The 60,948-nt window shown below is 40.0% G+C and overlaps 5 protein-coding genes, 2 long non-coding RNA genes and 1 pseudogene across 7 annotated transcripts; 5 read left to right on the plus strand and 3 right to left on the minus strand.

Moving 5' to 3' along the window:
- Positions 1-884: 884 nt before the first annotated feature.
- On the minus strand, positions 885-6,731 carry LOC106912364 (uncharacterized). Its single transcript, XM_088003837.1, has 4 exons — positions 6,214-6,731; positions 4,957-4,991; positions 4,187-4,498; positions 885-1,127 (listed from the first exon to the last, which is right to left on the minus strand). The coding sequence occupies exons 1-4, from the start codon at positions 6,231-6,233 to the stop codon at positions 1,039-1,041; spliced, it is 456 nt and encodes a 151-aa protein (XP_087859963.1). The 5' UTR covers positions 6,234-6,731; the 3' UTR covers positions 885-1,038.
- Positions 6,732-19,534: 12,803 nt separating this feature from the next.
- LOC106915697 (uncharacterized) lies at positions 19,535-26,033 on the minus strand. The gene is made up of 5 exons (XR_001417832.2): positions 25,904-26,033; positions 22,588-22,744; positions 20,347-20,375; positions 19,922-20,233; positions 19,535-19,833 (listed from the first exon to the last, which is right to left on the minus strand). It is a non-coding gene; the product is annotated as an uncharacterized LOC106915697 (long non-coding RNA).
- Positions 26,034-27,622: 1,589 nt separating this feature from the next.
- LOC148160568 (uncharacterized) lies at positions 27,623-29,582 on the minus strand (annotated as a pseudogene).
- Positions 29,583-32,608: 3,026 nt separating this feature from the next.
- LOC148160569 (uncharacterized) lies at positions 32,609-35,723 on the plus strand. The gene is made up of 3 exons (XM_088003830.1): positions 32,609-33,011; positions 34,414-34,554; positions 35,400-35,723. Exons 1-3 carry the CDS (start codon positions 32,666-32,668, stop codon positions 35,468-35,470), a joined length of 558 nt encoding a protein of 185 aa, XP_087859956.1. The 5' UTR covers positions 32,609-32,665; the 3' UTR covers positions 35,471-35,723.
- Positions 35,724-36,703: 980 nt separating this feature from the next.
- Positions 36,704-39,495, plus strand: LOC148160570 (uncharacterized). Its single transcript, XM_088003829.1, has 3 exons — positions 36,704-37,237; positions 38,607-38,747; positions 39,172-39,495. The coding sequence occupies exons 1-3, from the start codon at positions 36,886-36,888 to the stop codon at positions 39,240-39,242; spliced, it is 564 nt and encodes a 187-aa protein (XP_087859955.1). The 5' UTR covers positions 36,704-36,885; the 3' UTR covers positions 39,243-39,495.
- A 4,521-nt stretch (positions 39,496-44,016) lies between these two features.
- LOC148160571 (uncharacterized) lies at positions 44,017-45,636 on the plus strand. Its single transcript, XM_088003833.1, has 3 exons — positions 44,017-44,485; positions 44,670-44,795; positions 44,869-45,636. Exons 1-2 carry the CDS (start codon positions 44,044-44,046, stop codon positions 44,741-44,743), a joined length of 516 nt encoding a protein of 171 aa, XP_087859959.1. The 5' UTR covers positions 44,017-44,043; the 3' UTR covers positions 44,744-44,795; positions 44,869-45,636.
- A 4,477-nt stretch (positions 45,637-50,113) lies between these two features.
- Positions 50,114-50,785, plus strand: LOC148160572 (uncharacterized). The gene is made up of 2 exons (XR_015762346.1): positions 50,114-50,237; positions 50,310-50,785. It is a non-coding gene; the product is annotated as an uncharacterized LOC148160572 (long non-coding RNA).
- Positions 50,786-51,332: 547 nt separating this feature from the next.
- On the plus strand, positions 51,333-59,557 carry LOC106915693 (NLR family CARD domain-containing protein 3-like). The gene is made up of 11 exons (XM_088003746.1): positions 51,333-51,585; positions 51,960-52,055; positions 52,559-52,648; positions 53,140-53,271; positions 53,340-53,403; positions 53,509-53,737; positions 54,405-56,196; positions 56,369-56,542; positions 56,828-57,001; positions 57,669-57,715; positions 57,820-59,557. The coding sequence occupies exons 2-11, from the start codon at positions 51,991-51,993 to the stop codon at positions 58,383-58,385; spliced, it is 3,333 nt and encodes a 1,110-aa protein (XP_087859872.1). The 5' UTR covers positions 51,333-51,585; positions 51,960-51,990; the 3' UTR covers positions 58,386-59,557.
- Positions 59,558-60,948: the final 1,391 nt, after the last annotated feature.

Genomic DNA, 60,948 nt, shown 5'->3' on the forward strand with positions numbered 1-60,948 from the left:
TATCATGTTTGTTTTTAATTTCTTCAAGTTACATAAATACCTTCCCTGGAAAAAGATCAGACACTTTAGCTATATCCTTAGGAGTTTAAATCCTGCTCTACATGGATGAACATTACATCGGATAGTTGTTGCATTTCTCCCAAATAATCAAGTGTTTTTTTTTGCCAGATCATCATTGTATTTTTCAGAAATGTTTTTTTTGTTTGCTTAATTAACTTATTCCTGCCTGATGAGTACATGTACAAGTTTATAGCAATAGAGATCCAGTGGGACACAATAGTAACCCATGCTGGGGGCTGTCTGGCAGTAAAGTAAAACATTGCTGCCCTGATCTGGGTTGAAATAACATAATAGGTTTGGTAATTGTAAACACCCTCTGTCATATGGCAGATATAAGAGAGAGTTTCATTCTAGGGTGTTTAAAGCTAACATACTTAGACACTTCCGACCTAGAGTAGATTATTAATCTCTGATGCTATGTTGCATCACTATAAATCGGAATCTGAAAAGTTGCTGGCATTATTATCCCAGCTGATGGATCCCTGTAAGCCACAACAGCCAAACAAAAAGGCAGGTGCTCTAGGACAAAAAAATGAAAGAAAACAGAAGGTTAAAATAATAACAAAAATTGTAAATGTGATAGGAGTTCATTTCTAATGCATTCCAGATGCAAAAAGGTTTTTAAATCTCTCATTACTGAAGTTTCACAATTCAGATAAAGGTTTCACAAATCACAAACTAGGTTTGAAATATTCTGCCATTGGCGTAGATTAGAGTAATCTACTCCAGATCAAACATGAAGGGAAACCTGACCAATTCATGCTAGCCACTGTACTAGCCTAGCATAACACCGCCACTTCCTGGACAAGAAATTATCACGTTTTAACAAGATAATTATCACGTTATAACGTGACAGCGCTCAAATTTTTTTTTCCTGCGTGATAGCAATGCGGTTCCGTATGAAGCTGCATAAAGCTGAAGATAATCTGTAAATAAATATGATGGAAAGTAGTAGAACAGAGACGTTTAAACTTCCTCTTAGAAGTAGATGATCAGACTGAGAGCAGAGAGGACCAACGTCTGCAGGACGATCCGACTGCTGGAGACACAACTTGCTGAGTTCACCACTGGGAAAGAAACAGCAGATTAGCCTTTTGACCACAGAAACATTCAGAAATGATCAGTAAACAGATTCTGTGGGATCAGTTTCCAGGTAAATATGACCAGCTAGTCGTATGAATCACAGCAAACCTTTCAGACTGATTTCTGCTCTACTGCTTCACAGAAAAATAAAATCAGGGTTCCCCAGTGTATTACAAGCCTGGCGGGCCACCAGGATTTATGTGGCCCCCTGTCAGACTAAACGTTGTTTGTTTTTGCTTTTATAAAAAATAATAATATAATTTTTAATTATTATTATTTAAATAAGCTGGACTGCAAGCGTCTCTTCTGCGGTGAGCATTTCACTGGCAAAGCAGATTTATTAATGAAAGAAAGATGAGCTAATAGGTTTATTAAAAGTTTTAATAGTTAAGTCATTGAACTTGGAGCGCGCAAAAATCAGACTTCTGGCGTCTGTGCGCGTTGGCCGCTTCGTACGTGCTGTCGTGGCTTGTTCTCTGAAGTTTCCCTCGACGCAGACTGCTCATATAAGCTCACCTATATGGACATTTATATAAACCCCTGTGAGGATGAGGATCCATGTTTTCTTGTAGAACTCATTAAGGTAAGACGCATCTTTAAATCCACCGCGCTTGCGCTGCTTGTGCAACTCAATGTGAGCCACAAATGTTCACACTCAGCTGCGCTCAGTTTTCATAGGAGCACATTTAGAGGTACGCGTTTAGTGTGCAGTGAGAATGATACTTCTTTTTGAACAAAGCATTATGTGCTTTGTGTGTGTGTTTACGTCTCAACATGCTAACTCTGTTTGCGCTTTATAAAGTTTGTGTTCCCGGTTAGCTAGTGCATTATGGACAGGTGGTTCAGGCCGTGGAGGCAAGGGCATAAATCCAATCTCATTACTTGGGGGGGGGGACAATAATCAGGAAAATTTCTTAAGAACAATTTTTTGGAGGGGGTTGACAAAGTTGCATGGAAATGTAATGCAACATGTGGTTTAAAGTTTTTAAATCACATTCAAGTTGTAGGAACAAAAATGACTAGTAATGCACATCAAACGTGTTTTTCTCAGCAAGTAAAACTAAGTTTCAAATGTTGTTTAGATACGAGTTTTGTTCAGTCTCACTGATCTAATCTCTGCTACACCTTTACAAAAATGTAAGGCTCTGTATAAAAACAAGTTTTAATAAGTAACTGCTCTTAATAAAATTCCTCATAACCATTGATTTATTGAAATGGCTCCCAATACAAGTTATGGTCTATTTAAATTATGATTTAAGTTGCTTTATTTCTAAACCTTTTTTAGTTTTGTCATATCCTGGGTGACTGAGAATAAATAAGTAGATATTAATGAGTATCTGGGAAGCATCATAATTTAAACGTAACACTTAAACCACCAGGGTTTATATAGAAAAATATTCAATTTTTATTTTGTGGTTTTAAACGCTGTATATTAAAGACAATGAGAAATAAAGGCATAGCTTTCTTTTTTTCCTATCTGTTCTTCTGTTCTAGGCTTACACACACTGAGCTGGTTCACTTGCTCAGCCCCTCCCTCCTGTTTCAAACTCTTGTAATTAAAGTAAGAGTTAGAGAGCTAAATATGACTAATATTTTCTACATTCAACAGAAAAGCTTAAGTCTATGAAAGCAGTGTAGCAGTTTAGCTAGCTTTGATTTCCAAGGCATATAAGGTGGCAGTTTATCATGATTCAGCCAAAGTAATTAAATAAACTGTTTATTGTCAATGTGTTTCTTTCTATTGAGCAGTGAAAGTAAATAAAAGGTGTTACATGTCATTTGCTTTAAGTATTTATTTACTGGAGGGTTTTTTGTTAGTGCTGCAGAGCCACAGCTAGATCCTCACTTCAGCAGCTCTAATGGAGCCTGTGTCATTCAGCAGCGCAGCTGTTGCTCCTCCTTTGCTTTGGACTGAACCATTGGTGTAACAATAGTGGGGGTGGGAGGAGTCCTAAAAATTAATTCTTTTTTTTTATAAGATAAATGTCAAATTTACTTCGCTCTTTGTTTCTTTTGCCTTTTCATATTGATATTATTTAAATGCAAATGTTTCTTCAATTATTTTATTGGGGGGACAATTCTAGACTTTTCCAAGATTGGGGGGGGTCCGGATCCACTCACCCTACAGGGATTTACACCATGCGTGGAGGAGCTTTCACACTCGCCTGGTGACTGGCAAGCTGGTTTATTTTTTTGCAGCGACACAATGCATATCAAATGCTTTGTCTACTTAAAGTCAGGTAGAGTTACTGCGTGGAGATCAGAACAACTCGTCACATGAAACTCAGGCAACCAAAACAGTTTCTGTGGAGCTTGTTAAAAACTCAATAGATACAAAATGAAAGAGCTACTACAGCCATTTAAATTAAATCTCACGTTTGTCCCTCTACATCAAGCAGCAGAGATGGGCAGTGCAGAGGATTTTACTCATCATGCAGGGCCGGTCCAATATTAAATGAGGCCTTGAGCAGAATTTGATTCAGAGGCCCCATCAGCCCCACTAAGATGTAATAATGAACAGCTAAAACTCAAAGATTAAACTGAGATCATCAGATCGTTGCTATGGTAACAAAACAATCTAACTATGAAGAACTTTTACAAAGTAAACTTGCCAGCTTCTTAAAATCTTAAATTTAAATGTTACACAATTTATACTTTAATGTATTTATGCTGAAACAATTAAATACAATTTAGCAGCATTGATAGTATTGATCTTGGTTCATTTATGCCTTGGGCCAGTTCTAAATGTGACCAGCATCACATCGTGTTTTCAGATCCTCTAACTGACAACTTAATTTGGATTTAACAGAAACACAAATAATTGATATTTATTTTAAGTGTATTTATTTTTTGTTGTTGCTTTTAAGATTCTATAGTTTTGGGTGTAAGAACTGTCGCCAATGTATTCCACTAACATAATTACCCAGTAATATCTTATATTTCCTGTCAACTTAACATCTTTTAATACAAAACCCCAGTGGACCGCCTCAGTGCCCCGACCACCGGGCTTATCAAGTTTTCTGGGGGTAGCTCTGTAACTCACCCTCCAACTTTATCTTGGTGTGTGTTCCAACATTACCAAACACAACAGTGCACTCATAGCTTCCAGCATCTTCTGGCTTCAGCTTCCCTAAGGTGATGGAGTAGTTCTTATTCTGGTATTCTTTTGGGAAGCTGAACACTCGACCTTTATACATCTGGTCCTGGACATTCAGATCTTCAGAGTCGTTATTGATGTTGAGCAGAACCTTGTTGTTTTTGTCCCTCCAGTACACGTTTTGTGGTGAAGGCTTACTGGAAGAGCAGGGTAGCACGACACTTTTTCCAACAATGCCTTCAAGACCCTGGCAGATCCCTGAGGGAGAGCAGAGGATGAGATTAAGACTAGAGCCTGCTGATTGGTTGAACCAGAGCCTAAAGTCTCAATCCTTTCATATCAGCCTTTTCTGAAAACAGCATGTTTCTCTACATTAAATGACAAGAAGAGAAACAGACACACTCTGGTTTAGGGTCTGGGTATAAAATGGAGGATAGAGGAGGTTAGTTGGTAACAAGGAAACAGATTTGAATCCTACCTTTAAATAGATTTGACTACACCAGGTAGTAGTCTGATCCCACAGATTGAAAAGGCTTTATTCAAAGAATCCACAGTCCTGCCCTCTATTGTCATTGTACTTTAGACTTTGTGTTGACATAAGGCGTTGAGAATGAATACATAACATAACTTCTCCATAACCCTGAGCTGTCTGATCATTTTAAACATGGCTGCTGCTACCAAATCCAACTGGAAACAGGAAATTAGTTCTTACTTACCAGAGTGTAGAAGGATGATGACACAAATCTGGATCCTGGAGAGAAACAAAGTTCAGTTATCCATCTAAATCTTCATCAGGATTTTACATTTGAGTCTTTATTGATGAGACAAAACAACCAGCAGGATTTTCCTCTTCTACCAGAAAACCAAGAGAGTTCTAACTGTGTAAACCAGAAAGAGCCAGAACACAATGTGATCAACAATCTGAATCTGATCTGAGGTTCTGGATGCTCTGACAGTGATACGACATAATGGAGGAATTGATGAGTTTTGGTTGACCCTCTTCCACAGTGATGGGTGCTTCAGACAGAGATTAACTCCCATCATGCCTAGAGTCTATTGTAGCAGCCTGTAAAGGCAGCACTGTGATCTGAGGTTACTGCAGCTGGTGGGGGTCAAAGTTCAGCCACATTATGAGGTAACCAGATTATTCCATCCATAGATTGTTTCTTCCATGATGACACTGAATGCAGCTTGCATGTTCTCCCTGTGGATGCCTGGGTTCTCTCTGGGTACTCCAGCTTCCTCCCACAGTCCAGAAACATGAGTCAGGTTAAGTGGTCTCTCTAAATGTCCTGAGATGGACTTCAGGATGAACCCACCTCTCGCCCAATGACTGCTGCAGATCAGCACCAGCCCCCTCCAGACCCACATGGATAAGAGTGTTAGATACTAAATGGATGGAAACAATTTCCAAAATAATTAACAACTTGTTAGTGGCTTTATTTAACTGGGATAAAATAAATGCATCTGGTTTAGTCTAAAAGAATGAAAAAAAGTGTATTTTTTTTCTAGTGACCTCTGTGTTGGTCAGAGAGACTCAAAACCTGGATTACATGAAAGCCAAGAGTGTCCCCTTTAATGTGATACCAAACATCAGATTATAGGCCTTTGACAAATGCCCATAACGTGAGCCTAAACCAGATATACACCAGGCTCATAAACAGAATTTGTCCCAAGGCGTTGTTGACTTCACGAGCTGATAACGATGACCTACTCAGCTACCATTATGGAAGGGTTATCAGACCAAAATATTAACTAGAGACATGGATCTTTACCAAAAATATGGATAGACTCCGCCACCCTAAGATGGACCAAAGATATTGTCCGACCCATAGACTAACAGCAATAACTGGAACAATAATGATGGCAATAGCAGCATGCTAGTTAGTTAGCTAACCTGCTATTTCCGCTATTGTTCTTTGTTCGACATTCGAGACATTTTTCTCTTTCTTTAAGCAACCGGAACAACAAACCTTCTGATAAGTGACTTCATGGCTCTTTGGAGTCTGTAGAAACCGAATAAACTGTTAACGGCGAATATTTGCCAACAATCCTTTTTTCTTTCTTTTTTTTATCAAACTTTATTTAAACAAGGTAAATACAAACAAGAAAGACAAATACATGAAAATAATGAAAAAATAACTGAAATAGCAACAATTTATAAACAATTAACAATTAAACAATTAAAGAATTAATTAAACAATTGTTTAAATTAAACAATTTATTTTTAAGACTTCCGGGTGGGATGAATTATAATATGTCGCATCATTGTGACGTATGGAACCAAATTGATTGAAGGAGCTGGGGAAAAAAAGATTAGAGGAGCTGGCCTCTGGTCAATGAGCAGAAGCGTTTCAGACGGGTTAGACTTTAGGTTTATTCCCATCCTGACACATTAGAAACCGAATGCTAATGATTAGCTATTGTTAATAATCGCTAAAACAACAGGAGTTCCCGGAAATGGATGAGTCATTAGAATAGTATGTCGCATCACTGTGACGTATATTCTAAGAGAAATTGGGAGGCAGCATCCTTTGAAGGAGCTAGTAGCCTCTCCGAGTGAAGCTTTAGGGTGGAGTTCCCTCCTGCTCTTTCTTGATGAACAGCTTCAGCTGCTCAGCAATCCAGGGTCTCTGTTGTCGTGTCTTAGCTTCATAATGCGCGACATTCTCAATGGGAGACAGGACCGGACCGCAGTGAATTTGGACGGGTTAGGACTTTATTCCCATCCTGCCAGAATTTAACACTGCCGACCCGCAATGCGTTCTGGGATACGATGGGGAGCGAAGTACACACCAGACTCAACCTCCGAACACGAGGAGGAGAAGGACCAATAGGGGCATCGCTGTGGCGTATTTCCCCTTCAGATGAGAAGGTCCTCGCTGCAGCAAACAGAAAGGGGCGGGGACGGACCACTGTCAGTCCCATACCTTATTTGAAAATGGGACTATTGCACTCCGGAAGTGAAGGGGGCGCTATTTTCCTAATTGCTAGTATAAACACCAAATAGACTGGTGACACCTACTGGTGGAAAGGGAGAACTCCATCTGCCCACACCTGGAGATTTAAGGCTCACATAATGTCAATTTAAAGATCTTCAGTCCAGCTAAAGGACAAAAGATGAATATTTATTACTTTTTGATTTACTTTAACACAAATTGAATAAATGACATGTTTAATTTGTTCAAAATGAAGTAATTTTAACACTTCTAAACAATGATGGGAATCTAAAATAATGGAAATCATTTTTTTGTCAGTTTTTTTTATGTAAATCGCTAAAATAGATTGGTCTTTTTTAGCGACCAATCGCTAAAATTGGTCGCTGAATTTTAGCGACCAAGAAGTGTCAAGTGGGGTTGACACTTCTTTAAGTCTCAACCCCACTTAAATAAGTGGGGTTGAGATGTCTATTGAAAGAAGTTTGAGAGGTTATTCCATTGTCCCATGTGTTCGGCACACGATCCAAAATGGAAAAGGCACAAAGTCAACAAAAGGTATTTTTACCTTTGTAACGGGTGGAACCACCAGGGGTCGCTTCCTCCACATTTTGAGCTCCCATAAAAGGGAAGCTGTCAGGCTGGTGGGCAATTGTCAATCTCCTCTGTGTTTGACCAGGTGTGTTGGCCCACAAGTCCCACTGTTGCGATCAGGTTTGTGTCAGTTTTTTTGTTAAGAAAAACTCTTAATCTGATTATATTCAGTCAGTGTTTGTGTGATGTTTTTATATAGGGCCACACTTCATGTTTTGAGCTGACGATTCCTACCTGGGCGTGTGGTTGGTCGACGCTGCAGGTAGGCTTTGTATATTTTTTTTAACTGGATTGAATTGAATGGTTTTATTGTAAAGATTTAATAGGCGTTTGGTAACTTGTGTTTTTTGTTTTTTGCAGTTGTCGCTGCACCCTGCTGTTCTTTTAGTTTGATTTTCTTTTTCCATTGTTTTCATTTATTTTAGTTTACCTATTGTTTTTTGCAAATACACATCCTCTTATTTTGTAATAATAAATATTGTCTCTTTTATATTGGTTGTTTTTATTGCACTATAAGTGGTCGTAACACCTTCTTAAAACTTTTTTCACATATTAAATAAATACGCTTTTCTAGATGAGGTTGAACATATAATAAACAGCCGTAAACTATTGAAATTGGTAATTCATAGAAGGTAAGGTTAAATTTAGCATGTAGCATAGCTAATTATTTCCCTGCAGGGCACCATTACATAAAAATAGAAAAGTAGATAAAATGTATAATTGAGAAGTGTATTTTATGCTCAAACTTTGTTTTTTATTTTCTTTAACAGATCCACTATTCTATTTGCAACCTTTGGAACGGAGAGAAGATTCTTCCGTATTGCATGAATGATAGATATTGTTGTCCCCTTTGCTCATACAGTGCCGATGAGTCGTTCAAGGTAGTGAACCATATAACAAGAACTGCTACGGTTCAACATAACGGTATGTAAAACTACACTTACACTATAATTTATTCATTTATGTATTTATGTATTTACATTCTTAACAGTTTTCTACTGGGTTTTTTATCATTAAAAAAACCACTAGAAAAAGGTTAATCCTTTTTGAAATATGTTTTTGTACACCAACATTTCTGGACAGTCTTAATACTTTTTATAAACTAAAAGCTACCATCATAGGTGGGTGTAGTACCCTCTACTTCAATATATTTTTAGTAGTAAATAACTGCAAAAAACACTAGTAAGAGTATTTGGTGAAATGTCTACTATTAAGTACGGTTTTACTGATCATAATGTGCAATGTAATATTACTCATTTATTTCTGCAGACATGAATAAAAATGAAGTTATGTGCACTGTTAGGTATTTTAAAAATGAAAATTAAAAATCTTAATATAAGTCAACAAATTAAGGTTAGAAGAAACCTTACAAACAACATGTATCTGTGTGTCGTATTTCTTTACGGGTTAAAATATGTTCTTCATTCTGTGAAGTTACTCGTATTAGGTTGCATATCAACAAAATCTACTCAAATAAGAGTATAACATATGACAAAATAGTCCATATATTTATTAAAACATATGTACATGTTTATCAAAAGTTACAGAGTAAATGAGTAAATCTAATTAGTTAATATGCTATGCTAATTTTTAAAATCTGAAACAAAATGAGGAAAGGACAGTTAAAAAGGTTGAAGCAGTTTTGATGTTATTTGGACTTGGGCTCATATTTCACTTTGAAAATATCTATATTTTTACAGACTCTGTGTGCTGAAGACCACACCTATGCAAAAGCAACCAAGGCACAAATTGAGATTAATTTTTAAAATGTGAACATAACTATTAATTTTGATTTGTATTTATTTATGTTCAATTGACACTGAAACCATAAATTATTTTTTAACAAGAAAGTATTTTTTTGCACAGCATTTTTTTATGACAGTAGAGATGGAAAGGGTAAGACACTGAGAAATATAAAGTGTTAATTATTGTTTTATGCTTTTCACCATGCAGGTACAAAAGATATCGCCAATTTTGCAGGTAAGATTCATTCATAATCATATGCTTCATAGCCATTCTTCTGGTGACAGTCTTGCAATGCACCTGTTTTTCTTTAATTTTCAGATGCCTTTAAATGTACTTGAAGCTGTTCTCCAAGAGGTGATACTAGCACAGGGAGTTGCAGCTTACCTCACCTTGGCATTGACCTGCAAGTGCTTTAAAGCCATTGTGTCTGACCCATTGTTCAGGAAGAGGACTCACTTTTCTTGGCTGGATGGTAAGGACCTTTGACTTTTTTTCACATAAAACATGTAAAATTAGATTTCAACTACATGAAATCGATCATTCATTTACAGGTGAGATCAATTGGGGTAAATTTTCAAAGTCATTCAAGGCAGAAAACCGAATTCCTTTTGCTGTTGTTAGGTGTTCTTCCTGCAACCAGCAATATAAAGACTGTGTGGGCTTCACTGGAAATGGAAGACGAGGAGAGTACCCTCGTTACTACTCTGATGGCATACCTGGACACTGCCCTGGATGTCAGTACTGAATGCAAGGAGAATATTTGTTGTTTTCCAGTCTTTCACACATTTCAGTTGTCACACATTGTTCTTTTTTGGTGACATGTCTTTTTAAATCTGTTCTGCTGACATTTGGACTTGTTCAGTCATCCTTTTGTTTTTCACAATGTGTTCTTTAAACATTATGTACATTTTTGAGTGTTCCTTTTGTTGTAGTTCAGTTGATTTATATTATTTAGTTTTTTTTGTAGAACTGTTGTTTCCAGGAAAAGTTACATTGGGCTATAATATATTAAAAAGAAAGTAGAACCAATAAAGTAGTTGTAAATATATTGTAACAGCATTGTTTAACAATTGGAAAACCTTGTTTGAAAAATTTGAAATGCAAGCAAAGTTAATAACTAAGTATTTTATGTGTACATAAAATGTTTCATATACTTTTTGAACAATGACTGGAATAAATACAAATTTTCTTTACAAACCTTATATACGGCTAAGTTGTTCATGTTTTAGCAATCAGAATCAATAGTTTTTTTATAAACATGTTCAGTTACAAATATGCCATAATACAAAGATTAAAGGTATGCTGAGCGATGGTGGAGACTAGGTGGAGGTGATGGAAACTCAGGTGAGGAGCAGTTGTATACATCAAGCTGGACTTTATGAAGGGTAATTTAAGGAGATGAGACCGGCGCCTATAGGCTGGGACGGAGGCGCATGATGAGCTGATTTGCTGAATTGAAGAGCATTAGAATTTACACATAGGCATAATTTATGTATCCAGTGACTATTCAAAAAGGCTTTCATATAGAAACAAAATAATTCATCCACAGTGGATCATTCTCTTGTCAAATAAACTTTCTAAAACCTACTATCTCTCTGTGTGAGTGTTTCCAGGTTGAAGCTACATTTAAAGTTTTACATGAATCCCTTTGGGTTTTGCAATAATTGGATATTTGAGCGCAGTTTATGAATCAAATGCATCATGGTAAACAATGATAATAGTTGAGGTCACCTGCAACCAAGCATATTATAGTTTTTGGAATGGCACTAGTTATATTTTAGATTTAAACTTATTTATTTTAAGAGTACTTTTCACTACATCACAATCTATTAATTGAACTCCAGCGTTCTTAAAGTATTTGGTATCTGTTTTCTATAGGATGGACTGGTGATCTGCCCAGGGTCCACCACAGCAGCATTCACGAACCCACTATAGGGATAAGCGTGCCTGTATGATAATTAATGGATGGATAAATGTGTTCCTAATGTAATGTACATTTGTCTTTAAAATATTAATTAATTTCATTTATTTTTTAAGCCTTTTGTTTCAGATAGATCGGGTGAGAATAGATAAATACATATACATAATTCTTTATTGTTGCTTGTTTTAAGTTATTACTATAATTTTAACATTCAAGAATAATAGTTTTAATTAATAATTTTTTTTAAAAGGAACATACCACGTGACATACATATCACGTGAAATAACACGTCTTGTAGTAATTTCTTTACTGTTTCATTCGTGTTTATGATGTTGCAAAGTGTCCTTGGGTGTTTTGAAAGGCGCTGTCAAATACAATGCATTATTATTATTATTATTATTATTATTACAATAACGTGGCTGGTACAGGAAATAGCGCCACTAGCGCCCCCTTCAGTTCCGGATTGCAATGGTCCCATTTCCAAATAAGGTATGAGGCTGACAGTGGTCCGTCCCCGCCCCTTTCTGTTTGCTGCAGCGAGGTGGACTTGCTTCAGATGCAGCCTTTGGAGGACACAGCAGTTCTGTCACAGACCCTATTTCTTCTTCTTCTCGTTTTGTGGTGGTTAGAAAACAACAATACACCATCTGCCACCATCTGGCTGGGAGATCTTTCATATTATCCAGGTTAACTTTCCCAGGTTGTGAATCAGTTTTTCTGTCTTCCACATCACATCAGAACATTTTCTATGGTTTCATTTGTTCCACATCGATCACGTTTCCCTGTAACAAATGATGTTCTGTTTGACCCAGTGGGTAAGAATCTGAGACCAGATCCTCTCCTCTCTCCTGGTCCAGATAACTTTTTCATGTGGGTCAGATGGATCTCATGGGAGATGAACTCCCAGAACAGACATGTTGACCTCTGCGTGACCCCAGCAGGGTGTTTTTAAACCAAACACAACCAACCACTGGTTCAGTGTGTCTTCAGAAAAATAAGTAGAAACTGTTATTGTTGTGACCTTTGACCTGGTGTCCAACAGGAACTGGAAGACAAGTAAAACTAAATCCTGTTAATCAGTCATTGCTCAGATCAGGTTTGCTGAATCAGGGAAACTTTGAGGTCAAAGGTTGAATCTCTGTGTCTCTGTTCTGATCCATCAGATCCTCAGAGCTCATGAATAATTCATGAAGATTCATCCAGTTCATGTTTACGATGGAAAATGAAGGAATGTTTCCACTGATTACTGTTTCTGTTGATCTCAATGTTTCCTCAGACTCAGAAGATAACGTCAGAACAACAAAGCTGGTGTAGAGACAGGAGGTCTCACTTCATCAGAAACTGAACATCTGGAGCATTTCTGGTTAAAATGTTTGATTTTCATTTAAAAAATTTATTCAGTGATCAGGGATTTTACTGAAGTAAAACTAATGATACTTTATAAAGATGTTACTGAGGTAAAAAGACAAGAATGTAGGAAAATTACTTCTAAAAAGATGTTTTTCTAAAACGTTATGAGAGTAATGGTGAGTTCACATCAGATGTGTTTGGTATGAACTCTTCATCCACCGTCTCCTGCAAATTTCATCTAAATAAATACAAAGTTTTTTCATGTTTACTTAATGTAACTCAATGTTTTGGCAGAACAGATCTGAAAAAGTCTAACAGATTCATATGAGAGGCCCCATAGGCCAAAACCTACAAACTCTCTTACACGTACTATCAAACCCTCTCACATTCACAGTCAAACCCTCTTGCACGTACTATCAAACTCCCTGACAGAGTTTGATTGCAACGGAAGTTATCTTAAAATTTCAGTTTCTGATTGGACCCCTGGCAAGCTTTTCAAAATAAAAGCGGACTTCCGGTTTATGTTTGATTCATGTTTCTCTCCTGCGGCTTTAAAAATGTAAAACTTTGTGTTAATTGATTTGCTAAATGTTAGAGCCATAAATAGGAAATATTTAAGTTATTTGTAAGATGGTTTATTTGTATTTTATAAAATTTAGTTAGGACGATTGATATTTGTTTAGGCATTTTTATTGTGCAATTTAGTTTTATTTTGAAAGGTCTAGGGAATGAAACAGATATTGGATCTATTGCCATAACACTAAAGGAAATCATGTATCTGAAAATAAATTAAAATATATTATGTTGGCAAAAAATTCTGTAAACCACATATGTGCTACCTCAATCAAAATTGCTGACATTTGACATTTAACAAATCTTTCAGATTACATAAACAATACCTTACCAGGTACTTTTCTGACTTCAGGATGACACAGGGACACCTATAAGACCAATTTTAACTGAGGTTGCACATATGTGCTTTACAGGATTTTTTGCCCACACAATATTTTTTTGTTTCAGATACATAATATTTTTTCCTGCATTCTTTTGGGAGCTTGTTGGTTCCTAATTACATATCAATCATAAAATCGGACCCTGACATCTCCCGGAACCGGATTTGGGTTTGTTGCCTCAGGGCAACATTGCTCTACCAATGGGTCTAAAACGGCAAGTTTTCTACAGTGATTATGAGAAATTAAATACAAATCAAACTAAAACTATATTCATAAAAAAACCTTTGTTGACAAAAATAAATCAGACATGGTTCCAACTCACCAAATATAAAACAAACAACTAACTTTCATTAATGAATGGTACATTTGCGCAAATTACTAAAACGAGCATTTGTGTGTTTGTACATGGGTATGTTTGGCAGAGTTAGAATCACTAAGGATGTTGAAATTAGTCTTTTTCCCCATTATATGTTAAACATCAGGAAGGAATTGCTTGCTGATGTGAAAAAAAGTGTGTATCACATTTTTGGCACTTGATTATTGGCGTACCAGGGAATCACCATCTGTTTATCTGATTATCTATGGGTTGTAGTGACCAGATTCATATCAGTGACAGGAGTTAGGGGTGCAGGTTATAAGAGTTTGTAGTTCTGATTTTTTTGGTAGAATTTGAGCCAAGCAAAGGACAACATTTCCACCAGCTCCCATATCTGGTAGATTTGACCCTGTGTAGATTTTCAAGTTGTAAGGAACACCATCTGCACCAGCCACATGAAGTACTCTGCAGACCCGTATATTTGGGTTTAGCAGGTATTGCTTCAGTCTTTGCCTGCCTTGGAATGGGGCCATTTGTTCAATGATGACCAGCTCTTCACCCTTTGGGACTGAACTTAGTTTTGAGGATAAACAAACAATGAAATAAAGGTTGTACAGTGGATCCTCATGTTTTCATTGGGAATGACCCCAGCTTATGAACCATGCACATTTTGTCCATGAAATGATCTTGCATCCATCTCCTGTTGCTGTTAGTCAATAATAAAGTTAAAAAAAAATTGGCTTTGATAATTATTTTGTAATCAATTGCATATCATTGCATTAGAATAATATTGTCTGGGCAAAAGGGCCCTAACTGCGCAATGTTGCCGTGAGGCAACAAACAAAAAAAAACACAGTTTTAGCATATAAATTATTTTAAAAAAATGTCTTGAAATGATCTATAATGCTTCTTTACATACTTACAGATATTAAAATATTTTTAGTTAGAGTGACCCAAATTTAAACATGAAGAAAAGTGATGTATAACTTACAAGTAGGAGGCAAGGTGCAGCATACACATCTGCTTCATAAAAAGGACTGCTGCTCTTCTAAGTAAAAGGTCACATGAACCTCAATACCTCTTTTATTTGGACAAAAATATGTCTGGAGGTATTTTAAATCATTCCCCCCAAAATAAAATTACAGAGCAATGTGAGGTACAGAAATGTGGTTTGTTGCCCGAGGGCAACGCCATGCCATAGAGGGTTTTAATTAGCAAAACATTATGTATCTGAAAAAAAAATATTGTGTGGGCAAAAAATCCTGTAAAGCACATATGTGCAACCTCAGTTAAAATTGGTCTTATAGGTGTCCCTGTGTCATCCTGAAGTCAGAAAAGTACCTGGTAAGGTATTGTTTATGTAATCTGAAAGATTTGTTAAATGTCAAATGTCAGCAATTTTGATTGAGGTAGCACATATGTGGTTTACAGAATTTTTTGCCAACATAATATATTTTAATTTATTTTCAGATACATGATTTCCTTTAGTGTTATGGCAATAGATCCAATATCTGTTTCATTCCCTAGACCTTTCAAAATAAAACTAAATTGCACAATAAAAATGCCTAAACAAATATCAATCGTCCTAACTAAATTTTATAAAATACAAATAAACCATCTTACAAATAACTTAAATATTTCCTATTTATGGCTCTAACATTTAGCAAATCAATTAACACAAAGTTTTATATTTTTAAAGCCGCAGAAGAGAAACATGAATCAAACATAAACCGGAAGTCCGCTTTTATTTTGAAAAGCTTGCCAGGGGTCCAATCAGAAACTGAAATTTTAAGATAACTTCCGTTGCAATCAAACTCTGTCAGAGAGTTTGATAGTACGTGCAAGAGGGTTTGATAGCGAATGTGAGAGAGTTTGACTGTGAATGTGAGAGGGTTTGATAGTACGTGTAAGAGAGTTTGTAGGTTTTGGCCTATGGGGCCTCTCATAGATTCATCCCTGATGCGATCAGGAAACTAAACTGCCATTAGTTTCATCTTTTGTTATATATACGTTTATATGATACATTATATAATACATTGATACATTGATATTTACATTGATACTTTCATTATTACTTATTATTATTATTGGCTCGTTGCAACAACATTTCTTTTAATTGAAACAATTGAATGACAATAAACTCTGTCTGTTGATTTCTAAATAGGAAAAGTTAGAACTTACCCAACATTCCTACTTCCTCGTTGATCCTCTTCCAAGCGACGTCCTCTCTTTTCCTGTCTTTGTAGTCATGACTTGATTGGTTGTAGACTATAGGACGAGAGCAAACAGCGGAAATTAGTTTATTCTGAATAGTTTTATTTTGTTTGAAGGCACGTCACTACGTCACATAGCGGAGTCTCTCTGATTGGTTGACGCGCCATGTTGAGCTGCGAATGTTCAGCGTCAAACTTTTTCAAATTGTGCAGCGCGCCGCGCCTCCACGTAGACTTTAAATGTAAACCAGACGCGCGAAACGCGTTTCCTGTGAACGCATCATAACTAACCTACATCTGTCTGCTGCCTCTTTTATGACTGGGCAGAAAGTCAAAATATCCAAATATTAAATATCCGTATTAATTTATTAATAAATTAATACGTTTAAATATGAAATGATAAATGAATGCTATGTTGATCAACATAATCCAATGTTTTAATAAAACACATAGAAAGTTCTGGATTAAATCTAGGAAACTGGTGTGTGTTAAGTTTGAGCTGATGATGTCAGACCAGTTAAACCAGTGGTAACACATAAACTATGGTTTGTTTATTATATGGGTAGATCTAAACTTTTTTTTTTACATCTGTTTATTCTGTAATTTTTGTGTTTTATCATGTAAATATTCTTTACTAATAAACCTGACTGATGTGAAATACATATTCCTGTTTGATCCATAAAGTTATTATAATTAAAAGTTATAACTTACCTGACATTCCAACTCCCTCACTGAATATTCCTGTTTGATCCATAAAGTTATGATAATTTAGAAACAATAACATTATTCTGATGGTTTCTAAATGAACTTGAAGCTCCAGTACCTGTTTCCAGTCTGAGGTGAAAGAAGGTTGTCATGGTTACCACAGTAGAAAGTGAACCTGGTCACACCCAGCCTGCTGTACTGTTGACTCTCTGTCAGCTGACTGAACCGCAGCTCACCGTCTGGATCAGCTGGTAGGACGGGTTCAAGCAGCAAACTGTTTGCATGAACCGCTGAACTTCCTCATCCAGACAGAAACAATGAAACTCTGACTGGTGGAGCTTCAGTCTGAACTGGTTTATACTGGGAACCATTATATGATCCCCTGACCAGTTCATCTCTCAGTCCATGGACTTTAATCTGACTTTACAAACTGGCCTCATCCTGCTACTTCAGATCAGCTGTTCTCTGAGGAGAGTGTTGCTAACTGTTATGTTAAAGTTGCTAACTGCTCTGTTATTCTCTGGGGTTCTGGTTCCAGGTAATCGGGCCTGCAGGCTGGAGTTGGCCACATGTTATTGTTGCTTCTCGTCTCCCTGCTGGTTTTACTCCAGAGATCCCAGTTTGTTGGAACATGTTTGTGACTCACCTACCTGAGATTCTGCTGCAGTGACAGATTTATTCCAGCAGGTCGGTCCAGAAGGGGCGGATCAGAATCAGAAACCGATCCTGGTGACCTACCTGCTATACCCACCAGAGTTCTGATGGTCCAAACATCCAAACCTAGAAAACATCAATTTGTTCTTCTCCTCTGACTCTGAACCAAACATCTCCTACCTGAGGTCTGATCCACCAGAACCAGGTTCTTCTGGAGCAGCTTGAATTAACTGGACCTCATGGTTGACTGGAAAGTTCTGCTGGTTGTTCTGTAGAAATAATCTGGTTTCTGCTCATCTAGTGACAGCAGAATGTCTGGAAACCAACCAGGGGAGTTTCTGGTGTTTAACGGAACCAATCAATCAATCTTATTAGCATAGCACTTTTCAGCAGCACGGCTTTACATCACACCAATAACAGACGTCACATTTTGTCCAGAGCTTCGTTAAAATGAACGTTAATCAGTTTTGATTTAAAGGATCTCAGTGTTTCAGCTGTTTGGCAGTTTTCTGGAAGTTTGTTCCAGATTTGTCATGCTGAATGCTGAATGCTAGCCGCTGTGTTGGTGTGATCAGGTCAGTCAAGTTAAATTAATCTGCCTGTACACTGCTAGCTAACAAGCTAGGCTAATCAGAAGACAGAAAAACTGAATCTTACCGTGAAGAACTTCCTGTTCCTGTCCTCTGGTCGGTTGACTGTGAAATGAACACGACGCATTTAGCTTGGTTCTGACGCCCTTTGACCTCTGGGTGTTGAACAGAGCCCAGGCGGTTTGTTTACATCAGCAAATGACTGATTAAAATTAACTCAGTTCAATTAATTAATGTTTAAGTTATTTACATTCAATAAAATTAGACACAGGACATTAACATGTTAAAACATTTTAAAGCAATTAATCACATTTTCTTTTTACCTACAAAACTTAACAGTAGGAACCTTTGTATTCATGTGTTTCTGGTACGTCTATAAATCTGATGCACAAACAAGATCGATGGAGGATGAAGATACTTCTCTCACCCAACTGGGGTTAATTTCTGCTTCTAACAATCTGATTGGACGCTGGAAAATCTGTTGTGTTCAAGTTGTGCTAATAGCAGTTAGGCTAGCTATTCAACGCTAAATAAGCATCTTAACGCTAACCATGTAGCAGCTAATGCTAACGTCAGCGAAATTATCTCCATTGAATAAATATTTTAATTAAAACATTAATGGAATCTGTAAACAGGATTTCTCTCCAAAACAACCACAAAATGCTCCTTTCATCACAAACAACAACCAAAATAACATGAATGTAAACACTCACAGATCTGGGTTGCTAGGAGACAGCTGCTCGGTCAGCTCCATCTTGTTGGTTTTGTGGCTTCTCATGTTCCCAGGTCATCTCCAGTTGTCTCAGCTGATGATCTCCTGGTTTCTGTTAGCAGAAATCCATCCAGCTGCTACAGCAAGAGCTGGGGTCACTTCCTCCTTTGGCTCCACCCACTTTTGGTGACCTGAGGCTTCTTCAGAGACTTTTTGTTCCCTTTCTTTAAAACTAGCACTCTAGCTTTGTAGCTGGCATCTTAACATGAAACATGTTGATGGTGAAATAAGGTTTCATGTGGTGTTCCTCAGGGTTCTGTTTTGGTGCTGCTGTTATTTCTGGTTTACATTCTCACTCTTCACCACATTTTGATCCCTTAATGATTATTGAGATCATACATTACTATTTAAATCATTATTATTGTGCATTTTATGGCTCTTTTTTAGGTAGCAGCGTTGATATGGGTATATGGGTGGTTGCCCAGGGGGGCATTTCAAAGGAGGCACACGTTAAGAGGCTGAAAGCTAACGGTGAGAGAATCTTCTCAGCAGGATCACTGAACCTTTTGTTCAAGTTTCCTTCAATTAAAATTCTCAAAAATCCTTTATTTTAATATGTTTTCTTTATTACTGCCCCTTCTTTTAAAACATCCACAAATAAATAATCTTAACAGTGGTTCTGTATCAGCAACAGCTTCAGTGGTTTCTGAAGGACTGACATGAACTCTTGACCTTCTGCTACAGAAATAAAATGGAGACCAGACTGTAGAGCTGTGACTCCATGTCCTGGTTTGATCAGTTTCTAATCAGTTTCTCATCAGTAGATGATCAGACTGAGAGCAGAGAGGACCAACGTCTGCAGGACGATCCGACTGCTGGAGACACAACTTGCTGATTTCATCACTGGGAAAGAAACAGCAGATTAGCCTTTTGACCACAGAAACATTCAGAAACTGTTGCCTCAGGTAACATCTGAGAGAAATCAACTCACCCTCCAACTTTATCTTGGTGTGTGTTCCCACACCATCAATGACGACGCTGCACTCATAGGTTCCAGTGTCGTCCAGCTCCAGATTCCCCAAGATTATGGAGTAGTTCTTCTTCTTGAACTCCGTTTCGGACCAGGACACTCGACCTTTATACCTCTGGTGCTGGAGGTTTGGGTTGGGAGTGTCTTTGTTAATGTCCAGCAGATTCTTGTCATCTTTGTCCCTCCAGAAGACGTTATCAGCTGCAGAACCAGAGTAGCAGGGCAGCACGGCACCTTTACCAACTAAACCTGGGACAAAATCCTGGCAGATCACTGAGGGAGAGCAGAGGAGGAGATGAAGACCACAGCAACACCAGAAACACTGAGAAACCTACAGCAGAGCTGATATGAAACCCAACAGGAACAGGAAGTGTGTTCAGACTGACCTGACGGTATGATCACAAAGATCCAAAGCCTGGAGAGAAACAGAGTTCAGTTTCACCAAGTTGGATCCAAAAGCCAGAACAGAATAATGATATGGATGTTTAGAAACCACAGCTGGATTATAATCTGGTATGACAAACTCTTGGGTGTGGCTGGAATTACAAAGCTAATAACCGGATATTACAGGTTCAGGTTGAGGCCTGTAAAGTCAACTCATCAGGTTCATCAGTAAACTTCAACATTTGCGAATACAACAGAAATTCCTAGAAATGGATGAGTCATTGTTCTTTGTTCGACATTCAAGACGTTTTTCCTCTTTCTTTAAGGAACCGGAACAACAAACCTGATAAGTGACTTCATGGCTGTTTGGAGTTTGTAGAAACTGAATAAACTGTTAACGGTGAATGTTTGCTAACAATCGTTAAGCGACAGGAGTTCCGGTAAATGGGTGAATTATTTAAATGATGCGTCGCATCATTGTGACGTATGGAACCAAATTCAGGCGTTTGAAGGAGCCGGCCTCTCTGGTCAATGAGCAGAAGAAGAGTTTCAGACGGGTTAGACTTTAGCTGTGTCCGAATTCAGGGTCTGCATCCTTCGAAGGACGGATTTGTAGGCCGATTACGTCATAGCGTGGCGACAAGGCCTGTCCGAATTCTAAGACTCCTTCAAATGCATCCTTCAAATGCGTCCTTCTTTTCCCCAGATTTGAAGGATGGGTCCGGTGTATCCTTCACGGCCCGCGATATCCCATAATTCATTGCGGGTTCCAACTGGGCATTCAGGCAGAGCGATAATGGCGGTGAATAGCGACAAATTATTTAGCTATATAACACTTTAAATGACACAACGTGATTTGGTTCAACGTTTTTAGGCGAGAATGTAAGTGTGTAAATCTTAAATATATGCTCGGTTCATCAATACATCACCTAATTGCAATATTGCTCTAACATTTTCGGACCTGTCTGCTACCGCTGCTTTAACAGCCAGCTCCCCGCCAGCTGTCAGCCGGCCAGGCGCTCCAGGTTCGGTACACCGAGAGAAAACGCCTAACTCCTGGCACATTGTTATAAAAACTCCCGCTAGCTTTCCCCAATGAGTGGGAGTTAAACACCGATATTATTCAGACAGGTCTGGTTGAAAATGTTTGGTTTACAAAGTATTTCAAAGCAGAGCACATCGGTTTGATTTATTAATTAAAGTTAAGCCTTCAAACATAATAAGTTTATTTAACCGTAATGTCCTATCTGCGATGTGGAGAGTATTATATTTGTAAATGAATAATTTGTATTCCTTGTAGAAAAGTGCAGTACACATTTGAACATTTTAGAATCAAACTAAGAGATTTCCTTTTTACTATGGAACATCCTTTACTATAAAAGTTGAAGAATAATATAGAAATCAGTAATACATGACTGAAAAACAAACTTCGGCTCCGTTGTTTTTTTGTTTTTTTTTTCTTCTCCGCTCTCTGCTTCACGCTGTCACGGTTGCTTGGCAACATGAGTTACGCTGAGGTGGGGGCGGGGACAGTTGGTGAAGGGTAGATCTGTCCGAATCCACAGATATTTTTCTTCCGGTCTTAGTTTATTCCCGGCCTTCGAAGGACCCGTCCTACGTAGACCAGTCCTTTAGGTTTATTCCCATCCTGACACCTGCATATGTTGCCTAGCAACCACAAGCTGAACAAGACTAAACATTTAGCTGTTATTTAATTAATATTTTGATTACCTTTTTTTCAAAAATTATAACAAAAACTCTATCTATGCAAATGACAACGGCCTAACAACACGACTGCCAGAATTTAAAAGTGTCGGCCCAAATGCATCCTGGGATACGGCGGGCAGGGAAGGACACACCTTACTATGCATCGTATTGATCTCTTTTAGGCAGTGGTTGTTTCTGATATGAGCCAGAACAACTAGACAGATATAAATGCATCTAATCCCAGAGTGTCAGACAGTCACAGCCTCATCACAGACAGTTCACCAACATGTTTAAGGATCCCAGTCGTTTTAGTTTTTAAAGCTCCATCACATATAAAATATTAATTCACATCATTTCAAAATCATAGCTGTAAATTTCTGGCTGGTCGGATTGGACTCTGATCAGAAAACATTCAGGATTTTGTTTTCTGTTGCTTTATTTCTGTTGTTTTCAGATTCATAAAATCAAACTTTGGTTCTCCTCTTCTATCAGAACAGGAAACGTTCATATCAACACCTGTTGCCATGGTAACACACCTGGTTGGTGTCAGGAAGTCTCAGTTCTGGGTTCGGTTCTGATCCAGTCAGCCCGCTGGTCCGGTCCGGGTCGTCCTCCATGTCCTCCAAGTTTGTCCAGAAGACGCCGTCTCTCAAGACGGGTCCAGCTGTCCAGAGGTTCTGGCCCGGTCCGGATCTGGAACGGAGCAGACGGGTCAGCCAGAGGAACCTGGAGGTAAAACTGGACTGCTTCCAGTCTAACCAGCATTTAAATCCACTAGGACCAGTACAGACCACTGGAGCGCCTGTCACTGGGTAACCACGGCAACAGCACCGACAGATTTAAATACATTTGTTTGCAGCCATCTAGTCCAGGAAGTAATCTGACACCAAACAAAGTCAATATCTGACATTTACAGCTGAACAACCAGTCCAAACTGGTTCAAACTGGTTCCTACTGGTGTGAAACCAGTGGATGGTTCCTGGTGTGACACAGACACTTTGTTTTATTGTTTAGAGAGAAGAAGGATCAGCTGGGAAGAGGAAGTTTATGGAGATTTTCCCCACAGGTGGATTTAGTGCTGCTATCTGGATCAACCAGTCTGGGTCCAGTGAGGTCACCGGGTCAGAACCAACCTCCTGGTTCTGGACTCCAGGTTGTGTTGCTGCTACCAACAGCAGGTAAAGCAGAGGGCGTGTCATGCTGAGGGTGTGGTTTCATTGAGCTGCAGGTGGGCGGAGCCTCCTGTCAGGTACAGTCAGGATGTTCAGCAGGAAGTAACAGAGTTTTAAATCAAAGATAAACAGCAATAATTTAATTTAGGTTATATAACCTGAGTGAGAAAAAAAATAGGGATACATTTTCAGTTGTATTTTCACCACCAAATATTTAACTTCAAACTAAATGTTCAACTCAGGAGCTAAACTCTTAGCTCACTGGCTAAATGAGGAATAAGAATTGTATGAAAGTTTTTGTTCTATTCTTGTTGAGAAGTGTTCATAAAGCCGTCACTGTGATTTTCACATTTATGACACCAAAATGTTTCTCATTAGCTCCAAGACAGCATGTTTGAAATAAATTGTAATAGAAAGCAATGCTCTGATTAAAGTTAAAATTTGAACTTGTTTCTCTTTAAACCGGCTGTGTGATGCGTTCAGGGAACCCAGAGACATTAAGATGTGTTTCAGTTTCCTCTACAGACCGCAGAGTTTTTCCTCTGACTGGTTTAATCTGTGACGATGTGCAGCCAGAATCTGGATAAATGTAATAATTAACCATGAAGACGGTTCATGGTTCAGCAAACATGGATGAAGTTATTAGAGTTTTAAAACTTAAAGGAGGTTATTTAGCTTCACAGAGACATGAAGTTTGGATCATGTGACCTGTGTGTGGTTTAACCAGACTGATCCACTTCCTGTTCCTGAGCCAATCGGACCTGCTTACAGTTGGAACCGGGTCGAGCTACGTTTGCAGAACCTCTGTCTGGATCCAAAGAGGAAGGAAAACATGGAAGTGAGACCGTCTGCGGGAAGAAGTGAGGAAAGGTTCTGGTCTGCCGATCGGGTTCGGACCAGAAACTGCTGAGGAAGACGACCTCAGTACTTCATCAGCAGGAACAGAACCAGAACCGTCTCTGGTAGATCTCCATCCACCAGGAAGAACCAGCAGCTCCTCCAGAACCAGCATGTCCTGACTGGACCTCTGACTGGGAACCAGAACCAACCAGAACCATCTGGACCACCTGACCCGGTTCTACCTCTGCTGGTTGGTTCTGATCCAGAGTCATGAAAACGACCCAGAGCTGCTTAAAGTTTATATCAAGTTCAGAGACGACAGAGCTCCATCCCATGGTAACTAGCATAAGCTAATGCTAAAACACTACGCCAACACAAAGAAAGCTAACGCTAAAGCGCTGCAACAACATGGTATTAGCACAAGCTAATGCTAACGTGGCACTTTGAAAGCTTTCAAAAAGTTACTCAGATAACTCAGTAACTAGTTACTTCCTGCTCTGCAGATGTTAAAGAGTGAAGATGAAAGGTGCTGAACCCGAATCCTCTCAGAACCATCAGCTTCCTGACATCTCTGGAAACCCGACGCCCAGAAATGAATAAAAATGTTTCCAGAGTTTCTGCGGCTCTGCCTCCAGAGCGCCATCAGCTGACTGGGGGCGGGGCCAGTCAGGTAACGATCCAGAACCAGAACCGGTCCTGGAGTCACAACAACAACCAGCATGCTGTTCATCTGTGTGACGGTCAGAACCAGCAGAAAGCAGCTGGTTCACCAGTCCAACCGGGTCAGCAGGAACACGGAGAAGACATTCCTCTGGAGACTCAGATACAGATCATCTTCATCATTATCTTCTTCATCATGATGAAGATGATTAGCTTCATCATCTTCATGAATATCATCATCTTCCTCCTTCCCAACCACAAATCCAGCATAAATTAGGACAAAACGACAACTTTTAAATCCAGTGTTTTTTGGTTTGTGAAAACATTTGAGCCGAGGAATTTGAATCCTGATCTGAAGGAACGAGATTATGGGTTAGATGTTCCACCTACAGTTGCAGATGTTCTGATGCAGATGCCACGGGACAAGTTGGGACAAGTTGGGACAAGTTGGACAGGAATATCTACTGACTGACTGAAGAAATATTCTCTGTAAAACAGACGGAGCTCTGCTGTCAGCAGGACTACATTAATCTGTCAGATTACTGAGGACGGTTTGTTTTATTTATTTTGCTACAACAAAGTATGAGATCCACACAAAGAGATAAAAAATAAATAAAATGAAGGAAACAAACTCCTGAAAATGTGCAAAATTACCTGAACAAAGTCCTGCTGCTGATGTGTTAAAAGACTAAATATTTCATATCACTCTGATTTATTCTCGTATTATTACGAGTTTATTGTATACTTTTTCTCAGCCTCACTGCTCAGCGTTCTCAGAAACATTCATCCCTCATTCAGTCCGAACAGGAAAGGTTCTGATTGGACCGTTTCTCAGTCAGCCCTGTTCCCTCCTGGGACCAGAACCCGAACTGGGTCCGACAGAACCTGCTCCAGAACTCGTCAGACACTTTTCTAGAATAAATTTGATTTCATGATTAAAATCTTGAACGAAACACACAGAAAACAACGGAATCTGGATCAGAACCGAGCAGCAAACATCTAAACCTGTTTCTCCGCAGCTTTAAAATCAACGAACCGAACCGAACAGAACCTCTTCACAAGTCAAGATCCAACATTTCAGCAAAAGCAGCTTCAGAACCAAAGTTCTGGTTGTGTTTGCTCACCAGAACTGCGCTACAGTTTTATTCTCCGCAAAATCAGAAGGAAATCAGACACCAACCTTTGAAGGAGAGATAATGGAGCCCTCCAGAACCAGAACCAGGAACAGAACCAGAGCCCTTCTGGCCGCTGAAGAAGTAATGCAGCTCAGCTGATTGTCCTTCCCTCATCCTAACAGGTGTGTCGTTGGATGCAGACCTTTGAATGACTCCATCTAGTGGACAGAAGTTGGAGCTGCAGCATCTCAAAACAAAATACCCCCAAACCCCCCAAAAAGGTTATCTAAAACTGGTCCATTCTGCAGATTGTGCCAGTTTTCTTTTAGCTTCTTAAGCTGATTTTATACAGTAATAGAAATAGATGAAAATACAAATTATTACATTTCTTTTCTAAATAAGAACATGCCTAAAATGCTAAAGCCTCAGGGCTAGCAGGGCCATCCCTGCTGCTAGCCCTAGAAAATTGAAAAGAAAAGGTGTAAAATGTCTTAATTATATTTAATTATATTTATAATTTATTTTTTATTCTACAAATGAGTTGTTTTTATTGGAGATTCACTTTAATTTCCTACTTTACAAAATGCCTTAAATGCCTCAGGACATGCAGGTGACCCTTTGGTCAAAAATGCAAAAATGCCGCAACAGGCCGTAGAAAAGCCACATCAAATCTGGACGCACTAAAACAGACCAGTAAGAACTTTATGAGGCATTTTAAAGACTTTAACTATGAGCGCTACGAGAGGCTAACAGCTAGCACTTAGCACAGCAAGCTGGTTTGCTGGCCGTGACAGACGCATGGATTTTATTTACAAGAAATGGGGTGAGTGTTACTTCTCTATTAAGCTAACTATTTAACATGGTGTCTAAATGAGCCGAATATAAAGAACACGCTTTTACCGCAATGAGGTTAAACTCTAATAACTTCATTAATGTTTGCTCAACCATAAATATAGAGGAACCAAAATTAATTTATTTTAAACATGCCTTCTAGGAGCAAATAAACATTTTAATGTCATAAATGTGAACGGTGACAGCCTGATAAACACTTCTCACAAGAGTAAAGCATCTCTGAATGTCAAAACCTTGCACAGAACTCTTATTCTTCAGCATTGGCTAGTGGGCTAAATGTTTAGTTAAATATTTAGCTTGGAGTTAAACATTTGGTGTTGAAAATTTTTTTCACTGACAGGTTATATAACCTAAATTAAATTATTGCTGTTAATCTTTAATTTGTAACTCTGTTACTTCAGAGGTTTGCTTTGGAAAGTTGCCATCAGTTTTCAGCCATGTCCTGCTGAACATCCTCAGGTAAATAACTCTACCTGACAGGAAGCCCCGCCCCCCTGCTCAGGTTACTGACTACCTGACAGGAAGCCCCGCCCCCCTGTCAGGTTACTGACTACCTGACAGGAAGCCCCGCCCCCCTGTCAGGTTACTGACTACCTGACAGGAAGCTCCGCCCACCTGCAGAGCAATGAAACCAGACCCTCAGCATGACACGCCCTCTGCTTTACCTGCTGCTGGAGGCAGCAACACAACATGGAGTCCAGAACCAGGAGGTCGGTGAGACTGGTCCCAGACCAGTAGGAACCAGTCCAGACTGGTTGATCCAGTTGTTCTAAATCCACCTGTGGGAAAATCTCCATAAACATCTATTTCCCATTGATTTTTAAACTGTGGCAATCTATACAGCCTTCCGAATAAAGTTTCAAAAGGTGTAAGCCCTGATGTACTTGTAATGTTAATATATAATTTTACCAAGTCTAAACATTGCGTCCAGGGCCGACCGGTTTCATATCTAGGAATGATATTTTTGCAAAGTGGTTTTGGTGCTGTTAGAGCATCAGGGTTTTTTGTTGGAAAAAGTTCAATCCACTTGGAGAAAGCATCAATTATTATCAAACAATACTTTTTACCTTCACTTTTATTTAATTCTATACTAGGTTGCCCTGAGGGTTGTGTTTAGCGCAGATTAAACAAGCTTTACAAAAAATTATTATTATTTTTTGAATAAGAAATAAATCCATAAGTATTTGTCCCACCATCCCTCCTGTCGAGACATGCGACACGTCATGGCTCGATATTGCAGCCCAATTATACAGATTTTTTGGTAGGATAGGTTTATTCTCAGGAATGTCCTTTAGAAGAACTTCCTCTTTTTCTGACAACATTTGTCAGTGTCGGCTAGGGTGCAAATCATGTCCCTTTTGTACCCATGCTGTCCAGAACAATGCTTTTCTAGTTAAACCAGTGGATGGGCTAATTTCTAGATTTGTAGAAGTAGCCACCCAATCAGTAGCTGTTTCTCCTTCTTCCACAATACTGCCTAACTGGCTCCACTGCTCACTTTTTTTTTATTTGTTTAAACAGAGACACATGCGGAGGCCTCCACGTTCTGTTTAAGGATTTTAGTTCTTCTGGGAGAGCAACAGCTGCCATCGAGTTGTGCTCTGTGTCTGTGTACTGATAGGTCATGGTTATCTTAGCTGGGGTGACCTTGTTGAGTCTGGCTTCATAGCCCTTATCAGGCCCAGGAGTAGTTTTGAACCAAAGAGTGACATGTAGGTCCTCAGAAGACATTTGATCCTGCGCTCCTAAAGCCTTCTCTTCCTTTCCTCTCTTGATAAAACACTTGTTCATCCTGGAAAAAGGCTCCTGAAACCCTTTTCTTTTCTCTTGTGATCCCTTCTGCATGAATAGCGTGATTTATATACTCGTTTAAAGTTCTAGTCCCCAATCCTATGTAATGTTTAACTACCCATGATCTTATTCCATCTTTTGACCTCGCATGCAATGAGTTTTTTTAACTGTTGTTTATATGGGCCGTTTTCGTCATCATTTTTCATTAACCCACTATGTATCCTGAATGCAGTTGTCTTTCTCACCCTATAGTCATCAAAAGTCTCTTCTTCCTTCTGTTTGATTCTGCTTATCTCAGTGTAATTTGTTCTGCGTTGATATCTCTGAACTGTCCTTGCTGCTAAAGCATTCGATCTGTTTGTTAATTCTTTGCTATTGTGTGCAAGGATTGCAGGAGGATCCCCATTTAATCATGCCAATCGCTGCCTAGAGAGGTCATCCACACTTGTTGGACTTCCTGTCCATTAAGGTGGTAGGATTGACGCAGATTATTCATTTCTTCAACAAAGCAGTTTACATCCTCTTTAGGAGGTGTAATCCCTTCTGACGCCTTTTTTTTTCGTCCTCCAAGGTCCATGTTCTGTACACCAGAATCGTGGGCTGTGCTCCATCTGCCCCTGCATTAGGATTTGCCACCTGTATCATAGGATACAATCCAGTTGTATGTTGCTGGTTATCTTTCCCTGTTGAAGGACACAATGCGGGCGGGGGAGAAGGCCCTGTGAGAGCTGCAGGTCCCTGCACCAGGCCTTCCCTCCAGGTTTTTGGACCATTTGATCTTGTGATGGTCCTTCACTATTACTTTACTCATATTCCGAGGGTGAGAGCAACTCAGGATATAATCTTATGGGCTGTTTTTGCTTTTTTCTATGTGTTGTTGCTTCTACACACATCCACTTCACCTACTGCCCCACCTCCTCCTGCTGCACTGTCTGTTTTCTCCCCGGCTCTGTTTCATTGTCTTCATTTCTATGTAACATCAAATTCTTTTCTACACTCTGTTCTGCATTTTTTTTCTTTATTTTTCTCTAGAACTGTTTTTTCCTTCTTCTCTTTTTAATGCTAATTCTAACCAAAATTGTACATCATCATATCCTTCATCGCGCATTTTCTTTGGATTTGACTTTGTTTTTTGCTTTATGTTATCCTACAATGAAGTTAGTTTTTGTGAACTTAGACGGCCGTCAAAGTTATAGGTAGTTATCCATTTATCTAAATGTTTTATTTGGTGCGGATACTTATTTTCGACATGTTTCCAGTCATTTGTTTTTAAATCGTCTGTTGGCTTATTTTTGCTAATCCCTTTCCTCCCTTTTTTTTTTATTTTTAATTTTTTTTTTAATGAAATTTGGTCCAGGTTTGTTGACTCCTAGGGAGTCCTATGAACTGGAGATCTTTTCAGCAGGCCAGCAGTTAAAACAACCTTGTTGTGGTATTCCCCGCTTTAACTCTTATGAGTGGGGGAATCTTGCCTTTGCATCCACAAAAGGTTTGCTGCTTACAACCCTACTGTTTTATATGAGATGAAACAGAGTGGTGTTTACACCTCCAGTCTCTCTCACAATCACACTTTTGTTCATGGAACTTAAGCATCTGTCGTCGCCGGACTCCGCAGTCCGTTTAACACGTTTAACATCCAGGCACTGTCACCTAACAGGACAAGGTCTCCAACCTTGCAGCACAAGGCACCGTTCGCCTGTCACACGTAATTTTGCGCTAGGACTTCGCCGTCCTACACGGATTTTTGTGCTCTACTTTTACCTGTTAGAGTCTAGAATTTACAGGGTTTTTCTGTGCGGGCAATGAACCTCAGTCACTCCCGCACACGGGGCTGTTCGCTTAGTGTCCTCTGAAGAACAGGCTGCCAAGGACAGAAAGTTTACTCCCGTGAGACAAGCACTTCAGTGGGAGTGAGTGACTCCCAGCCACTCGCCACTTTTAACCAGAATCACTCACCCCCTGTTGTCTTTCCTTGGAGTGCCGTCAACCGTCAGGTTCCAGCAGGCAGGAAGAACTCCAGCCCTTGAACAGGTATTTACTGGAAACCGCTCGCCTGACGGAATCCTTCTGGTATGTTGACATCCGTCTCGAAGGACCAAATTATGTCAGAGTTGACACCTATTAAATAAATGCAGGAAAGACAAGAGTGGCAGAGATTCTGAATACTCGTGAGGAGAACAGACAGAGATTCAGTTACAAATCTCCTACTGCTCTGAAAGCACATTTGCCTGCCCCTCTCTTTTTATTGTCTTTAGGATCCCTAATCACAGAGAGCTCTGTAACTTTAAAGGGAGGGGGAAAGACACTTCATCACATAGTTACAGCGCCAATGATTATCACTAACTAACAACACAATCTATCTTAAACTAGATTAACCAGTTCCTGACCCAGGGTCAAACAGAGCAAGTTGTACGTCTTCACGTCGATGGTTTTACAGCTAACAGCTCAAAAAGCAGGGCGTTCTGTAAAGAGCTGCTGTCACTGCTCTTCTTCAGAGAGGCCCTCTGAGAAAGGAAATCAGTGATTAACAATACAGAAACATTTCTAAAACGGATATAGCAAAACAAATAACAGCACATAAAGCAACAACATTATAAGGGTATATCAAAAGAACAACATTTGATAATAATACAATTTACCTAACACATATCATTGATCTGTTCTGGCTGTTGGATCCCACTTGGTGGACCTGAACTCTGTCTGTTTCTCTCCAGGCTTTGGATCTTTGTGATCATACCGTCAGGTCAGTCTGATCATACTTCCTGTTCCTGTTGGGTTTCATATCAGCTCTACTGTTGGTTTCTCTGTTTCTGGTGTTGCTGGTCTTCATCTCAACCTCTGCTCTCCCTCGGTGATCTGCCAGGATTTCGAAGCCATTGTTGGAAATACCGCCATGCTGCCCTGCTCTTCTACTAGCCCTTCCAAGGTGGATGTGTTCTGGAGGGACAGAAATGACAAGGTTCTGCTCGACATCAAGAACGGCTCTGAAGACCTGAATGTCCAGGACCAGAGCCATAAAGGTTGAATGTTCAGCTTCCCAACAGAATACCCATCACCAAAGAATCTCCATCACCTTAAAGAACCTGGAGCTGGACGACACTGGGACCTACGAGTGCAGCGTTTTTTTTAACAGCATTATAACGAAAACCAAGATCAAGTTGGAGAGTGAGTTGATGTTTCTGTGAAGCAGAAATCAGTCTGAAAGGTTTGCTGTGATTCAGACGACTAGCAGGTCATATTCAGACGTTACCTGGAAACTGATCCCACAGAATCTGTTTACTGATCATTTCTGAATGTTTGTGTGGTCAAAAGGCTAACCTGCTGTTTCTTTCTCAGTGATGAAATCAGAAAGTTGTGTTTCCACCAGACGGGTCGTCCTGCAGACGTTGGTTCTCTGTGCTCTCAGTCTGATCATCTACCGATTAGAGAAACGTCACTGTTCTGCTACTTTCAATCATTATTTATTCACAGATTATCTTCAGCTTTAAGCAGCTTCTCATTAGTCTGCTAGCTAACCGTCCTCCTGTTGCCATCTTCTCTCCATAGAAGTTAAAAGCTCTAGTTGATATTCTGAAGGCTGATGAATAAAACTGACCAAACCAGGACCTGGAGTCACAGCTCTACAGTTTTATATCTGGTTTCTATTTTACTTTTGTAACTGAAGGTCAAAAGTTCATGTTAGTGAGGGGCCTGTTGAATGGGTCACTGTTTGCAGGTTGGTTGATCATCTGCCAGTGTATGTGGCAGAACGCTGCTCATTTTGCCCGTTGTCTTGTTTCTGAACCCTAGCCAAGAGTGAAATCCAGTCACTGTTGGTCTAAAATCGCCAGAACTTTATCTATGAGCAAAATCATTTACTGACAGAGAAACCAGGGTTCTCATTATCCTGAGCTCCAGCATGTAAACAGAGAAAAATAACAGAAGGATGACAACAGTCTGGTTAAACTGCAAAGGTTTGTATAGTTGGTAGCAGTCGTCCTGCAGCTGCTGCTCTTTTTCTATCATCTGTAGAAAAATTGACTGAAATGTTGTGGTCTAGTCCAAGCCTGGCCCGGTTCCTGGAGGTGAATGAGTTTCACTTCCGTCTTGTGAGCCGGGTCTGGTCTTAGTGACTCTGATCAGACGATCAGAGGAAGTGGAGATCAGTCTCTTTGTTGCCTCACAGCAGAGCAGCAGCCGGTCTGATGGATCTGCTGGGGACGGTTCTGCTGCTGGTTCTGGTCGGATCAGAGGCCCAGAACCTGGTGAATGTTACTGGAGAACTGGGTCAGGATGTGACTTTAACCTGCTCTGTTACACATGATGTCTACTGGTTAATGAAGGTCCAGAACCAGTTCAGAATAGAAATCGGACATACTCTTTCTGCAACGCGCTTTTTCCATAACTATCCAGACTTTACATCCAAGTTCTTCATGTCTGGAAACCAGCTGGTGATTAAAAACGTCTCTGCTGAGGACAGCAGGCTGTATTACTGTGGGATAAAACAGAACGGTCAGATCGTTTACAAAGACACCTTCAGTCTTCTACCAGGTCAGTAGCAAAGAATTTTAACTCAGAAGAAATTTATTAGATTGGTTTTGTTAAACTCTCGATTAAATCATGATGGTGAGATTAATATGAACTTCAAAACATATTGAAATTTCAGTATATTTAATAGTTTACTGTTAAGTTAATTTAAAATAATTTTATTTTGAGTACAAATTTTAAAATGCCAAGTATATAACGCAACGCATGTTGTTAAATTGGTACACTTGAGCAAATGCATATTTTTTCGCTTTAAAGTACACTATTATTTAATATGTTTCTTAAAAGTATTATGGTAGAATTATATTTAAGTGTGTTTAAAGTTATGTCAAAATTGCTACAAGCATACTGTTAGTATACTTCATATATATTTATATGTAGTACACTTAACACTTAGTATATTTAAAATGTAAAAATGCAAATGTAAGTATGTTTGAAATATACTAAAGTATTTTTTTTCACCTGGGAATGCAGAACCTGGTGTTGAATGAATGTCTGATGGTGAGTGGTGCTGATTGAATAATAAATGTTTCAGAATTGAAAAATGTTCCCTGTGGTTTGAAATCGTTTATTTGTGAAGTTAAATATTGATTCTGTTCCACAATAAACAAAAAGTGAATAAAATAAACTTCTGGTGAATTTATATAAAGAAAAGTGGGCCAACCACCGAACTTAGTGAACTGTTTGATAACTAGGATGTATGACTGAATTAAATTAATTTGTGGTCAAGTGTTTGAGCACAAACACTTGACAAACACAGAACCTGGTGAATGTTCCTGGAGAACTGGGTCAGAATGTGACTTTACCCTGCTCCTGTAAGCATGGTGAAGTTTACTGGTTCATGGAGGTCCACAGCAGGATCAGAGCATTAATCGGACAGCTGAACAAATCTGCTGAAGCTCACCTTGGGTTGCTAGGTAACAGTGCTGATTTGTGATATTACATTCTGAAGGGTTTTTTAGTGGCTCATTTTCCAGACACCAAACACATGAACCTACTGCCAAAAAATGATGGTGCTTTTTCTTAAATGTTTGGATTGTTTTTCGAAGCTAACTAGCAACCCACAAAATGGAAATATAAAAAATTCATAATACATCCTCTTTAAAATACAGATATGCTTCCTAATAATTGATCATTTCTGAAGTTTAAAGCAGAAATTTGAAACTTAAAAAACTTCACCTCCACCAGGAGATCTGATGCTCTTCACTGATATGATGTCACTTCCTGTTTGGTATCTTTAGGTCAGCTGGGACTGAAAGGTCAAAGGTTTGTGGTGTTTCTTGTTAATGATCTGGAGCTGATCTTCATCTCCTCAGACTTGAACTAAGCCGTTTTCTTTTCTGATGTTTTCAGCTGAGATGTAAAGCAGCAGATATTAACTGACCAACAGTGACTGGTTTGTTCCCAGTGGTCCCAGTAACCCGTCCCACCAGTCCGTCTGTCCATCTGAACATCAGCCCCTCTCCTTCCTGCTCCTGTGAATGTGAGAGGCTGACCTTCATCATCTACCGCTCCGCTGTGATCCTCAGCTTCCTGCTCTCTCTAACAGGTCAGCAGCTGCATTTCCATCCAAAGCTGAGAAAACTGCTAGAATGTCACAGAAAGGGAAATGTGAATTTACATCTACTGGTTTGAAGCGAATCAACCTGGTAACTAAAACGTCATCAGATGTTGACGCTACGCAGGGAGCGTCAATCTGCGTTGACGCTACCTGCGTCAACGCAGGTAGCGCAGCCAAAAAACCCCATCATAATCTATTTTTACCTGCTAGTTTTTAAAATGAGAACGACAGAATCACACATCAAACAGATGAATACATGGAGCTCATTTAAATATGAATTATCCACACATTTATGTGTAAACTAAAATATCAGGGTTGATGTTGATCTGGAGGCTGAATCCACTCTGCAGACACACTGGAACATCAGATCTTATTCAGAAAATGTTGCTGCGTTTCCATCAACCATATAAATGGTCAATGTGACAAAAATAATGGAAATACATCAGTTTAGAAATAAATTTATTGTTTTGCTCAAAGGTTTTGCTGCTAGAATGTTTATTTTAATTGAAAGTGGTTTATTTAGCAAAACTGCAATGGAAACATTTCTTTGCATCACGAGTCACATGATCATTAACCAGAAGTTGCTACTGCTGGAAACCACAAAGAAGAAGACAGGAAGTGGTTGAGTGTTGTAGGGTGTTATGATTTTGTCAAGTGAACAAACTCATTTCCACGTGGTTTTACAAAAACCACCTGAAGAGACACGTTTTTAAAAGTCTGTGTTATTTTATTTTATTTTTATTTTTCAGCCTTTTCTAACGTAACACATTAAAACGGCGTAATGAATCGTTCTGTGGTGAAACTGAACTGACTCACTGCTGTTCTGTTTGCAGCTCTGCTCTGCTTTACTGGACGAGGAAGAGGAGGGTCGAGGAGGATGAAGCTGGTCCAGTCTGCCCAGTGAGGACCTGAACTGGTCCCATCAACATGAGCAGGACAGAAAACGCCAGCAGCCATTGTTCTCTTCTGTTTTCCGTTTGTGAAGTGTGAAACCAGAGGCTGACCGCAGAGCGAGCAGCTTTTCTCCTCTCGCTGCCAGACTCTAAATCTGTCCTCTCTCAACCTGTTGGAGGTTTTAATGTGTGATGGAGTTTAAAATTTACAGTCCAGTTTGTTTCTGAGTGTAAACAATAAAAGTTGGAGGGTTTTCACCCTCATCTATTTTTTGTGTTGTCAATATTCAACAAGCCGAACAGAAAATCCACATCATGCATTTTGTCTCTGACGGGACAACTGGAGGACTCTGGTTCTGGTTCTGGATGGATCCGTTATCTCTGCTTGAAAGGTTGGTGTCTGATTTCCTTCTGATTCTGTGGAGAAGAAAATTGTGTTGCAGTTCTGGTGAGCAAACAGAACCACAACTTTGGTTCTAAAGCTGCTTTTGCATGTAAAAGATGGATGTCGTGTAAAAGCATTGTTTTTCTCAACAGCGTTGTGCGCATGCTCTAAATCTCGTATGTAAATAATAACATGCAGGGGTCTATATTTGTGTATGATTGTGATCAGTGCCTCACCAGCTATGAACATCATCACACGTCACTGATACAGAGTATGGATGATCTGTATTGATCCTGATCAGTTTATGGATTAACTGGTTAATAGCGGGATGCTAAAGCTGATGCTATCATGTTTGGTTGTCATCATGAATATGTTTTCCATGTATCTCACTTTGCTGTTACTGTTTTCTAATTACTGGAGGACATTTCAGTTAAAGGAGTGAATTTATGACCCTTGTCCAGTCGTACTGACCAATTAAAGCTTTACATTGGAGCACATTCACCTGGTCACACTTTTACACCAACAAGCAAGTAGAGTGGTAACTTGAGATGAAGTGCCATGCTTCGAGGCAGACTGACCTCAGACAGGATGAAGCTGGAATTGAACCCAGAGCTTCAGCCGTCTCAGTCTCAGGGATCTGGAGACGATTCAGCAGGTTTCCATGTTGGACTCAGATAAATGTTGGAGTTAAAGTGATGAAGCAGCTGCTGATGGTTTCAACATGATGGAGCTGCTTGATCAGGTCAGCCATGTTGAATGAGGATCAGTTAGGATGAACTGCAGACATTCAGGTCAACCTCCTCCAGTGTTGTTCCTATGAACCGGTTCTGGTACCGTCCGTCCTGCAGCTGCTGCTGTTTTTCTATCATCTATAGAAAAAGTGACTGAAATGTTGTGGTCTAGTCCAAGCCCGACTCAGTTCCTGGAGTCTGAATGAGTTTCACTTCCGTCTTGTGAGCCGGGTCTGGTCTTAGTGACTCTGATCAGACGCTCAGAGGAATTAGAGATCAGTCTCTGTGCTGCAGAGCAGCAGCCGGTCTGATGGATCTGCTAGGGACGGTTCTGCTGCTGGTTCTGGTCGGGTCAGAGGCCCAGAACCTGGTGAATGTTACTGGAGAACTGGGTCAGGATGCGACTTTAACCTGCTCTGTTAACCTTGGTGACGTCTACTGGTTCATGGAGGTCCACAGCCAGTTCAGAGCAGGAATTGGACGTATTCTTTCTTTATCATCCCCTTCCTACTGCCAGTCAGACTTTAAATCAAAGTTCTCCATGTCTGGAAACCGTCTGGTGATTAAAAACGTCTCTACTGAGGACAGCAGGCTGTATTACTGTGGGATAAAGCAGAACGATCAGCTCGTTTACAAAGACACCTTCAGTCTTCTTCTACCAGGTCAGTAGCAAAGAATTTTAACTCAGAAGAAATTCATTAGTTTGGTTTCATAAAACTAGATTAAAACATGGTGGTGAGATTAACATGAACTGAGACTCAGTGTCAGGTTTACCATGGTATGAATGTTAGCCTGTTTTATTGAATTAGTCTAAAGGAAGGTGCACAGCTGAGACGGTCAAGTCAAAGTAAATGTTTAGTGAATGTTGAAGCTGGTGTTGCACCATGAAAGTCTGAAATGAAGGAGCTGATGGAGATTCCAGCTGCTTTTATCACTTCATTCTTATCATTTTTAGACGTTGTCTATATTGGACCGATTCACTGTGACGGGACAGGAAGTGATCAGTCAGACCCGATGTGTAACTTCCTCTGATGATTCTGTAATTTCATCAACCACTTGTATTATCAGCTCACTGAACAGGAAGGAGAATCCAGTTCTCTGCTGGGTCCTGTTTAGGGTAGAAGCTCCTGATGGATCTGCTGCTGGTTCTGGTCAGATCAGATGAGATCAGTTCTTTTTAGTCCAGTCAGTTCTGACTATTCTGAGATGTTTTTAGTGTTTCTGTCACTTTAAATCCAAATAACCTGCTGCTGGCCATACCCCTACAATGCAATGTTTAGATTTGCACATGAAAATAGCTGCAAACAGATGCTCAATCATACAACAGTATATCTTTGAAAAGCAAAAGTGGAGCCTCCCGCACAATCAACCAGAATCTAGCAAGTGATTTCTGGTTGATAAGCCAACAACAAAACTCTTGTCTTTTCCAGCAGTCATTGTACAGCCGGAAAATGAGCTGACCAAACATGATGGAACTTAGGTGAGGTTGCTAGGTAACAGGCTGAGCTTCATTGTGGTTGCTAGGTAACAGTGCCTGTTGATTTGTTATGTTACATTCTAAAGGTTTTTGTAACGGCTTGTTTTCCAGACACTAAAAACATGAACTTACTGCCAAAGAATGGCTGTGTGTTGTATTTTATTCTTCTTTTTTATGTTTAATGCTTGGATTGTTTATAGAAGCAGCAGAAATATAAATGGAAATATAAAAGATTTCATAATATTTCTTCTTTAGGATAATACTTCCTAATAATTGATCATTTCTGAGGTTTAAGGCAGAAATTTGAATATTTAAAAACTCTTGACTTCCACCAGGAGATCTTACGAGCTTCACTGATATGATGTCACTTCCTGTCTGGTCTCTTTAGGTCAGCTGGAACTGAAAGGTCAAAGGTTTGTGGCGTTTCTAGTTAATGATCTGGAGCTGATCTTCATCTCCTCAGACTTGAACTAAGCCGTTTTCTTCCTGATGTTTTCAGCTGACATGAAAATCAGCAGATATTAACTGACCAACAGTGACTAGTTTGTTCCCAGTGGCCCCAGTAACCCGTCCCACCAGTCCGTCGGTCCAGCTGAACATCAGCCCCTCTCCTTCCTGCTCCTGTGAATCTGAGAGGCTGACCTTCATCATCTACCGCTCCGCTGTGATCCTCAGCTTCCTGCTCTCCCTAACAGGTCAGCGGATTTTTAATTGAAAGTGGTTTATTTAGCAAAACTGCAATGGAAACATTTCTTTACATCATGAGTCACATGATCATTAACCAGAAGAAGACAGGAAGTGGTTGGAGTGTCGTAGGGTGTTATGTTTTTATGAAGTGAACAAACTTATTTAGATGTGGTTTTAATGACATTTATTTTTAACAGGAAACTGCAGTTGTGAAATTGACCAAGTCTTGCACACATTTCAATGGAAATATAGTTTTAGCTCAATAACTCCTTTCTGAAAAATCCAAAAACCACCTAAAGCAACACGTTTTTAAAAGTCTGTGATGTTTTTTTTATTTTTATTTTTCAGCCTTTTCTAACGTAACACATTAAAACGGCGTAATGAATCGTTCTGTGGTGAAACTGAACTGACTCACTGCTGTTCTGTTTGCAGCTCTGCTCTGCTTTACTGGACGAGGAAGAGGAGGGTCGAGGAGGATGAAGCTGGTCCAGTCTACCCAGTGAGGACCTGAACTGGTCCCATCAACATGAACAGGACAGGAAACGCCAGCAGCCATTGTTCTCTTCTGTTTTCCGTTTGTGAAGTGTGAAACCAGAGGCTGACCGCAGAGCGAGCAGCTTTTCTCCTCTCGCTGCCAAACTCTCAATCTGTCCTCTCTCAACCTGTTGGAGGTTTTAATGTGTGATGGAGTTTAAAATTTACAGTCCAGTTTGTTTCTGAGTGTAAACAATAAAAGTTTCAGTGTTTTCACCCTCATCTATTTTTTGTGTTGTTCAACAAGCCGAACAGAAAATCCACATCATGTATTTTGTAACTTTTTTTCTGCAGTGATGAAGTTTAGAAATCAGGTCACATTTCATTAGTTGAAGTGATTGAAGTCAGACTCTTAATGTTTCCTGATCTGAACTTAATTTTTCACATTTTTTCATCTGTATAAAAATAAAAAAGCTTCAAGTGGAGAAATGTTCCCTGATTTCCAAACTTTGTATTCAGTGGTGCTTGTAATCCCAGTTTATAGTTCAGAATCCAGCTTTTCCATCCACCAGTCACCTGACCTGTCAGTTTATCAACACCTTTACTTCCAGGTTGAAACAGGAAGTATTGTTTTAATGAGGAAGACTCTGAATGTAAGGAGGAAGATGCTGTGATCAGGTGAGACCAAAACTGAACTCTTCATTCACCGAGGAAACTGAGGGAGCTGGGATGGAAAAACAGAGACCCAAAGCTTCCCTTAATAGGAAAAGTGAAAATCCCAGAATCAAGAAGAGAGAAACTCAGAGCGACTGATCCACAGCGCCTGCAGGAGGCCAAATGAAGAACTGCAGGAGGCTGAAGATCTCTGAGGATTCAGTTTAAAACAAACGTTCTGCTTTAGAGAACAATTAATCAGATCAATCGATTAATCAATAAAGAGAGGATACAGACGGTTAAACTGGCCATTCAGAGCAGAAACGAAGCCAAAAATATAAACATTTTGGATTTAAGATGAAAAGCCTTCTTTGTCTGTAAATCTGTTCTACCAGAAATCATCCAGTTCAGTTTCAGCTTCACCTGATTCACATCCTGTAAAATCCTCATTTCAGTCCCTTTCATCATCCAGTTATTAATCAGTTAATCCATAAACTGATCGTCAGATCATCCATACTCTGTACTGATGTTCAGTCCAGCAGGAGAGGCTCAGCTTTTCGTATTCTGCAGCTGCAGATTCATCCTTTGCTATGAGTGATGAATCGTTCACTAAATTAATGCTGTTACTTTAGGAAAGATGTTGATAAATGAGAACTATCCCACTTTCAATGATGGACCTTATATCCCTCTGTGGAGGGAAATAAAGCCTGACCTGAAAACCTATTTAGATGTCTTTTGGCTCTTTTTCTTCAAATTCAATGAGGATTGACAAACTTCCTACTTTTTCTCCATTCATTGTTTTTTACAATCTCTTCAAGTTATTTACTTTTTGCACCTATAATATTTCTCTTAATTTTATCAAGATCTTCATCCAGAGGAATCCCACAAATCACTCCTCGAATTTTTTTATTTATTTCCAGTGATTTTGTGCTCCAACACATTTATTTATTTATTTATGTATTTATTTATTTATTTATTTATTTATTTATTTATTTATTTTACAAATATTATCCACATTTAAAGCCTTATTCTTTTGTTCTTTATTTTTACAAACTACCAAATGGTTTCCATCTCTCAAAATTTTACCATTTCAACATCTCCAATTTTCTTTTTAATTTCTCTTGACACCACAATGGCGCTGATGTTATCTTGTTCTTCCTTGTTCTTAAGTTTTAATATTATTTTAAATTCCTCTCTCACAACTTTCCTCCTAACTACCCTTTCTTCTTCCGAGCTACTTCCTTCCAGTTTTTGTTTACTGCCTTGAGTATCACCAACTCCCTTTCCTTCATCTATTTTATTTCACCTGTGGGGAACCGGATAAAAGGGAAGCGGTTCCCAGAGGAGTTCAGTTCAGCTCTGGTTCTGGTTTGGTTCTGTTTAATTTCAACATTTTCTTTATTTGCAGAGAAATTCAGCTTCACCTTTTTATCGTGCAGATGAAGAAATCATTCTGTTTCTGCAGAGATGAGGATCCACAGCCTCCTGGTTCGGTTCTGGAAGGGCCACCACGTAGGGTTGGTTCCAGTCGGTTCTGACCCGCATCGTCTCTGCAGGTATGATGGATGACCTGACTGCAGCTCTACCTGGGCTGGAGGAATGGCTCCCTTCTGCCTCCTGCTGGTGGATTTTACTCCTGCACCTGGTCTGTGGCTCAGAGTGACTGTTTTCTCTCAGGTGGGTCAGGAAGGAACTCCTTATAAGGTAAAGTTTCAGCTGAGATTATTTTCTTGCTTCTGTGCAAAGATGAATAAGGCGATTATATAATTGTTTTGACTTTATTTTAATTTTTAAATTCTACTGTGATGCTGTAGAAACGTGTTTAAATAGTTTAACATGCTTAAATACCACAACACTTAAAAAGAAAACTGAGATGCATGAAATTATTTGATAATGAACCGAAACCAAAGTGTTTAAAATGTAATAGTTAAAATGTCATCAGCAGCACCACAGGTGTGAACCAGCCCTCTATCGCCCCCATGTGGTGGTGGACAGTTATGCAAACATGAGAGTGCTGGAAAATGTCTCCAGTTCTATGGAATCTCTTTATGTTAGTTCCAGCTAAAACTAAAGGTCAAAGGTTATCAGCATGCTGGTTTGGTCTCCAACAGGATGTGACCCAGTATCTCTTCAGTAACACATTGTTTTTGTTTCTGTTTTTTGCTGCAGAGCCTGGAGGTTCAGCTGGACTGTCTGACCTGAAGGTGACCCGGGTCATCGACCTGATCCAGTAAAAGGAGTTTTATTCACATGAGTTATCACTCATATTTCAAGTTTCACTCTTAATTTAAGAAGGTAAATTTGTTTCTGCAGTTCAAATAAAACGATTGGATGGAAATTCCTGAATCACTTCATATGATTTGTTTCCTTGGAATGTGGAGAAAATTGTTATTTGATTCTTTCCTTCAGTCGTTTCCTAATTGTTCTGCTGATCATCCCAGCTTGTGTCTAATAACAAACCTCAGCCTGATCACGCGGCTTTCAAAGCCGTTTTCAGTCGGTAAACCAACCAGACTTCCAACAGGTGTTGAGTTGGAGTGGGGTGCTTTGTTGCCATGGTTACGGGCCGTCTCAGAGGGGGGCCTGCTGATTGGTGTGTCCAGTCCATACAGAACCAGACTGTAGGTGAGTTTAGCAAAAACTGAAGTGGCTGCAATAAAAGGAGCTTTTAAGATGTTTCAGAACTTTATTTGGGTAATAAAGAATCTTGTCAAGTTACAGATTAAATGTATCTTTTCTAGGGAAACGTTTCTGGAGAAGTGCTGCTGGTTCTGCCCCAAAAAGTGGCGAGATGAAATCAGAGAGACTTTGGTGTGAATTTTTAAAACTTTTATTTTGTTACAGATGTTTAAAGTCCAACAGAACCTTCAGGTGGGCTTCCTGGTTCCTGAGCAACCTGGTGAGAAAACAAACATTTTCTGTCTTTGTTTTCCAGGCTTCTAAGCAAAGCAGAGCTAAAGTACCATCACGTCTACTGGAGAGGTTTCCAGTGGGTCTGGTCTGCCAAGAGACTGATATCAGGTTCAATATTGTAGCTGAAATCACATGTATTCAGGTTTGTTAAATATAAATAAAAGGAAAAACCTTCCTCTGTTTGTGTGCTGTCTTTTTCTTCATTTGGACCCTTGAGTAAAGTCATCCAGGCTTCGGAGCGACCCGGTTGCAACAGGCAGTTCTGGCTGTGCACCGAGCTGCAACTCAAAGATCAAATCAGAAACGTTTGAAAAGACTTCAGCCCCATTTGTCTGTTCAATAAAGACAAACGAGGAACTTTCTGGATCATGATGAAATCTCACCTTTCCACTTGGTTGAACTGATGTCTTTGAATAGGCCGACTGTCAAAGGTCACCATCCCTTCATTCAGCCAGTCAGACGGACACTTCATTTCCCATGGTGCTTTGCCCCACCTGGAAATCAAATCTGCTTCAAAGAATAAAGAAGGTGACATCAAAGTGCATCTAAAAGGCCAGATAATCAATAATCTGGCTAACATCAGATTAGTTACTAAAGCAGAACTACAGTCGTTCTGCTTGGTTTTCCTCTTGAACTGAGATTCAAACTCACCTGTTTCTGTAGGTCAGAGTGGAAACGTGTAACCAGGCTGATCTCCACGTCCCGTCGGCATGGTGACGAAGAAGAAAAGTTCACTCAGATTTACACTTCAAACCACATTAAGTGAAACATGTTTCTACTGGAGTTCACACTCAGTGTTCTGACATTTAGCAAACAAATTATTTTGGTAATTTTATCTAAATTACAGCAAAAACTATTTAGTCTGATTTTACTTCAATTATATTTTTTTCTGGTTTCTCTTCTCCACAAACAAACTGAGCCAAAGCCGTTTTCAGGCCAGTCACACATCAACACCATCAGCAGGTTTTTGTTTCTCCAGTTCAGTCTTTAGGACTTTTCTTCAATGTCCTGAAATCAGCACTGAGTTTGGACAGTTTCCCAGTTAAACCAGTTGGTTCAGTGCGTCCCTTTGACCTTCCTCTTCCTCTTTCCATTGTACAGTTGTAGGATTGAACTAAACTCGTCTTTTCCACATGTAGCCTTTGCGCCATATTTTGGAGTCCAAACAACAAGACCTCCAGAACATTTGTCTCATGTTACCGTAGCAGCCTGTCAGTAGAACCGGGTCAGACCACAGACACCTTCCTCCGTCTGAGGGGGTTGATGGTTTCTGAACAGAAACAGGAAGTAACAGATTCTCATGTTAAACATTTCCCAGCAGAGCTGCTCTGGTTCCAGTTCAGGAAGAAGCTGCTGATGGATCTGCTGTGGACGGTTCTGCTGCTGGTTCTGGTCGGATCACAGGCCCAGAACCTGGTGGATGTTACTGGAGAACTGGGTCAGGATGTGACTCTGACCTGCTCCCTTAATCACACTGAGGTCTACTGGTTCATGGAATACCAGAACCAGACCAGAACAGGAATCGGACCAACCGGTTCTTCAGTTCCTACTAACTTCTTTTCTGAGTTAGAGACCAAATATTCTCTATCTGGGAACCGGTTGACGGTCCGAAACCTCTCTGTGGACGACGGCGGGATGTACTTCTGTGAGAGGAGGGAAGACAGTGGGACCGTTCACGGAGACCCGGTCAGGTTGATCGTCTCAGGTTGGTTCTGTAGATCTGATTCTGGTCAGGAGAAAAGTCCAGATGGCTTCACTAGTATCTCTACTGATCTGTGTGTTGGTCTCAGCTTTCTGATTTTCGTTCACCTTGAAACTCCAGAACTTTCCATCTTCACCAGACTGTCAGCTGCATGAGCAGCAGTGACTTTCTGTCTGTCTTTGTCCAGATGTCCTCCTGTCCAACGGTTCTTCTGTCCAGCCGGATGTCCCCATCGCTTCTGCCTACGTAGATGGGAGCTAGAGAAACACCAAATTGATGCTGAAGGTCATCGGCTTGGTGATCTTTCTCATAGGTTGGTGTTTTGGTGAAAGTTTATCCCTCAGCTGGTCTGAAGATAAACTCATCCTCTTATGTTCTGTTGGCAGCTAGTTGTTGTGGCTACTGTTGTCGCAAGGAGGATGAAGATGCCGATCAGCAGATGGAGATGGAGAATGAACGGATGAATCCAACAGATGATTGTGAACTTTAACCCCCTGAACCTGTTGTGGCTCCTGTCTCTTTAAGAACCCGCTAAAACAACAAGCTAAAAGTGGCTTGTTTCCTGACTGGTCACATCAACGACTCATAAGAGATGCATCTTATATAGTAAAAATTTAAGAGCTATAATTTGGTTCATTTACACAAAAAAATGCTATTGTTCAGAGTTACAAACTAAGTATTTCAATCACAAGTTAAAATTTAGTCAGGAAACTAACTATTTACATCCAAATATTTATTTCCTAAACTACTTATTTTGTTCACACCAAAAATATTTAGCCTGCAAACTAAATATTTAGTTACACATGTAAATGTTTTGCAAATAAATATTAGAAACTTGCCTATGTTTAGCTGCTTAATTGGTTTAATTTCCAATTTAATCTTAAAGAAATAAACTGAATTGAGACATAAATTGCTGTTTTTCCATTACAAATGTGCTAACAATTTTGTCACTATTCCTAATTTTGTAAATTGTGAAAAATACAATTTCAGCGTTGCATTGTTTCCTTTAAATAAGAAATGCAGTTAAAATCCTATGTGAATAAGTTTAATTTTCCAACCACTTCCTGTTATCTTTGTGGTTTCCACCAGTAGTAACTTCCTGTTGTTGACCATGTGACTAGTATGATGAAAAATAAACTAATTTCACCATCAAACTGGACTTAATGATTTATTTCAAAAAGATTCATCCCCCATAAATGAATCTTCAGGTTCTGATTGGACCATTTTTTAGTCAGCCCTGTTCCCTCCTGGAACCAGAACCTGAACTGAGTCCAACAGAACCTGCTCCAGAACTCCTCAGACACTTTTCTAGAATAAATTTAATTTCATGATTAAAATCCTGAACTAAACACACAGAAAGCAGCAGAATCTGGATCAGAACTGAGCAGCAAACATCTAAACCTGCTTCTCCAGAACCACAGCTTCAAAATCAACGAAATGAACCGAACAGAACCTCTTCACACCAACCTTTAAATCAGAGATAATGGATCCCTCCAGAACCAGAACCCAAGGGCGTAGATCCCATCTCATTATTGGGGGGACCATAAACAGGACAATTTCTTAAGACCAATTTTGGGGCGGGTTGGCAAAGTTACAGCAAAATGTAACATAAAATGTGGTTTAAAGAGTTTTTAAACCACATTCAAGCTGCAGGACCAAAACTGACTAATACACATCAAACACATATTTTTTTCAGTAAGCAACCTATTGAGAAATAAAACTAAAACTCAAATGTTGCTTCTATACAAGTTTTGTTCAGTCTGACTGATCTAATCTTTGCTACACCTTTACAAAATTTTAAGGTTCTAAATAAAAAAGCTTCAATGAGTAACTCTTAATAAAATTCCTCATGAACGTTGATTTATTGAAATGGCTCCCAATACAGGTTATGGGCTGTTTTAACTATAACTTGTTAAGTTGCTTCATTTTTAAGCCTTTTTTAGTTTTGCTATGTCCTGGGTGACGAAGAATCAACAGGTAGAATGTTACTTAAACGTAACATTTACATAGAAAAATATTCAGATTTTATTTTGTGGTTTTAAAGGCTCTATGTTGAAGACAGTGAGAAATAAAGTAATAACTTTCTTTTTTTCTCTGTTCTTTCTTCTGTTCTCACACAGAGCTGGTCCACTTGCTCAGCCCCTCCCTCCCGTTTCAAACTCTTCTATAACTGAAAGTTAAAGAGTTAAATATGAATGAGATGTTTGCTACCTTTAACAAAAAAGCTTGAGTCTATGAAAGCAGTGTAGCAGTTTAGTTAATGAGGCAGCTCATCATGATTCAGCCAAAGTAAGAAAATAAACTGCAGCCTGATTTTTATTGTTAATGTGTTTCTTCTTAAATGAGCAGTGAAAGCAAATAAAAGGTCGTTTATGTATGTATTTATGTCTTTTAAATATTTACTTACTGGAGGGTTTTATGTTTGTGCTGCAGAGCTACAGCTAACAGCTAACAGCTAGCTCCTCACTTCAGCGGCTCTGACGAGCAGACTGAACCATTATTCTAACAATGGTAGGAGGGAACCTAAAATTAATTCTTATTTTTTTATGAGATAAATGGCAGATTTAGTTCGTTCTTTATTTCTTTTGCCTTTTCACATTGATATTATTTAAATACAAACGTTTCTTCAATGATTTTTTGGGGGGAAGACAGTTGTAGACTTTTCCAAGATCTCCCGATCCCCCAGGGATTTACGCCTATGACAGAACCAGAGTCCTCCGGGCCTCTGAAGAACTAAAGAAGTTGTCCCTCCAGTCTCCCATCAGAGAACAGACTGTCTGTCCTTTGCTGGTTTGTCGCTCCGGGACGCTGCTGGATGTCGCCATCTAGTGGACAGAAGCTGCAGCTTCTCAAAACAAAATTTTATAAAGAAGATATTCTCTAAACCAGAGGTTCCCAAACTGTGGGGCGCGCCCCCTAGGGGGGGCGCCGTGTCATTGCAGGGGGGGCGCGGGAAGCCGTCTGGATGAAAAAAACAAAACAAAACATGAACACTGTATGCGCTGGGTTTTTACCTTAGAATGGCCAACTCTCTGTTATTCCTATGTCAATTTAATACAGTAGAGGCTTCCACACTTCCCATATCCTCTGTCACTTTTATCAGCAGTTAAAACTGTTTAATCCGTTGTTAACATGTTGTAACCTGTTTTTCCGAGCCGCCTTTAAACGCAACATGAGCGCTACGACGCTCGCGCTGGGTTTACACCTGTGAAGGAGACCTGCTGCTGCTGTGCGGCGCTACGTAGGTTTGTGTTAGAATCACGGCAGCAAACCAGCAAAACGCAAAGAACTTTTCACAGTTTTTCCCTCCAAACTAACCGACTGAGTTGAGTAAAGCTGTTGGATGGAGGTAATGTTAGCTAAAAGATGACTAGCTAATATCAGAACCTTAAGCTTAACAAGTAGCTTGTAGGCTACCGATGTTGGTGTCTATTTTCAGCTACGTACATTCATTTTGCCCCCAAAAAATTCGATGCCGCCCTCCCCCCACCCCTCCCGTCACACACGTCGTTTCAACCAGACAGCCATTTGTAATCCATAGGGGGGGGGGGCGCAGAAAATGTTTGGAAACCACTGGGGGGGCGCAGAAGAAAAAGTTTGGGAACCACTGCTCTAAACAGACTTAACAAACAGTAAGGTGATCTATTTATGGATTAACTGGTTAATAATTGGATGCCAAAAGTGACTGATAAGAGATTTTCTTTTTACGGAATCTGAATCAGGTGAAGCTAAAACTGAACTGGATGATTTCTGGAAGAACAGATTTACAGACAAAGAAGGTTTTTTATTTTATTTTTGGCCTCATTTCTGATCTGAATGACCAGTTTAACAGTCTCTATCCTCCAATAGAGACTGTTGGAGTCTGTTAATCGATTAACAGTCTGTTAATCAATTAATCAGATTAATTGTTTTCTATAGAGCAGAATGTTTGTTTGATAAACTGAATCCTCAGAGATCTTCAGCCTCCTGCAGGTGATGTGGATCAGTCGCTCTGAGTTTCTCTCATCTTGATTCTGGGATTTTTACCCAGAAGGATGGACGGTTTCTGCTGGTGAACTGCAAACTTTAAATGTGACTCGACTGGCCTGCGCTTTGAGCTTTGACTAGGACACTTTTGCTCCTGTAATGTTTTGCTATAGCCTTTGCTTTGGGTCTCTGTGTTTCCATCCTGGTTCTCTCAGTGAATGAAAACTTCAGTTTTGGTCTCATTTGACCGCAGCACTTTCCTCTTTACGTTCACAGAGTCTTCCTCATCAAAAATGATACTTGGTGTCTATAAGTTGACAGGTCAGGTGACTGATCAGACACTCAGAGGAAGTGTAGCTCAGTCTCTCTGCTGCCTCAGAGCAGAGCAGCAGCCGGTCTGATGGATCTGCTGGGGACGGTTCTGCTGGTGATTCTGGTCGGTTCAGAGGCAAAGAATCTGGTGAATGTTCCTGTAGACCCGGGTCAAGATGTGACTTTAACCTGCTCCCTTAACCACACTGATGTCTACTGGTTTATGGAGGACCAGAACCAGACCAGAGTCAGAATCGGACCGGTCTCCTCTCTGGCAGTCTCCGGCTACGACCATCAGACCAAATATGTGACGGACGGGACCCGGCTGGTGATTAAAAACGTCTCTGCTGAGGACAGCAGGCTGGTCTCCTGCGGGATGAAGGAGGACAATGAGGTGGAAACCTTCAGTATTCTTCTACCAGGTACGATCCTCATGTTCTACCTCTCACATCAGCAGGAATACATTCTGGTTTCATTACATTTTACTGAGACCCCCTGGTCTGAGGTAGATCCTCATGGTGGGGGTTGTCATGGAGACACATGGAGGAAAGAGGAAGTGACCCCTGAAGGTCATTGAAGAGGAAACACAAGCTTCTGATTGGTAGATCCAATCATCCATGAATCATCTGGTCATGATGGGATGTGTTGGGAAAAATGTTATAACAAAAGTTCATAGATAGTCGGTACAATGGGCGATGGAGACGAGAGTCTGGAAGCGATGACCTGTTGAGGTCAACTGGTCCACAGCAGGGTCAGAGCTGGAATCAGACAGAGAACCTCTTCAGTTCTCAGCTCATTGAGACTAAAGCTGACTTGTTTCTGGGTCAGAGTAGAAACATCTATAACCAGGCTGTTCTCCACATCCTGTCTGTTCCTCTGCTTGGTTTTGATACGTGTCAAAGATGAAAAGTTCACCCACACATTTACACTTCAGACTGTACTGACATACCCTGAACTAAAGGACATGTATGCATTTGTTTCACACTGTTTGAAGTTCAATTAGACCAAGCTTTTTTATTTTAGCTTAGTTAGAATAACCAAAATGATTTCTATTTGCTAATGCTAGAAAATGTAGCGAGAATTTTTTGAAGAAATTTTTTGTAACTTTCTTTGAATTCAGAAGTTTACATACATTTAGTGAGTATCAGGGATAACTATCTAATAAACTGTATGATTTAAACACAAAATGTTTGACCCAAGTCATATAGTTTAAAGATAATTATCCTGGATACTGACCAAATGTATGTAAACTTCTGAATTCAAAGAAAGTTACAAAAAAGAAATTCTACAAAAAGTTCTCGCTACATTTTCTGGCATTTAGCAGAACAACTATAATATTGTTGTTCACTTCCAGATGTCCCCGGCCCTCTGTCCACCCGTCCTCCTGTCCTGATGAAAGTCTACTACACTGAACCTGATTGGGTGTTTATCATCAAAGTCATATCAGGGATCCTTGCTATCCCGGCTGCTATAGCAGGTCAGTGGCGTAGATGTTTCTGTCAGCTGGTTGAAAGATAAACTCTCTCATTCTCTCATGTTCTGTTGGCAGCTTGTTATCGATGTTGTAAGAAGAAGGGTGAGGATGAAGCTGCCACCCAGCAGACAGAGATGGAGAATGAATGGATGAATCCATCAGATGATTGTGAACTTTAACCCCCTAAAACTGTCCTGGCTCCTGTCTCTTTCAGAACTCTTCAATACAATCCTTGGTCTTCAAATATTCACACTGAACTGTGACGTTACTACAGATCATTACTATTGGTTATTTGATATTTTATTTTTTACATATTTCTGCTGCTGCTGTGTGCAAAGTCATCTAAATTAATTGGTTTAATTTCAAATTTAATCTTAAATTAACTGAGTTGAGACAAATAGCTGCGTTTCCTTTACAAATGTGTTAAAAATGGTCACTATTCCTAATTTTGTGAATCTTGAAAAAACATACTTTCAGAATCACAGTGTTTCCATTAAATAAGAAATGCAATTAAAATCCTATGTGAATATGTTTATATAATTCTCCAACCACTTCCTGTTGTTGTCTTCTTGGTTTCCACCAGTAGTAACTTCCTGTTGTTAATTATGTGACCCCTATGATTTTTAAAAAAAGTGTTTCCACTGAAGTTCTGAAAAATCAACTAATTTAGATATGACTGAACAACACCTCATCCTAGAGTCAACACTTTATTTTAAATTAAGCAAATTTCATTTCTAAATGTCAAATTGCTGTTACAATTGATGTAAAAGCAGCTATTGCTATCTATTAGCTCTAATTTCTTATATTTTTACAGTTTTACTCTTCATTTCATCAATCTTTAATCTGTCCTTTAGAGTTTCTACCTTAGTGAGTTTGTTGTTAAATTATTTTTTGCTAACTCTTTCATATTGGACAGAAACGTTTGTTTTCTGTTCAGAAAACAACAGAGCTGGACTTTTTCCTACATCAGTTATTATTAATATAAAACCTTAATCATATAGAGAATAACAGATAATAACTGGTATTTTCCCGATAATCAGGTGGGTAATTTTGATCTAATTACTGGTTTTGTTAATAATTGTCCTCAGCAATCATTCATTTCAGGAGGGAATTTATTATGTGTGGCATGATCTTCTATGTTCTGCTCTAATTGAAACCCATTAATAATTAATAACAGCAGTATTGTCTGTCTGCAGACAGATGTTACATAAAGCTTGATTCAAAAGGCTGAGCGCGTGTTTTCCTCCTGGTTTTACTTTCACTTTGACTGTGACGTGGAGCAGCAGAGCCGCTGCGGCTGAAGATCCATCAGGGAACAGAATCAGCTTTAAGGAAAATCAGCGGCGACTCAGTGAGTTCCTCCAGACCCGTCCAGAACAAGAACCGTCCAGAACCCGGCGGCTCTGTCTGAGGCTCCTCGCTCCGCCCAGCCTCCGCCGCGTTGTCCCTCTGTCCTGTCTGACGTCTCCATGTCCAGCTGCAGGACACATCAGAGGACAGACTGGACGTTTACTTCACTTCCTACCAACTTATCCAAGTTACGTCTTTACAACATCAGATCTAAGATGTCAGAACCAGCTACCAGCATCTAGTGGACAAATTGTGGAATTACGATAATATGATATAAACAGGAAACGGCGTATGAACAGCTGATGTTTCCATAGAAACCATGTGAAGATGGATCAGAGTTGATGTTGAGCTGAATGATGAGTGTTTCCTCCTCAGATGAAGGCGGACGGTGTGTGAGCAGAGCAGCATGGAGGACGGAGAGGACGCAATCCGTCCCTCTGGACCGTCTCAGTGTGGACATGAGGACCAGAGGTGAGTGTCCATCTGTTCCTCCAGGCTGGAGAGCCTCATATAAAGAGAGAGACTTCTCTGCAGTCTCATTTCCGTCCTGTCCTGTTCAAATGCTGAGCTGACTGTAGAAATCTGCTGCTTCCAAGGCTTAAAGTCAAAAAGTCTCTCAGTCATGAAACATTTCAGTATTCATCCACCTGAGCTCCAGCTACCTTTAGCGCCTTTCTCTGATAAAAACTACAACTCCCAGCATGCCTGTGGCTGTACAAGGCCACATAACTTCATGTTTCACCATTGTGCCTCATAGCTGCTTAAAAATCAATCAGTAAATTGTGTATAAAGCAGGAAAGGTCACAGCACCTTTCCCAACACGTAACCTTTCCTGAAAGGCTTGGCAGCGTTTCAGATATTTAAAATAACAATCAAATCAATAATTATTGATAAACTGATATGAAAGCTTACATCATGACACATTTATCAGCCTCTACCTGACGTCGTCTCCTGCTGTCCTCTCTGTCTGACAGGTACAGGTGCCTGGTTGGGCCAACTTCCTGCTGCTCGTCTCAGAAGAGTGCTGCGTCCATGGAGCCGCCGCTGCAGTTCCCTGGAAAAGAGTAATTTAATTTATGACAAATTTCAAATGGAACAAACATCTTCCATCTTTGTGCAACCGGGCTCAGTGTTATTCCACAAAGAGCAACAAATGAAGCTCTGTGTTGTGTAAAATGAGACAGGATGACTGATGGCCTGATGGCCACCCAGCAAACATCAGTTCACCTGGTTATGACAAAGGAATCACATAAAAATAACTCGACTAGGTTTGTGCAGCAAGACATTTTATTTGTGTTGCTTTTGCTTTGAAGATATTAATGAAAGTTTAAAGGTCAAAAGTTCAACCAGCCCTCCCCCGGCCCCTCCTTCTTCCACTACCCAAATCTAACAAAATTGGTGTCAAACATTTGTGCTACTTTTATGCAGCTATGATTTTCGTTTGGGATTTTCAAAGCCAACCTCGCTGGAAGAATCGATAGAACCTGATTTTATCCAGGTGGATCAGATGACAAAGCCAATTGGGTTCTGTTTTTTATTTTCTTTCTATCTAAAGTCCCGATGGCGACACCATGGTGAAAGTTTCTAATGCTACCCGTTTCTTACTGTCCAGTCGAATCTTTCCCACGGACAGATGCTTATCCATCGCTGCGTCCATGGAGCCACCACTCCAGTTTGCTCTCAACAGGTAATTAGCACCTGAATACAATATAAATAGTATTTACAGATAGTATTTAGTATCTGGTTCCTCCACAGAGTGGACCTGCAGAGCTCAGAGGTTCCCACTGATCCGTCTGTCCAGCTGGACTCCATATTTATGGTCTGTACATCGGTTCTGTTCAGTCTGTAGACCAGAGGACTGTCAGTCTGTCCAACATGGACCTGATGTTCAGATCTAGTCTGATATCTTCTCATTCTGTTCCAGCTGCTGGAGGAAAACATTGTCACATTCGTGAAGAACGAGCTGAAGAAGATCCAAAAGGTTCTGAGTCCAGATGACCCAGAACGCTCAGAGGGTCAGAGTGAAGATGAGGAGGTGATGAGGGGTGAGGATGAAGAGCAGAGGAGGAGCAGCAGAGAGGCTGTGATGAAGATCGCCTTGAACTTCCTGAGGAAGATGAAGCAGGAAGAGCTGGCTGACCGTCTGCAGAGCAGTAAGAGGATTTCTACAAAACATTTCCTCCTTGGTTTATTCATCTGCTACTTTATCAGGTACACTTAGGTAATTTGTTAAAACAGACTACGAATCAGCCAATCACATTGCAGCAACTCTATCCAGAAGTGGTGAGGAGGATCTGTTGAAGGTAAATGAGTGTCAGAAAGAGGAAGAATGAGGATGTTGAGGCCAGATGCACTCATCTGGTGTCTCAGAATCCGAAATCTCCTGGATGATTCACCCATTATCAGTGTTTGTTGTGGTGTGGAAGCATCTAGTGGCCTGTTGGTAGAAACGGTTTTATCCTTGATGTTTTGGATTTCACCATAAAGTGACAGTGTCTGCTGTTCCTTCCTCTAAACCTGTCCTCTGTTTCTGCAAACATCAGGCTCTTCCTGGTGTAAGTTTAGAGCAGTGCTTTTCAACTCCAGTCCTCATGCTTTGTGTAGCCTGGTTGATTCGATCCAAACCAGTAGACAGAAGCATGCTCAATTAGCATTTTCTTCTCTTTTTTTTTCAACATTTTATCAGCTAGCTAAAACATCACATGACAATTGGATGGAAACATGGTGTACCTAAGGAAGTAGACCAATAATTACATGAATTTCCATTATTCAGGAGAAGTACAGGTCCGCCTGATTTGGTTGTTTTTGTGTTTTGTTTAGAACTGGTTCCTTCACCTTGTCAACATAAACTTAAATCCAACCTGAAGAAGAAGTTCCAGTGTGTGTTTGAGGGAATCGCTAAAGCAGGAAGTCCAGCCCTCCTGAACCAGATCTACACAGAGCTCTACATCACAGAGGGAGGAACTGGAGAGGTCAACCAGGAACATGAGGTCAGACAGATTGAAACAGCATCCAGGAAACCACACAGACCAGAAACAACAATCAGACAAGAAGACATCTTTAAAGTCCAACATGAAAGAGATCAACCAATCAGAACAGTGATGACAAAGGGAGTGGCTGGCATTGGGAAAACAGTCTTAACACAGAAGTTCACTCTGGACTGGGCTGAAGACAAAACCAACCAGAACATTCAGTTCATATTTCCATTCACTTTCAGAGAGCTGAATGTGCTGAAAGAGAAAAAGTTCAGCTTGGTGGAACTGATTCATCACTTCTTTACTGAAACCAAAGGAATCAGTAACTTTGAACAGTTCCAGGTTCTGTTCATCTTTGATGGCTTGGATGAGAGTCGACTTCCTCTGGACTTCAACAACAAGGAGATCCTGACTGATGTTACAGAGTCCAGCTCAGTGGATGTTCTGCTGACAAACCTCATCAGGGGGAAACTGCTTCCCTCTGCTCTCCTCTGGATAACCACAAGACCTGCAGCAGCCAATCAGATCCCTGCTGAGTGTGTTGGCATGGTGACAGAGGTCAGAGGGTTCAATGACCCCCAGAAGGAGGAGTACTTCAGGAAGAGATTCAGAGACAAGATTCAAATCAAGATGATCATCTCCCACATCAAGACATCACGAAGTCTCCACATCATGTGTCACATCCCAGTCTTCTGCTGGATCACTGCTACAGTTCTGGAGGATCTGATGGAGACCAGAGAGGGAGGAGAGCTGCCCAAGACCCTGACTGAGATGTACATCCACTTCCTGGTGGTTCAGACCAAAGTGAAGAAGGTCAAGTATGATGGAGGATCTGAAACAGATCCACACTGGAGTCCAGAGAGCAGGAAGATGATTGAGTCTCTGGGAAAACTGGCTTTTGATCAGCTGCAGAAAGGAAACCTGATCTTCTATGAATCAGACCTGACAGAGTGTGGCATCGATATCAGAGCAGCCTCAGTGTACTCAGGAGTGTTCACACAGATCTTTAGAGAGGAGAGAGGGCTGTACCAGGACAAGGTGTTCTGCTTCGTCCATCTGAGTGTTCAGGAGTTTCTGGCTGCTCTTCATGTTCATCTGACCTTCATCAACTCTGGATTGAATCTCTTAGACATAGAAGAAATAAACTCCATGATGTCAAGAACAGAATCAAATGAATTCAAATCCTTCTACCAGAGAGCAGTCGATGGGTGTTTAAGAAGTCCAAATGGACACCTGGACCTGGTCCTCCGCTTCCTCCTGGGTCTTTCACTGCAGACCAATCAGAGACTCCTACAAGGTCTGCTGACACAGACAGGAAGTAGCTCAGAGACCAATGAGGAAACAGTTCAGTATATCAAGGAGAAAATCAATGACAATCAGTCCGTAGAGAAAAGCATCAACCTGTTCCACTGTCTGAAAGAACTGAATGATCGTTCTCTAGTGGAGGAGATCCAACGGTCTCTGAGTTCAGGACGTCTCTCCACTGATAAACTGTCTTCTGCTCAGTGGTCAGCTCTGGTCTTCATCTTACTGTCATCAGAAAAAGATCTGGATGAGTTTGACCTGAAAAAGTATTCCCCTTCAGAACAGGCTCTTCTCAGACTCCTGCCAGTGGTCAAAGCTGCTAAGAAAGTTATGTGAGTACAATCAGACCCTGATACATCTGGTTTATCATGCGCAGCCTTCTTTTATTGTGCAATAATTTGTTTTTGGGGCGATTTCAGTTATTCCATTCTTTATACTATAGTTTTGAAGTCCTAATTTAAACTTGGTAAAAAAAATAATGTCAATATTTGTTTGTGTCCTCAGACTAAGTGGCTGTAACCTCTCAGATAGAAGCTGTGAAGCTCTCTCCTTGATTCTTGGCTCCCAAACCTCTAATCTGAGAGAGCTGGACCTGAGCACTAACAACCTGAGGGATGCAGGAGTGACGCTGCTGTGTGCTGGACTGGGGAGTCCATTCTGTGAACTGGAAACACTAAAGTAAGAGTGACAGTTCTGGTTTACATTAAATGATCTTTTCCCAGTTACTAACCACAACACAAATATAAATGGACAGGAACAAATCAGATCAAATAAAACTGAAGAATGGGATCACACCTTTATGTGTCACACCTCAGTTATCAAAGCATTAGTTTTTTATATCTTTATAAGCCAGGACATATCCACAAAAAAGTAAAGACAGGAAATATCCAAAGGAAACAAACACTGAGAAAACCAGTGGAGGTTTTGAAGAGGTCGTGTCTCATGTGCCGTTCTTTCCTCCAGTCTCTCCGGCTGTCTGATCACAGAGGAAGGTTGTGCTTCTCTGGCCTCAGCCCTGAACTCCAGTGCCTTCCATCTTAAAGAGCTGGACCTGAGCTACAACCATCTGGGAGAGGTGGGAATGAAGATGCTCTCTTTTGGACGGGACGGTCCCAATGGGAGACTGGAAACTCTGAGGTATGAAGGGGCCATGCAAATCTGAGGAGATCTGAGATGTCTCCCCTGATGGTGTTTTATGTTCTACATGAATGTTATCAACTAAAGGTGTGTGAACATGTTGTTCACTTAGTTTTGTCTATGAGACACCAAATGTATTTTATAGAAAACACAGCCATTTCCCAGAGAGGTGGCACAACAGACCTAATTTTGGCTCTGATAGCATGCCATATAGGCACCCCAGCTGCTTCCCATGATGAAGACAGCAACAGATGAGAAACTTTGTAATGGGAATGTGAATGATGGAAATTCATAGAGTTTTTTTATTTTCATATAGAATTTATTTTACTGACTGAACTGTGTGAGATCCTGACTTCTAGAAAAAGTCTGTGTCTCATAGCTCTACAGCAACCATCTAATATCAAAACCTAATATCTATTTGAATATCATTAGTAAGTTCTCCACTGAACATAGTACAGTTAGTTTCCTATTGCTTGAATGAATAAAGATAAAATAACATAAGACCAATTAGATCAGTCTGTGGTGGGATGAGGACAACAGGAAGAGTTGCTTCACGGTGGACTGTCCCTGTCCCAGAGTAGGACAATGTGTGTCTCAGAGAACACGTAATGTCCATGTTTATCTGCTGATGGAGACTGATAGTCTGACCTCCTCCGCTGCCTTTCAGGATGGAGCCTGCTGGACTCCGATGGTTGACACCAGGTCTGCAGAAGTGTAAGTGCTCACATTCAACCATCTTCAAACATCACCCATTCAGGAGTCATCAAAGTACCAATAAATGATCAATAACTGCAGCTGGATTATGTTCTCTCCATCAGATTCCTGTCAACTCACCATCGACACAAACACAGTGAGCAGAGAGCTCAAACTGTCTGAGGACAACAAGAAGGCGACCCGTTTTGAGGAGCTTCAGTCATATCCTGACCATCCAGACAGATTTGATAACTGCCCTCAGCTGCTGTGCAGAACTGGTCTGACTGGTCGCTGTTACTGGGAGGTGGAGTGGAAGGGAGAGGTTCGTATTTCAGTGAGTTACAGAAGAATCCAAAGGAAAGGAAATGTTGACGACATTGTGTTTGGAAGGAACGATCAGTCCTGGAGTTTGGACTGCGCCGACATCGGCCGTTACTCCGTCTGGCACAACAAGACAGGAACATCCATCTCCTCCTCTTCCTCCTCCTGCTCCTCCTCTCCCATCACTCACAGAGTAGCGGTGTATGTGGACTGTCCTGCTGGGACTCTGTCCTTCTACAGAGTCTCCTCTGACTCCCTGGTCCACCTCCACACCATCAACACCACCTTCACTCAGACTCTTTACCCCGGATTTTCATTCAGGTCGTTTGGCTCCTCAGTGAGTCTTCCTGTAGATTCTAGTCTCTACTAGCTCCTCCTGCACTCTCTCTGTAACATCCTCCATTTGCCCTACTGTTATTTATTTTGCTATATTATAAATTATTACAACTGGTACCTCATGTTATATCAGTTTGTGAACAACTTCCAGTTTACTGTGATGGACCACTCCGTGTCCTTTCAGCTTGTAAGGACTGTATCTATACTTGACTGAGGATGTTTTGATTCGATGTGGACGTTTTGTGGATAACTGCACAGGTTGTACTTGCTGTATTAATCGTTCTGAACATCTTGTATTGTTACATATGTATTTGCTGCTGTTTGGTATTGGTCAGTGTTACTGTTTTAGATCAGAGCTTACAGCTACTGTAGTGTTGAGTAGCTAATCCAAGTAGCTTTACTAGTCAATGGTTTTCTAAAGCTCAGCTGTTTAGCATCCTGTGAGTTTTTTCAACAGCACAGGAAAAGTTTCTCTCTTTTCCTGCTTGATTTAATTATAATGATCAAAAGGGAAACTCTTAGCTTTAAGTCCAGGCCCTGATGCAGAGCCATGTGCCAAAGTTAGAACCAATTCTATTTTTGCTGGATGGTGCAGCAAGTATGAAATCAATCCTCCTGATTTCACAGGAGGATTGATTTCCTCACCTGAAATCCTCCTGTGGATTTCAGGTGAGGTATTGCTGTCCTTCCACATCAGCCTCTGCTGCACTGGAGCTACTTCTCTTCTGGTCCACTGTTGCATCCAGCAGAGACCACAGCTCACCTGTAAGTAGTTTAAAAAGTCATTACACATAATTATATACGATACCAGCAGATGAAATGCAGCAATACTGTCAAAAGTTAATTACGAAATAAATAACTCTCAAGAGTCTTCTCCTGCATCTCATGAATCGAGTAGCTTAAGAACATTGAACTGCTTTTAGCCGAGAGCCAAGAGTTTTGAACTGAGGGTCCAGAAATGTGGTCACTGTCATGTTACTTAATGCCACTGTTAAGAAACAGCAAGTTTTTTTTTTACATTTTGAATTCTAGAGTGTCTCAGTGAGTCTTTGTGAAATGTTTGCTACCTTGTGAATGTGTCCTCAAGGTACAAAACCCAGCTCTTTTGTAGAAATAGATGGACTGTTGGATGTAAGGGCTGCCATTTTGAAAGCTGGTTTGGTGCAAGTGATTCAATAAATAAGCTTTGATAGCCGAACAGCCAAAGTTTGACTGAATTCTTCTTTCCACACCTCTCAGTGTAACAGTCACATTCTTTAATGAGTCATCAGACATTCTTGTATGATAATTCAATTATCAGACACAAAGCTCTGTTATTCCAACTGTTATTTTTTCCAGTTATTTTTCTCTCCAGAGAAGCTCCACCTGCCAGAAAACCACGACGACACAAAACAAGAGATGGACGCCGTTTTCTCTTGATGCTGCAGGTCAATGACTTGATGCAACCTGCTGGGTTTCCTTAGATAGAAACAGTAACTACACTAAATCATATATTCAAATGAATATTCATTGATGTTTTCATTGAACAAACAGTGGAGAAAATAGTAAAACTAACAGTCCCAATAACACAGACAGGTTTTTGGGGGGATGGACAAGGTTTAAACATCATTAAAGAAAAACATTGTAATTCCTGTACTAAGATATTTATTACTATATATGATGGTACAATAAATCTCCAGCCCTGATTCTCATGTATATCTTTAACTTTGAGGAAAATCTTTTTCCACAAACATCACAACCTAAAGGTTTTCACCTTTGTGCATTCTCATGAGATTGTTCAAAGATGACTTTAAAGTAGATTTTTTTTCCCCCACCAACAGATAAGGTTGGTCTTCCATGTGGATCTTCATGTGTCTCTTTAAACTAGACTTCACCCTGAGGTCCAATCAGAACCGGTTCTGAGGCTCGTCTCATTGGGTTTCACCTTCTGGCTCCAGAAGCAGAACCAACGTTTGCATGTTCACTTTCAGATCAATAAAAGATTTTTACAATAATTTATTCCAGACAGATGTCATGTTCAGCTGCTCATTTTGTTCTTCTCCTGAGAACTTTTAAAAAAAACTTCTTTATTCATTCTCATATTTTAGAAATCGTCTAAATTTCTATTATTGAAGGTAAAGAAAAATATGTTTGTCCAATTAGTTCTAATGTGAGCGAAGAAAGAAAGTCTGTCAGCAGCTCGTGTTCCCATCGGCTTTGATTTTTCTGAAAATTTATGAACAACTTAAGTGGATAAAATTGTTTAGATTTGCAAAATGGTGGGGAATTGAGTTTTTCCTATTTGGAAATAGGAAGTGACATTTTAAAGGGGTTTAACTCCAGGAAATCAAACATTTAAATCAAAAGACAAGAACGAAATAAAATAGTTTTCCGTATAGTAATTATACCTGTGGATTTTGGAGTAACTGGGTCAAACGCCGGCGTCATCTTGTGATGTCATCAGGGTAAGACAAGCTGTAAACGACGAGGCGGAGCTCATAGAAGAGGAGAACTGAGGATTTCTGTGAAGATTAGATCGATTTGAAGAAAGAAGCTGGATGGAGCAATGAAGAGGAGGGAGTGATGAGACTCTGAGTTCAGATTTGAAATTTTTCAGT

Source organism: Poecilia mexicana, unplaced genomic scaffold (genome assembly GCF_051168715.1).
Source record: "Poecilia mexicana isolate PSO_F unplaced genomic scaffold, ASM5116871v1 scaffold_2, whole genome shotgun sequence".
Lineage (NCBI taxonomy): Eukaryota > Metazoa > Chordata > Actinopteri > Cyprinodontiformes > Poeciliidae > Poecilia > Poecilia mexicana.

What these genes read in the sequence shown, in the direction of transcription:
- LOC106912364 (XM_088003837.1), bottom strand. Translation starts at nt 6,233, where the DNA reads ATGAAGTCACTTATCAGAAG. An exon ending in ATGAAGTCACTTATCAGAAG is followed by an intron (nt 4,992 to 6,213) that starts GTTTGTTGTTCC and finishes GTTTCTCTCCAG; the next exon opens with GATCCAGATTTGTGTCATCA. An exon ending in CACCAAGATAAAGTTGGAGG is followed by an intron (nt 1,128 to 4,186) that starts GTGAGTTACAGA and finishes TTTCTTTCCCAG; the next exon opens with TGGTGAACTCAGCAAGTTGT.
- LOC148160569 (XM_088003830.1), top strand. Translation starts at nt 32,666, where the DNA reads ATGGATCTGCTGGGGACGGTTCTGCTGCTGGTTCTGGTCGGATCAGAG. An exon ending in CACCTTCAGTCTTCTACCAG is followed by an intron (nt 33,012 to 34,413) that starts GTCAGTAGCAAA and finishes GTTTGTTCCCAG; the next exon opens with TGGTCCCAGTAACCCGTCCC. An exon ending in CTTCCTGCTCTCTCTAACAG is followed by an intron (nt 34,555 to 35,399) that starts GTCAGCAGCTGC and finishes TTCTGTTTGCAG; the next exon opens with CTCTGCTCTGCTTTACTGGA.
- LOC148160570 (XM_088003829.1), top strand. Translation starts at nt 36,886, where the DNA reads ATGGATCTGCTAGGGACGGTTCTGCTGCTGGTTCTGGTCGGGTCAGAG. An exon ending in CTTCAGTCTTCTTCTACCAG is followed by an intron (nt 37,238 to 38,606) that starts GTCAGTAGCAAA and finishes GTTTGTTCCCAG; the next exon opens with TGGCCCCAGTAACCCGTCCC. An exon ending in CTTCCTGCTCTCCCTAACAG is followed by an intron (nt 38,748 to 39,171) that starts GTCAGCGGATTT and finishes TTCTGTTTGCAG; the next exon opens with CTCTGCTCTGCTTTACTGGA.
- LOC148160571 (XM_088003833.1), top strand. Translation starts at nt 44,044, where the DNA reads ATGGTTTCTGAACAGAAACAGGAAGTAACAGATTCTCATGTTAAACAT. An exon ending in GGTCAGGTTGATCGTCTCAG is followed by an intron (nt 44,486 to 44,669) that starts GTTGGTTCTGTA and finishes GTCTTTGTCCAG; the next exon opens with ATGTCCTCCTGTCCAACGGT.
- LOC106915693 (XM_088003746.1), top strand. Translation starts at nt 51,991, where the DNA reads ATGGAGGACGGAGAGGACGCAATCCGTCCCTCTGGACCGTCTCAGTGT. An exon ending in CTGCAGTTCCCTGGAAAAGA is followed by an intron (nt 52,649 to 53,139) that starts GTAATTTAATTT and finishes TTCTATCTAAAG; the next exon opens with TCCCGATGGCGACACCATGG. An exon ending in TGTGAACTGGAAACACTAAA is followed by an intron (nt 56,543 to 56,827) that starts GTAAGAGTGACA and finishes TCTTTCCTCCAG; the next exon opens with TCTCTCCGGCTGTCTGATCA.